This window comes from Clinocottus analis, unplaced genomic scaffold, assembly GCF_023055335.1.
Source record: "Clinocottus analis isolate CAN_PGR_092001 unplaced genomic scaffold, fCliAna1.0.p SCAF_19, whole genome shotgun sequence".
NCBI classification, from domain to species: domain Eukaryota; kingdom Metazoa; phylum Chordata; class Actinopteri; order Perciformes; family Cottidae; genus Clinocottus; species Clinocottus analis.
The window spans coordinates 3666344-3722154 of record NW_027175920.1 but is presented as its reverse complement, the minus strand read 5'-3'; the positions used below and the strand labels follow the sequence as shown (position 1 = coordinate 3722154).

Here is a 55811-nt window from a genome sequence, read left to right as displayed (position 1 = left end):
TCGCCTTATTTTCTGCCTCCGGTAATTGCGTTTCTGTTTCGTGCGGGCGGTGAGTGCGCGCTGTCCAAGGTGCTGCAGCAGCGCGCGGCCCCGCCCATCTCCTCTACCTCACTCTCTATTACACGCACACGCACAAACACCCACACACACACACACACACGTACTCTTTCTCTCTCTCTCTCTCTCTCTCTCTCTCTCTCTCTCTCTCTCTCTGTCGTGCGCGCGCGCGCGCGCGACCACGTGACTTTCCCTCTGCCGAGTCTCGCGGAGAGCATCAGACTGCACCTTTTCCTCCTCAAGAGAACGGAGAGCTAGAGAGAGAAGAGAGAGAGAGACATTGAGTCAGGCATAGAGTGAGAGAGCGCGCGAGAAAAGGAAGGAAAGCTAGAGAGAGCGAGAAAGAGAGAGAGAGAGAGAGAGAGAGAGAGAGAGAGAGAGAGAGAGAGAGAGAGAGAGAGAGAGAGAGAGAGAGAGAGAGAGCACCTTGTCGCCTGGAGGAGAGCCTGTGATAATTTTGTCCCTGTCCGGTAGACCGGCTCTATCTACCACCAGGCGCGCGGGTGCTTTCCCCTCTCTCGCGGCTTTCAGCTTCTCCTCAAATGGGGAGGGAAATCGATGTGTCGCGCGCCGCACTGTTGCCACGGAACCACAGGATGTGCGCGAGGTAAGTCGGTTTTCTAGCCTGTTTGTGCCCGCATAGAGGGAAAACCGCTGTTGGGATTTTTTTAAATATTTTTTTTAATATATATATTTTTATTAACGGGGTGAGGCTGTCACATCACTGTTACAGGTTGTGATGTCAATTGAAACAGCAACTGTGTCAAAGAAAAAAAAATACAAAATGTGAATACCGTGGTTCCGGTTAGCTAAACTGTAGTTAAGTGCCGAGGCTCAGGTGACGAGACTGAACCCCCGCTGTGGGGAAGTAACGGGCGCGTTGGAAAAAAAAATGGAGAGGAGGTATATGGCCGCAAATTGAGAATCGATATCTCAACCGCATTCATTCACCCCGTCTATCAATAACCGTGATGTCGCCGCTTTTCACCTTTGGAAGATCCGCGGAGAAGAAACTGTTTGCAGCCTGCCGTGTTTGTTTGTGTAAGTGTGTGTGTTTGTGTGTGTGTGTAGCCGACATTTTCCAGTCGACGTGGAGGTGTAAATGTGTATCAGTTATTAGAAACGAGCTCCGGAGCCGTTAATTCGATAAAGCCATGCAGGCTTGAGGTTTGAGTCATCCGCCGCAGCGCGCGGTGCTGCTCCCGCTCTTTGTGATGTAGCTAACAGAGGTGAGGTGGCCACCGTCAACCGTTATCAATTCATTGACAATTTGCATAAAATAGTGTTTAAGACAACTGGTTCCGAATACTGTGAAGTGGCAGATGTTATAAAAACAAATATGTGCTTTATGACGTTAAGGCGGTCGCAGGTATGCCACCTTTTAAAATCTCCTGCGGCATGATGGGAGATCTACTGAGGAGGTGCTGTTTGCGTACGTGTGTGTGTGTGTGTGTGTGTGCGTGCGCGTGCGTGCGTGTGTGTGTGTGTGTGTCAATTTGTAGCCTATTGTGTGTGCGCTTGCCGTCATTGGGCGTCTATATGTTTAGCTTAAGTCATTGATGTGTGGGCTTTGTTAAAAAAATAAATACATTTAGGTTGTATTATTTGTCTTGATTTGGGCCTGTGTAATGTGACAATGTGATGTCTCTGTGTGAGAGAGAGTGTGTGTTTGTGTGTGTGTGTGTGTGTGTGTGTGTGTGTGTGTGTGTGTGTGTGAGCATAAAATGCATGAGAGAGTAATTTGAGAATAATAGCAGGCTCAGGTTGGTGTACGCTGTGTGTGTGTGTGTGTGTGAGAGAGAGAGAGTTTGTGCATGAGTGTTTACGCGCGTGTGTGACCCTGGTTGATTGTGCCATCTCTGTTCTCTCTGTAGGTCGCTGGAGAGAGTGATGACGTGGCAGTGAAAGACACATACCTCACTCGCACACGCACACACGTATTCACACGTATATTGCCCACACACACTTGAAGTTTTGCCCTACTAAGACAGAGAGGAGGGGAAGAAAATTCTGCTATGACGGCGTCATTTTTCTCCATTACCAATGTGTGAGCCACACACCCACACACACTCTCATACTCCGTGGGGAGTTGCCTTCATGGGGGATAAGGCCCTATCTAGGGCACAGAGATGGAGTTCACATCCAATTCGTCACTTATCTAACACTCACACAGACGTACACGCTGAGGCACACACCTGGAATCTCATATGTCAGAAGTGAAGAATAAAAGACTGAAAGACTGAATGGAGAGCAGCCGTTGAACATATCAGAGAAGACACAAGCGAGAGAGGTCACGGCGAGAGAAGAAGATTCCCAGAGCGCGCCGAAAGGACGGAGCGAGCGGCTGCCTGACCCCCTTCCCCCTCTGGAGCTGCGTCGCGTAGGAGCCTCGACTAAAGAGCACTCCCAAGAAAGCAGGGCGCACCTGAGACACACAGAAAGGCTTCTTCAAAGTGGCCCAACAGTTGTCACCATGAGCTGTAGGCTGGAGGGAACACCCCAGCTCTAGCCTCTGTCTCCTCCCGTGTGTGTGTGAGTGTGAGCGCGAGAGCTTGCATGACTGTGATGGCGGTGTGTGTTTGGGTGGCAGCCCCCCTGCTCTTCCTGGGGCTGTGCCTGTGCAGTGTGGGGAGCCAGGCCCAAGGGGAGGTCCTGGAGTTTGGTGGCGTGTCCAGCCAGTGGGGGCGGTTCCCCGTGTGGAACGCCTGCTGCGAGAGTGTGCTGAGCTTCAGCCTGCGGACTCACAGCCAAGAGGGCCTACTGCTCTACCTGGATGACGAGGGCTTCTGTGACTTCCTGGAGCTGCTGCTTCTCCACGGCCACCTCCGCCTGCGCTTCTCCATCTTCTGCGCTGAGCCGGCAGAGCTGCAATCAGGCGTGGCGGTCAGCGACGGGCACTGGCACGTGGTTCATGTCAAGCGGGACTGGAGGAACACCTCGTTGGAGGTCGACGGGCGACTGGAGGGATGGGCGGAAGTGAAGAGCAAGAGAAGAGACATGACAGTGTTCAGCCACACCTACATGGGCGGGGTGACGCCAGAGCTCCACTCCTCGCCCCTGCGCCTCACGTCCCCTTCGGTCAGGGAACACCCAGCCTTCCGTGGCTCGATCTCGGCGGTGAGCGTCAACGGCTCGCTGTCGACGCTGGAGAACTCAGAGGGCGTCAAAGTAACAGCTGGCTGCGGGCCGGATCACCAGTGCCAGAACGGAGGGTTGTGCAGCGTGGTCAACGACCAGGCCGTCTGCGACTGCGCCGACACCGGCTACCAGGGCAAGGACTGCAGCGAAGGTAAGGCCCAGAACCATGCTGACCCATCATATGCATCTCATCCTTTACATATACGCATACATAAATAAAATGCACAGTTACTTTTGGGGATCCATATCTCCAAATTAGGATACACGCCATGCACCTGCAGTGTAGACATCTATTTTTCATTCACAGCTGCCTTGAATTGGTGCGTGTGGACCAGCAACATTCACAAACAGTGCAAGACATGCATACTGATTATCTTTGATATCGATTTTTTTTTTTTATTGCTGCCAATGACTCCCAATTTAGTATGGGCCTCCAGAACTCAGGAAGCTAAGCCCCGCTCACAGGAAGTGCAGTCCGTTTAGTAAAGCTGTGGAGATGAGAGCTTGAGAGAGTTTAAGAAAAATTCCTGAAACTCACTGGAAACCATTACCTGGCTGGCAGCTTTAAAGTCCAGCTGGGCTCATTTGGCATGTTTGGCAAAACAGAATAACCATATAGATCCGGTATGGATGTGGTTGACGGTTCGTGTTGTGAGACATTAATTGGAATTAGGCTAATGGACTTGAAATCAGTGGTTGTTACATGGCAGACACCTGGCTGCCTGTGTTAATGGATTAGCATTGATTCTAAATGGCCTTCACAGGGACAATACATAGGGTGCTGAAATGCAGTGTTTACAGTCAATCTCCTGCGTTTAATTTGAACAGCTTACAGCCCGTTAAGATGCTGAGTTTGTGTATGAGTGAGCGTGTGTATGAAAAATACAAAGTATGCGTTCTTAGCAATTGAAAAGCGGCAAAAGTGTCATGTCGGTATAGCAGGATATACATATGAAGAACCGTTACAATAAACGGACTGATGCAAGAATGCAACCTTGATGTGGTGGAGGCAAAAGAAGAAAAGAAAAGGTTTCACAAATGATTTAATATGTAAAACTCTTCAAGAGGACCCACCCCTTAATAGTTTCAAACAAGCCTTTTGGTCAATACAAGTGCCAATATACAGGGCAGCGTAATGACGGCCATTACAAAAGCGAAGCAGCTGCTTAATGAACTCCGTTACCTTGTTATGGCCAGCGCTGCTAATGCGCTCATTCCCCGCTGCGCCGTTGTGTGTGTGTCATCAGATTTGCTTCAGTTCATTCAAGAACAAATCTGCATTCTTAATTAACAGCGCTTTCAACTCCTGTATGTGTTTTTTCTTTTTTTTTCTTTTTTCAACGCCAAAGATACCGTGTAGCTTTGCCTCGTTGATTGCTATTTTAATGACACGAATGCATCGGACATAAATGGTCGAGTGGCTTTGCCATGGCGCCTGTTTGTCGCCGAGCTGACCTCACACCCCAGCGCCGCTGCCAGCATCGCACTTCCCTTTAGCCCCCCCACACCATATCACCTGATAGCATTTAGTGGCCAGTGGGATTGCCTAAGTTGCCATGGAGACAGCACTAATAGGGAGACCTCATGCTAGGAGTGTTTTCTCCGTCCTTGCTCTTTCAACCTTCCCCACCCCCCATTTCCTCAGCTCATTGCTGCCTACGGCGGCCTCAGGTCGTAGTGACTTATGTCAGGCATTATGTCTTCCAGGCAAATGTATTTACATGTTCGTGGCGGTGTGTGTGTGTGCTGTGTGTGCGTGTGTGTATGGTTAGCTATTCTGAAGGCGATAATGAGCACATTGACCACACTAGTCTTCATTTTCCAAGCAGGTGGGAGTGGTAGCTGATCCCCTATGCTCCGTAGCGCTGAAAGGAGTTGACAGAGAAATAATGAATGCTTTAGTTAGAGCTTCAATGATTAGTCTATTAATCAATAAGTTCCTTGAGTGAAAGTTGAAATGGATCATTTCTTTCAAGCAAAAATAACAAATATTTGCTTGTTCCAGCATCTCTAATGTGAGAATTATATTCCTTTCCTCATCATCATGATGATAGTATAAAGTAGAGTGTTGGACAGGATGGTTGAGTAAAACAAGCTTTCTAAAGACATTATTTTGAACTGATGAAAATCACAACCAAATAATTGTTCACTATAGTACAGACAAAATTATTAATAAAGTAAATATTGTGCAGATCCTGAAAATAATAATTACCTGAAGCCTGACAATGAAGTTTCTTGGAAAGGAAAAATGCCAAACGTTTCAGTATTTAAGCTTCTAAATGTGAGTAGTTGCTTTTTTTTTGCATCATTGTATATATGAAGCAACATTTGTATTTATTTTTTTACTGTTGGTCAGACAAAATAGCAATTTAAATCCCTCACCTTGTGCTGAGGGAAATAGCCAGTGACTCTTTTCACTATGTTAAAGGCATTTTATAGACTGAAATCAACAAATTGATTAATCTAAATCTTTGATGGATTAATTGATAATGAAACCAGTTGTTTGCAGCTTTGGTGCTTGCTTCTGCACGTGGTGTGTGTGTTGATGAGATGACAGCTGAAGCTACATGATCGGCTCCCTGCGGAAACTCGGTGCTGCGCTGAGAATTGCTTGTGATCCAAGCCGGTCTAATCCAGTCTGCTGTTTTCGCTGCTGGTTAGGGCACGTTGGGAGCCACAGGCAGCCCTGACACATACATGCACTCTCATACAATACCTGCGCAAACACATGTAACACAAACATGCAAACACATGGAAAAACACAGTGTTCAGGCTCCTGCAGCAGCATTAGTCACATCACTACTGAGGTGCCTAATATCAGCGAAGTTCTACAGGCTAAATGGGAGATGCAGACATTTTACATAAAGGCTCTTAATAGACACAATACACTACCTGCTTTGGACTGGCACTTTGTCGCTCAACAAGAGGCTACTTATACCTTTTAAGGGTCTGTTTTATATTCCTAGACTGAGTCATATTTCAATTGTGAGTGATGCCAAGTGATGGTGAGTAGAACAAGTGCTGAAATATCTTTTTTTATCTTGGCGATAGTGGCCGGTGTTAGTAATAGTAGTCTCATAAAATGGTTCCAGTTAGGAGGTCTGCTCGAATGGAGGTGCATTGGGTGAGCAGCAGTACTTTATTTGGTTGTAGTAATTTGCTACCATATGAAATGATGAAGCCGTACCAGAATGCATTTTGCTTATATTCTCCATTGGCTTCTCAGATTCCCATTTCAGAGTTTAGGTAGAAACGGCTGTAGGGTTTAGAGTATGAGATATATGATGGTGGAGATTGAGAGTAGCTTAATGGCTGGTTCTAAAAGGTTACTTTCGTGTCTATCCTTCGGTAACTCACTGGTAAGGGTAATTCATGGACATTGGCCCGGGAAAGGGAACAAAGGGAAGCAGCTATTCCAGTCAACCGGCAGAGTTTCAGACAGAAATAAACAACAGCAAATGGGGCCAGTTAATCAAAACTTATAGAGTATTTCCGATGCCTGGTTCTTATCTCAGACCTCTTTGAATCATGGACCTTGTTCTCTGAAATTAGTTCAGAGATACAGAGAGGTCTGAGAAGGGAATCGAGCAGATGTGGACAGTTTAAAATTATTAGTGCTATGTTCTTTCTGACAAATCACTGGCTCGGTGGAATATTTCGGACCACAGGATCAGCGGGCTGAGCTAATATCCATGCATCAATATCCCTACCAGTGAGTAACTCATAACAACTTCAAGTATGTTGTAATAAATCTCTCCTCAGGTGCACTAAGGCGCCCTGGAGAAAAGAATTCAAAGGTTGTCTCTGAGAGAAATTCAATGGCTGGCATAGGGAGTTGGAAATAAAAGCTCAGTAAAAAAAAATCCCACTTTGAATGAAGAAAAAAATACTATGCATGCATCTCAGGTGATTTCATTAATTATATACAATAGAGCCATAGCTGCCTCTTTAGAAATGAGGACCATTTATGACCACAGGAGTCCTGTGCAATTGTTTTGTCAGGCACAGCTGGTGTTAAGGTTACCTCTGATATGGTACCTTGAAATGAATGTGTAATTTTGAACCCAGCAACCTCACTGAAGCGGTACAATAATGCTTTAAAATGAAATTATAACCCTCTACATCTTAGAAAAAAGTAGTCCGTTATGAAACTTTAATCCAGAAAGAGTATGCTCTGCTGGAGGAAAAATTGATCCGTAGGACCGTGTTTGAAGCCAGAAATGAGTATTTTGAATGTGGCAGTCTTAGTTTCCGTACACATTTACCATTACACAATATCTTCAAGGCTCCCTTATGTTCCACTTTTACTCACACTGATACTTTTGCAGATTTGTGACAAAGCAAGCATTTCCTTTCACCTCTGAAAGACGCTATATTACATCTTTCATAACAGTTTGAGCAAAGGGTTTTGTTCCAAAGCACAACAATATCAATCAGTTTTGGAGTAACATGATATAAGATATAGTGAGGAAAGTTCGGGCGGGGCTATGTATTCATGTAATTAATGTTTCAGACATTTTGCCCTCCAGTGAAGGCAGAGTGAACCTGGCTTGTTAGGCCTGGCCTGACTCGCATTGTCCTTGAGGGCAAATTGCTCTTAGCATGCTAATGGCTCCACCTGTTTCTGCTATGCTAGTAGCACAAGGGCAGAGGCAAGGAAACACTCAGATGAGCACAGAGCTGAGAATACACACACACATGCTCTCATTCACATGCAAACAGATAAACACACACACACACACACACACACACACACACACTCTCTGTCTCAGTATTAAACCACGCATGTCCCTCATCTTCCTGCACTGCTAATCCACCCCTACATATTTTATATTTTCCTGCTATTTCACATCATGTGTACTGCCCTATTCGATGTGAGTGTGAACGACAGAGAGTGAGGGAGAGGTTGTGAGACTGAATGTGCCGGTGTGTTTGTGTGTGTGTGTGTGTGTGTGTATGTGTGTGTTGCATGCTGTCTGTCGGGGGGCTCTGGGCAGAGAAAGCGGCTGCAAGGTAAGTTCTGGGGTAAAACGGCTCTTGAATCCAAACATACAGGTAGGAAAGTATATTTTTGCCCCACACCTCCTCCACCCTCTGTATCTACAAGTGCGGGTGGGTATGTGTGTCTGCCCTTACGTAAGTGTACCTGTACACACATGCAGAGTCATATGGAGAGATTGTGCATTTATTATAATGCGGCTGTGTGCGTAAACAAATATATTTATAGACAAAGCTCTGTTTTGGCTACCAGTGCAGCATGGTATCCATTATGTCGTTTGCGTGGACTTTTGCATGTGTGTTACCACGGTAACCCTGGACGGGTGTGCATGTACAGTAAGTAGCCATGGTAACCCGAGGGCTTGGCATGCATGTTAATGAATGTCTGTCTCTCTCTCTCCTCGCCCGGCCGCGACACCTTTGCAGAGCACAGCTACACTCCAGGTAGGTTGCACTTCTATCTATCTGTCTTTCTATCTGTCGTTCTCTCACTTCCTCCTATGTCTGTCTATATTTAAGTTTCCCTTCCTGCTTTTTATTCAAACATCTCTTTCTTTGCTCCTCTATTTGATCCAGGCTTTTCCAAGTTCTTACATTTATTCTTAAATACACATTTCTCTAGCTCATTCATCATCTTAACATCACAATTGATCTCCACTATCTCTCTCCACTTCTACCTTTTTCTCGTCCTTTTTTATTCTTCTTTCTGGCCTTCATGTTCTCGTTACATCGTCTATTTCGGAAACACGGCCCAAGGTAGACAGTGTAAATGTATGTCGGTCTGTGTAGGTATGTAGGGGTTGGTTGCTGACATCTGGTAAGTTCCACATCCCATGTGCAACCATCTTGCCTCAAGGTTACAAAGACATACTGTAGGCCCACACAAACACCGCACTGGCTGTGTGCAGACGTCTGTGTGCGTACCTGTTTGTGCGTAGGATCGCAGCCGAGGATGAGTAAGCAAGTTTTTTTAGACATTTTGAATAATTTAGAGGACTCGTACACACACATGCACACACACTTTTACGCAGAAGACTCTACCCTTCACCAGCATGTCATTGACTAACTCCTGTTTTAGAAAACACATATATGCTGACACATGCACGCGCGCATGCACACACATACATACACACACACACAGACACACACACATACACACATCACACCCCATGATCCTTTGCTGTGCTGACTGTGCTCTTGTCTTCCTTTAAGGTCTGGCACACCTGATGATTGGCGACCAAGGTATGGCCTCCTCTTACCTCACTTCCTGTTGTCTTCTGCTATACCATCACACCCTACCTCCTCACCCCCACACTCACTACTCCCTGTATCCCTCCCCCACTTCATCACCACCTGGCGCGGGAGGAAGTTGTCTCTCTAGGCACTGAACTAAGGTCAGTTTTTTTTTTCCCCCGGTAATTGAGATTTCTTGAAAACTGTCCCATTTGGTCTCATCAAAAACTTCAGTTTTAATTTAAACTGAAATGGACGATTTATGAATTTGCAGTGGAGCAATCACATAATGATGAATGAAATATGGCCCTAAAGAATTTTTTTGCCTGAGAGCAACTTCTGCTGGGATATATACACCACAATCATGGCTGCTGATGTGGAAGGGAGTAAAGCGAGGGTTAAGATGGCTGCGGCTTGACGGTGCTTGGCTGGGTTACACTTGGCAGATCTCCAGGTCATGGAAATGGAGCGAAGGGCTGACTGACCGACTGACTCTATGGATGGTTTGAATTGGTCTTTACTCTTCCACCTCATTCCATTTTTTCTCATCTGTGTGTAAGAGTTTGATCGAGAGGATGAGAGCGTTTGGAGTGTGCATGCGTGATGCATACATACATAACATGTGCATGTGCGCTTTTACGTCATGGTTTAAATCAATGACTGTGGCAGTTTTCACACGAACGCTCCCACATTCATCCATGGCTTTTTATCGGCTTACAGCATGTCTTGCTCTGCTGTCGCTCGTGCTCACATGGGCTCCTGTTCATGGCAAGCATGTGTGATTCTGAACAGAAGTTCCTGTGTATGGTGGTATACCTCAAACCCCAAGTTGTCCAGTGTTTTTTGATAACAGCCCCAAAACAAGTGCCCATGGTCTGCCTTTAAAAAATTGTTCCAATGGTCAACAAAACTCACAATCCCACCTCTTTCTCCTTGCCTTCTTTCTCCCTTTTTCCTTCTTCATTCCTGCCCTCTGTGAATTTAGGAAAACTCAGAGGTACCCCCTCCCCTCCCTGATTTTTTTTTTGTGTATGACTAATGGGCTGTTCTGGATGGTTTTGAAGTTTAATGTATTGACAGGCTCTTTTATGTATGGTAACGCAGACCGTTAGAGCCAATCGGCTTCAAGTTCTCATTTTCAGTTGCCATACAATTGGAATGTGTCATTTTTGGTAAGGTAAGCTATTGGTGCATGTGTGTGCGAGCGTGCTCATACTGAAGCGTGCGTGCATTTGTGCGAATGAAGCGGCGCTCCGGCCTACGGTGCTTTTCAAAATCTGAAGGTAGGTGTTGCTGGATCGGTCGGCTCTGCATGACGCTGATGAATACACTGATTGACCCACATAAAGACAGGCCTGATCGTGACAAGCTGATCTGCGTCTTTTGTGCTCTTTGATTGGATGAGAGAGGACATGATGGCGGCTGTCTCCCATTGTGACAGGGCCGCCATGTATTCGCTGAAACGTGCTATTTAATGAAATGTTCATCCAAGCTGGAGTATAGAAATATCTTGAATAGCCCACAAATTGTGTCTGCATCCACCTATTACACTGAGACATCTCTATTCGGACAAGTATATTTCTATGTGAGCATTTTTGTTATGTTTTGATTGCTAAATAAGCTCCTGGTGCTGGAGTTTCTGCCTGAAATGTCGGGCATGAATCATCCAGGTGGCAGTGAAAATTTAATTGCTTCATCTGGCTTATGCTCAGCATTTTAAATCACCTACTTAAGGACCGACATGTATTAACATATGTTTCCCGCATTATTACACAATGTATTGAGCGTATTTGTGTATAGTGGACGCACTTGCTTTTTACGGATGTTTGGATTGTGATAGACTGAATCTAGGACTGTAGCTGATTTTTTCTTTTTTTTCTTTTAAACCTTTGAAGTCTTTTGCATGAACTGTATGTGTGTTTGTGCCAGTGTGTTTTCGCTCTGCATACTGAGGAGTAAAGGCTGTCAAATGGTGCAGACGGAGCCTAGCTTAGGTTAGCTCAGCGTAAAGAGGCTTTTTGAGGAGCCCGCAAAGCTGAAATGAGTTTCTTTGAGGGGGAGGATTGGGTGTGGGGAGGGTTGCCTTAGAAAGATATATAGCTTGTGTCTGCGTGAGTGTGTGCATGCTTTTGTGTGTGTGTGTGTGTGTGTGTGTGTGTGTGTGTGTGTGTGCGCGCGCGTCGAAGAAATTGAGAAAAAGAGACTGTGAGAGAAGAGCTAAAGGAATGAATGATAGAGCGAGTAGAGAGGGAAAGAGGAAGCGAGGGAGAGATAAAGTGAGTCGTCTTCGCTGCTGTGATGTAGAGCAACTGCCTGTATCTGCAAAGGGACAGCGGTGCTCCCGTCTGCCCTTCCAGCCCAGTCATTCTGTAAGGGACGTCAGTCCTGATGGGAAGCCCTGGACCTTTCCCCTCCTTCATAAAACACAGCTATCCTCCTCCCTGGAAACGATACCCACAGATCACTAATCACTTTGAGTGGGTGAAAATGCATGAATTGTGGAGGGAAGAAAGAAAAGAGGGAGCCAAATTGGATTTTCATAAGTATCGAGCAGCCAAAGGAAGAGAGGGGAAATGGATTTTCTTTTCTTTTTTTGAAAAGTATTGAGCAGCAATAATCTGGATGGAAAATGTGCTTAAAGCCAAGTAGCAGATTTTGCCCTTTTCTCTTCTCTCTGTCTGGCCAAGAATAGACCGTGAAGGGTTCTGGGTGAATGAGTGATTGTAGGTCCTGAATAGGATTGAGGAGCGGCTGGACGTAATTGGCAGCAATGCTCGTTTATGATATTTCTATAATTATTTTGAGCTGTGTGAGGCGGGTTGTGCGGTTAATAACAACTGTTTGTGTGAATGTCCAAGTGTTTTCGATATCTATCCAACAATCTGTGCGCGGCATAGACAAGTGGTCAGCCTCGCTTGAAGTGACCTTTACACGCGCACTTACGCGAACGGCCGGACGAACAGCCACACACACACACACACACACACACAATAACCTTTAGAGAGTGCCCGTTGAGTAGGTGAGTGAGTGTGTGTTCAGTGTAAATATGCATGAGTAAGGCTGCCTGCACATATTCTTCACGGTCAGTGGATGAAGGCAGGACAGAGAACGAGGTGTGCGTGTGTCTTGTGTGAGTGCATGAGTGTATGTTCAGGGGAGGTGGATTGTGAGTCATCACTTGTGACTCATAAAGCGTCGGCAATCAAAGCGGCTCATTTTAACACATTGTCTTATGGCAAAAACACAGTCACACACGAACACTTCACTGCACACACACACACATGTTCAGTGTCACACTTTGGGTTTTTCTTAAAATTACGTCTTTTTTATTGTTCCTCCACCTCGCTCTCGTTCTGTCACAGATATACACATGTGCGTGCTTATCTCACAATAACACACACACTACACACTTCGCAGAGGACGGGCGTCGTGCTGACTCCACCATATGCGAGGTTGGAAGTGGTAGCAGACGCCAAGACAAGAGGAACCAGTCGGTACCAGCAAAGTACAGCATGTCTCCTACCTCTTACTCATCATGATCTAACAGTCCTAATAATAAATCACACTAGGAGTGATTCTTCTTTAATAAAGTACAAGCACTGAAACCAATTTAGAAAACAGATTTACTAGAATTTTCTTGTGTAATTCTTTTTTATATTTAATAGAGTTTTTCAATTTATCTGAGACACTACTGGGCTTTCTCTATAAATTGTGGATTATTGTGGAAAAAAAAATAATTACCAATAATTTTGATTAATGATAAAAAAAAATAAACATATAGTCTCTTCTTCTGATGCCATATTCTCAGTTGTGAAGTTTTCTTGCTTTTAAAATGTTTCATAATATATTTTGATTAGTTTCATAATTGATGATTTTGCCAAGTCAATCAACTTATTTTGCTTAATAAATAACAGAAATCAGAGAAAAATGCTTGTTATCATTTCCCACAGTTGAAGTTGATGTAATCTTGTTTCTCTGGCGAACAGTCAAACCCCCAAAAAGAAAAGCATCAAATCTATAAATATTGTTTAGTCGATAATGAAAATAGTTGCTGATAATTTTGTCAAATCGATTAATTGACTATTCATCAGAGCTAAAAGAAATAATATGTTAGTTCATTTTTGGTATTTTCAAAATGTCATCTTGGGCTCTGGCAACCTCGAATATTTTTTACTTTATTCTGACATTTTATAAACTCAACAATTTTAGCCAAATTTTACAGATGAATTAAATACTTTACTGCTAGTGAGGCAAAGCAATGAGGGCAGTTGCCTTGTGTGTGTGCCTGCAGGTGTAGTGAATCAACTGTGAATCACATCATTTGATCAGTGCTTTTTCAAGTGAATCTTTTGTGTATTACATAAATGTTACCCTGGTATAAAATCACCAAAAATAATTAGTTCGCATTCGCCAGTTGTCTACAAGTTAAATTATCTCAAATTAAATACTGGAATGCACTGTGTTTTTGTCAATAAAAGATATTTGACAGTCTAGTTGTACTGCTTACATAATTATCGCAAGACGTACAAGTGAGCAGCACTCGACTCGAGGTGAGAGAGAGCCGCTCAGTGTTAAGAGGCAAGTGTCTGGTGATTGGCTGGCTGCCTGACTGACTGGCATGAATTTGGCTCCTGATGGCCTCATCTTGAGCTGTGAATAAATAACAAAAAAAACAAACTGTTGAAACTAAGTTGTGCCCCCTCTGGCCATTAGCAGTGATAAAGCAATTGAAACAAAGTTTTTACTGCAAAATGCAAAATTCTTCAGGATATACTCTTCGCACTAATAGTACTAATTCTGCATCTCCTCTCTGCTACTAACACCCATTACCGTTCTCAACTACAACACTCATTAATGCTTAACACCCATGCAGCTCTTGTAATGAAAGCCACAGCACCACATACAGCGCTCTACCTCCAAATTATCAGGGAGATGCACGGTTACAGAACTCACCATGGGAAATGTGAAGCGATCCCAATAGTAAATGTATACATTTACTAGTAATTGTATGCAATTACCATCCTGTTAGCAAGTAAGCATTAACATATTCGCACATCCACCGCACCGCTAATATGAAACACACAAAGCCGATGCGCCCTGTAATCACCCTAAAAATAAAGACATCAAACGGACTCCCTATTTACAGAGGATGAAGGGAAAAAAGATAGAGCGGGGAGGCTGGCTGCGAGTGTGTGAGGGGGCTGCGGGAGGAGGGGTGGGAGGGATAAGGTGAAGGAGTGTTGAAAAGCGATGGTGAGGAAAGATAGCAACGCGTTTCACAAAGTGGGTAAGGAGAGGTGGAAAGAGAAGGTCGGAGACGCAGAGGGAGACAGGAAGGGAGATAAGACTGCAGCGTTCCTCAGCAGGGGTGCTGCATCTCTCCTTGGGCTCCCCGACTTGACACAGTCTCGCATCAGCCAGGATGGTATTCATGAGTGATGCAGATACCTCACGCTCACACACATACACACACACTCTCTCCCTTTTTTTAGAAAGAAACAGGCAAGCCGGTGCTCCAATTGTCTCCTACCTGTTCTCGCACTTTCCATTGTGTCTGCGAGCGGGTGCCGAGAGTAGTGGCCCAATTGGCGATTCACTCCAGTACCCCATCTGGCATTTGAAGTTCATTTCTTTGCTGTTTGCCAAAAAACAAGAACAAACACGTGAACAGGAACGCACACATTTTGCACTGACGGGCGTTGCCCCGCGCACAAGCACTCGTTTACTTGTGGTGCTTGTCTGGAATAACTATACGACGTGGAAAATGGCCGCGGCGTTCATTAAAAAGCCAATATTACCTTCATGAAGAAGAGGTCTTTATGCACATTTGTTAACAAGCTGCTGGAAGGGGTTTTATTAGGTGTGTGTGTGCAGTGTGTGTGTGTGTGGATTTACATGTATGCAAATCTGGGCATCGTTATTTGTCTGCGTGGGTTTATTTCACTGCCTGTATGTACAAACGTTTATTTCCTCAGCGTGTGTGTGTCTGTGTTTGTCAGCGCTGTGTAGTCTTCGCCGTGCATATGTGCCGTAATGTATGTACATGTGCTTTTGTGTAGGCCTGTGTGGGTGTGTGTGTGTTTTTGTGTGTGTGTGACACGGATGAAACTGACTCTGATCTTATCCAGCTTAAGACAAATACACTGTTCTGCCTGCAGACATTGTCATGGAAACAAGACGGTTTCCCTGGGTACCAGAGAGAAGGCCGAATTCAAGCTGCAGACGGAGAGGGAGACGAGTAGATAAAAGAAATAAAAAAGGAAAAGAAATACAAGATTGAGCATAATGGCAGGAAGTGGGCTGGTCATTGTTTTTCCTTAAAATTACATTTAAAGGGTTTGACGATGAAATATATTACATTACGTTCTATTTGTCTCTAAAATAAATTCACTTAGAAAAGACCATATCTGCTTCAGAAACATATTTAAGCAGTAATATTGTTTCTTACACAAGCCTCTTTGATTTTTTCCCCCCTATAAATTGAATATATTTGGGTTTTGATGACGTCACAGTGGACTCTTGGAAACATTTGGTGTTGAGTATATTTTTGTTGAAGCCAAAAAATGAACAACCTCGATACTCGATTGACATTTTCCAAGAAAAAATGGCCGACATTTGATGACACAATTAATTAATTAACCAAGAACAATAATGAATATATTAATACATTAAATAATTGATACATTAATGCATTATGAAAACAATTGTCAAGGCTGTGTGTTTAAACAGTGTCTTGTGTTGGAAATGAATGCCTTCATTTTAACAACAACAACAAAACAAGGAATGAGAGCTCGACGTTGCAGACAGACAATCTGTCACTAGTGTCCTGACAGTAATATCCTCCTCTACAGTATTGCTCCCTTGGCTGTGATGTGATAGCCCAATCGGTTTCAACGCCAGATGCTGTATATCACCAAATAGAGATGGAAACAGCAGTCGTAGCCTTTAGTGAACTTGGCTGTGTGGATTTTCACACTTTAACTTAATGTAGAGACTATGCATATGTTAGCATGCATTTGCATACATTTCTCACACTGGTCATCTATCTGTATACCGTATGAGTGCATAGTTAATCCACCTGTCTGTTATTAAGGAGAGATGCCTTCATGCAGGATGTTTGAGTTTATGCCGTGTATATGAGTCTGTGTGTGTGTGTGTGTGCATTTGCGTGTGTGGACAGTCTGAGAGGAGCTGATAGCAGAACTGCATGGTGGGCTAAAAACGAGGTGCAGGGGAATTGCAGTGTGCTATCTCCAGAATGACAGGGCTGCCATGATTGAGGCTTGCTACACTAGGATTTAGATACACCAGCATTTTTCTCTCTTTCCTTCTCTCTCGCCATCCATCCCTCGCTCTCTGCCACTCCCTTTCCTTGTCTCTCTTTCTACTCCTCTACCTCTTTCTCTTCCATTTTGTGTCACCCATCTCAATGAGTCTCTCCGTCTCCCCCTCTTTTCTTTATCCCTTCCTCTTTCAAGTCCCCCTTATGCATCTTTCTCTTTTTCTCTACCCTGCATCTTTTCCACCCTGTTCCCTCTATCAGGTGCTGTATAATGTAGGCTCCCCTGATGTGCTCCCAGCCTCCATCCGCCATTTTGATTCAGTACAGCTGTCCATGATAATGTACTGTTCACTCAATCACTCTTCTCTCTCTCTCTCTCTCTCTCTCTCTCTCTCTCTCTCTCTCTCTCTCTCTCTCTCTCTCTCTCTCTCTGTCACCCTCCTTCTCCCCCCCCTCTCTCTCCCTGAAACACACATGCACGAACACATTCGCGTTTACTGAACCCCTGTAACACAGGGTTGCCATGGAAATGACAAATTAGTGTGTAAAATGTTGAGGAGGAAACCCATGAGAACAGACAAAGCCATATAACACACACAGACACACACACACTTGTCGTATGCACACAGAGCAATCCGAGTGATGTTGTGTGTTTGATAGTCGGGGGGGCGGATCAGTTCCAGCTGGTCCCAGTAGCGGAAACCATCAGATCAGTTATTCACTCGCTCCCTCCTTCCTCCCTTCCTCTCCACATGCTGCTTTATTCATCAAACTAGTAGTTTAATGATAGTCTAATGTCAATCCTCCTCCATCTTTACATGCCTGTTCCCACTGTAGCCTCCATATAGTTACTCGTTCATTTTTTCTTTCCCGTTCTAGTTCTGCGTTTATTTCTGACACATTTTCCTCTCTCCCTCCTTTGCTTTCCTTCTTCTCCTGCTTTTCTCTCCTTCATTACTTTCTTTTCATAACTCAATTTAAAATCAGATCATCTCATTGAGCTCAAGATCTCTTTTTCAAGCCAGACGTAAGAAAAAGAAAAACCTTTTCAGCCAAATGAGGCTTCAACGAGACAAATTGTGGAGAGAAAAAAATCTGCATTTCCCAGAACCCGAAATGGTCTGTTCAGATGTATTGTTTAGTCATACTAACTGTCCAAAATCTATCTATAAAACTAAAATGCAGCAATTTCTCATATTTTAAAAGCTTGAGCATATTAGCTAAGAAATTGCTGGGGGGTTTTTCTTTGTTACCTGTATTTTTGCTTTACAAATGTCAGTCAATTGATTCTTACGGGTGTTGTCAATCAATCTTCTATCAATTTACCAACGAACCAGAACTATGGTCAGATCTCACGTACAACCTCACAGACAGCAATATTTAATAAGCTGTTACTACACAGTCAGACAACCAAGAATCAGACGACAACAAGGAATAATCAAGAAACAACAACACAAGGCATGAAACACAGGAAATAATAAAGCTTTAAAATATCCACAGTAAAAGAAAGAAGCCCAACTTGAGAGAGTCCTTTATTTAATCGCTTGATGTCATTAAGATCAAGGTGTTGTTTGAATTTAGAGCAATGAAAAACATTTACAGTCAGAGATTTAACTTACAACCACGCAGTCAGCCCACGAGAAACCATTAGTCAAACAACCAGTAGAAAGAAAACGACAAGGGCCATACGAAACATGTAATAGTCTTTAAAAAACTTCCAAAGGAAATTAATTGTGGCTTGAGAGATTTCCAGTCTTTTCCTCTGATTTCCTATTCCCTTCCTTTGTATTCCTTCATCACCCTCCTCGCCTGCTTTGATCGACAGTGCTCTCCACAGGATGAAGTGTGACATGTGGTGTGTATGTCAGTGTCTGTCTCACTGTTTACTCTGAGCTAATACTGACTCACTCCATTAATCTGAGCTACAACAGATCCACTCCAACCTGCCCACCTGAGAGCATGCGTATGTCTGCGTGTTCCTGCGTGTGTTTGTGCGCCAGACACGTGTTCTTCGTCGTGTTTGCGGCACCAAATATGCATTTCGGTGCCTGATGTGTATGTGTGTGTGCGTGTGTGTGTGTGTGTGCGCCCATTGTTGTTGTTGCGGGCCAGAGCATCCAGATCGATGCAGATGCTTTATGTGCTCCTGTCTGGTCTAATGACACGTCTGTAAATTAGCAACAGAATGGCGGCGCGGCACACTGAAACCTAATGGCACCTCTGTAAATTACAGCTAGAATGCTGCTGGACGGCTGCGTGTGTTCTCATTGTGAACAACTTGGCTCACTCCGCCACCTCATCTACATTTGTCTACGTGTCTGCTTGTGTTCGCATTTGTGGCTGTTCTTTCCGTGTGTGTGAGTCTGCTTGTGTTTTTTGTGTGTCCCCCTCCTTCTCCTCGCTCTCGTTCCTCTCAGTAAAGACTAGCCCGAGGCCCTGAGTTGGTAATAGCTTTTCTGACAGCAATACACCAATATTTACAGAGACCAGCACCCACCCACACCCCTGCCGCACATTTCATGCACACATAAAAAAGCCTATATTTTTTCGCACACATTCACATACTTGAATACAAGTTCCACACACTTATTTTTATTTATTTTTTTTTTTTTAGGCATGCACACACACACACTTAATTAACATGCTGGGAGCGAAGGCATTGCACACTAGGGGGAACTCACACACATGCTGGCATACAACTTGTTGTTTCTCACTCATATACTGGCATTCGCACTTTTTTTTTCATGCAACAGAAGCAAAGAAAGACAATTTGCCACGATTGCTCTTTGAATTGTGATATATTCTCACTTTTTCCTTCTCATTATTCTCCCCGTGTTATATTCACTCAAGTGCGGCCAATTCCATTTCAGCGCTTTTCTCTCTGCCTCTCACTACCTTAATAACCTATTACACTTCAGTCTATTCATTATGTGGCAGCCCCCTGCCCCCCATCATTCCCTCCCCATCCACTCCAGCGGTTCCTCACCAAGTGTCTGTCATCTCCAGCCTGACCTAGTGTGCGTGCGTTAAATTCCCCTCTGTTCTCCTCATTATAGTGAACTACAAGTTTATGCCAGAGGCTCCACGAAGCAGAGAAAAGGAGGCCAACTAGGCGCGGCGTGAATGGTGGCGTGAAGCTTAACGAGAGGTGTGAGAGCTATAGGGATGGTGGTGAAGAGAGTGGTAGAGCGGATGCGGAGGAAGGGTGACGCTTAGGGGGGGAAGGAGACAGATAATGTTGTCCCTGCTTTTGCATGCCAGCACAATAGTATGATCATTTGTTCGCAGATGTGTGTGTAGGTGTGCATATTTGTTCCTCTGCTGGCTTCCAAGTAAGACTGTGTATATCTGTGAGAATAGGCGTGAGAGAGTAGATAAGAGAGTGTGAGCTTAAGGATGATGGATTGCAAAACCTTGGTCTAGTGTCCTTGGGGGTCACTCAGTGTGTGCAAGGTAAGTAGCCATTGGCTGTCTGCTTCTTATTCTGAATTGTAATTGGCCATTCCCGCCCGCTTCGGCTGCCACGACGCTTACAGGCTGCCGTTCGCCATCTTCATTCTTCTCGGAAAACCTTTTCCGACCTCTACTGCTACCGCGCATACATACATACATACATACATACATACATACATACGCAGACATACACATTCTGGCTTTTGACGAACATCACGAAATGAGCCATGTTGTCAAACAAGACCACAACACTTCGGACTGCCAGCACAGCTGTTCTCTCACAAGGGAGGATGGCAGGTTTCATAACGAGTTTGGAACGCTACAGACTCACGACTGTCTCTCTCACATCCACACTGTTTAATCTCCAACCCACATGAGTGATCAAAGCTTGTTTACACACCACTCCATGTACGATTAGAGGTATGGAAGGAAGTGTCTCTTCCAAGTGCTGGCATCAGTGCGGCTTTGCTTGACAATAACAACATTTTCGGCATCTTGAACAATATGTTTTGTACCGCACATCCAAATCAAATTTTACCAGGCCCAGCAGAGCTTTGTTTTACTCGGCTGGCTCTGATGAACACCCACCATTTTATCATCTTTGAGCAGTGTGGGAAGAAGCAATGTAGCTTGGATACTGTAGTCATCATTATAATAATGTTCAACAAGAGTTTAATGGTTCCACACTTCTTTGTTCTTCCTCCCTGTTTCCCTCTTCCGCCTCTCCCTTCCTGTCTCAGCTCGCGAGGAGTATGTCGCCACCTTCAAGGGCTCTGAGTACTTCTGCTACGACTTGTCGCCCAACCCCATCCAGTCTAGCAGCGATGAAATCACGCTCTCCTTCAAGACGCTGCAACGCAACGGCCTGATGCTTCATACCGGCAAGTCAGCCGACTACGTCAACCTAGCACTGAAGAACGGAGCCGTGTCACTTGTCATCAACCTCGGCTCCGGGGCCTTCGAGGCCTTGGTGGAGCCCGTCAACGGCAAGTTCAACGACAACTCCTGGCACGACGTCAAGGTCACCCGCAACCTGAGACAGGTAACCAGACAGACAGGAGGTGGAGGAGGGAGCGGCCGAGCAAACGGGAGAGGAGAGGAGATATAAAAGAGGATGGATATTGATAAGCCTTGGAGAAGAAAGACGCAGATGGTCATAGGGAGGGATAAAAAAAGATGGCAAGTTGTAGAATAAGGAGTGGCTGGACGCATGCTTGGATTTCCGTCAGTGATGAAATTATTGGAAATCAGTGGTAAATTGATAATTTTGATGAGTCTTTTATCAAGCAAAATTTGTCAACCATTTGCTTGTTTCATCTCGTCTATTATGTAAGGAGTTTCAGTTTTCCTCGTTTTTTTATGTTGTAAATTGAATATCTTTGGGTTTTGGGACATTTTGTTGGACCAAACGAGAATGTGTACTGACGAAATTATTATTATTTTGAAACTAATTAGTCAGAAATGAAAATGGTTCTTAGTGGCAACGTTATTTATAATTCCTTGTTAAATAGTTTCAGTATTTATCTGACTTTGGTGAACCACAGTGACGGCTGCAGATGTTTCAGGGGCTGTGGGCAGCAGGAAAGACTTTAGTCTGCAGCAAGAAACTAATTAATGTAGAAGCTACGGTCAGAGGTCTGTTGACCATCTGCAGTGATGCTGCGGTAGGAAGAAAATACCTGAGGTTTTGGTCTTAGTTTACAGTGGGTTAACCACCAGACCAGCACTGCTTTCAGCTATAGGTGAGTGATTTTTCAATTGTGTGTGTCTGTGTGTGTGTTGTGTGTGAGTGTGTGAGGGTGTGAGAGTGTGAACTAGAGAACATTGAGGGTCACTAGCACTCAGGTGCTTGTCACCTACCTGTGCCCTGCCTCTACCGTTTGCCTGTTTGTACTAACTTTACTAACCTGCTAGTGAAACTAACTAACCACCATCCATGGAATGATTCATTTTACTAACCTAACCTGTGCCCTTCTCCTAGCGAAACCACTCCAACCAACCTACTAACCACACCAGAGGCCTTCTAGCTTTCCTTTTTTTGTTCCCGAAGTTGTTCTGTTCACAGTTTTTTGCTTTCCTTTCTCCCCCTCTCCTACAAAGCACTCAGGCATTGGACACGCTATGGTAAACAAACTCCATTGTTCGGTAGATATCATTCTAATTGTTTCTTAGTTTGGGTTTGCCCCGTGTCTATTTCCTTTTGAACCATAGACTTCAAAACTAAACCACTAAAAGGATAAATGCGGTTGGTAATCTTTTACGCTTAAAAAGCCCCGCCCCCCTCCTTGCCAACCACTTTTTTTTCTCTTTAAACCCCCCCCCTTCCCCTTTCTCTACCGTTTTTTTCACCCCATCTCTCTGTGAATGACATGTAGGCGTGTACTGATTGGCTCATCCCTCACCTGCACGCAAATGGCGAGCACCCCCCTTCATGCATGGCGTGACTCAGAAACCCTTCCTCTCTCTGATTGGTCCATAAAATGGATAGAGAGTTTCCTTCTCCCAACTTTTTTTTATCTCTCTTTTTCTTATTTGGATTTTCATTCCTCCACTCTGCCACTGCATGCTCTTCATGGTGCCACTGATTCATCCTGTCCTCAGTTTTTGTATCTCCTGTGTCCTCCTCTTTGCCAGAGGTTGCATGCAGAGAGAGGAACAGGCTGCATGTCTTTATATATATATATATATATATATATATATATATATATATATATATATATATATATATACACATGTATGTTCGTATGTGTACATGTGGAATGAGCCCTAACCCATCTAACACCTGTGCGTGCGTGTACATCAATATGTGTGTGTGTTTGTTCACGTGTCATATCATTCGGACTCGCTGATCTAACAAACCTCCCCCAGACCATAAACTAACCAACTAACACCATCATCACAACTCACCCGTACAACACAGCAAACATAACATATCATTACAACTACTAACAGCATTGACACCATTAACCCTAACCTCAGTAACCCAACACAGCTTGGCCTGACACAAGTAGCACTACTGTGGCTGCCAGCAGTGCAACAACTAACATCTACTAACAAGTATATAGTACTAACACCTACTGAAAAGCACGATGAAGCCTGCGGAGACTTTACTAACACCTGCCTGGCTGGGCGAGTTTGCCCGGCAATGATAAGCACCTTCAGTGAGAGGAGCCTTACTGTAGATGGAAAATAAAAAACTCACAACCTTTATGGGCAGTTGAACATGGTCAGTAATGTACTGTAGAATATCAGGGTGATAACATACCACTAACTTTGACTTATGTGTGACAGGAACAGGAACCAGTGCAGGCTAAAAGCCCCATACAGGCTATTATGCAGCAGAATGGGCTGGTTAGATTATAAGAGTACCAGCATCAGGTTCACTTTAGGTGGAGCATTAAGGCAATTTGTTAGTATATTAGGAAGTCATTCTGCATCTTCCACTTCAAAGATAAAATGGCTTAGAGTCTGTGGCAGACACATAGGGAGGAAAACGTTTAATGTCAAGGTTGAATTAGCGGACATAGAAGATGTAGATCGCCTTTTAATGCAACGTTGCACAAATCATGTTGGTTTAGTCTGTTTAGGAAAGTCGGTGCAATGCAGGGACAGAATGACAGACTTGTTTTGAAGTTTGGGTGCGAAGACTCACCGGCCACCAGTGGTGGCACTGAAGCTTCGGGGATCAGTGAATCTTTGTTAATCACTTACAGGATCTAGTTTGTTATTCTAAGCAATAGACTGAGACAGATTGAAGCAGGCAGACCACATGGTCTGGTCCCTGTTAGAGTGCACAAGAGGTAGAAGGGGCTACTGAGTGTTTTACTACCTGTGAGCAGAGTGAGCGAGTGCCATTTGGCAGTAAATAGCAACATATTGCTAATGTCAGTAATACCAGCAAAGGTGAGAGGCAGCACTACTCCATGACACCACACAATTAGCACTGATCCACACCAAAACAATGTCCCAACAACACAAGTAGCCAATTTCCCAAACCAATCAGGCCTTCTTCCCACCACAATGCATATACATTGGTTACCAGAGTAACGGGGGCTAATTTGGCTGGTCAGCGCCTAGCTAGCGCTTAGCGCTGCTTTTGGTGTGAGTATATAGCGTGTCCTTTCCCTGTGCTTTGTTGTGTAGGTGACCATCTCTGTGGACGGCATCCTGACCACCACGGGCTACACGCAGGAGGACTACACCATGCTGGGCTCTGACGACTTCTTCTACGTGGGAGGGAGCCCCAGCACCGCCGACCTGCCCGGTTCTCCAGTCAGCAATAACTTCATGGGCTGTCTCAAAGAGGTGGGATGTTTGCGTGATGCACGCAAATGACACGTTAGACAAACTAGCACTAGATTAGTTTTCCCCGTATACTGCAAAAAGGCAAATGTTTGCAAAATCACAGAGATTAGTCATACTGCTCTATATCTGACTGTGAACTACAATTTGCTCAGAATTATTTAATTAGAGAGAATTTAGACTGAATGAGCTGCTGATATAATCTGTACGTGATCATTTCTTCACAATGTAATTCGACTGAAAGAGATTGAATAGAAATATTTAATTAGTTCATACACTCATGCAGCAGAGATTTTTTTTCATACTTTCAAGTTTGAAAACTCTCATATCTTCTTTTTCTCTTACTTTCTTACTTTATTTCTTCCTTCCCGTCACACATCACGCCAACATTTGACACACATTATCTTATAAAGTGTGCACACACACACACACGTACACACCAATGCGTCCACTTGGCACACACCCTCCCCAGCATCAGAGAGAATCAGTGATGAGTGTCGTTGAGGGAGACGATACAGCACTAAGCACTAACATGCTAATTAGCTACGCCACAGAGATGCTCCATCCATCCGCTGTTCTTGAAATGGGCCACAACACTACAACAACAAAAAAACTTGCATGACACAGTGAGGAAAACGCACTAATGCACTTACACATACGCATGAACACGATTTTAGTGCACACAGACGTGTGCATGCGCATACATGTGCTGGAATGAACAATTATCCTCACCAAAGCACACACAGACAAAAATATTCAAGCCCAAATAAACTCACATATGCACACACAGCACCTGATACAACAGCAACACTCACAAACACATCGTCACACCCATTATATACACACACAGCCTGAGTCTTCCTTTCAGTCACACAGACTCACGCAGAGGCATAAACAAACAACCAAACAAGCCGACAGATGATGTGCCAAACAGAGAGCTATCTGTATCAGTGGTGAATGCGCTCTGTGTTGCTTCATTAAGACTGATGGCGTTTAAACGAGGCTGCCGCTGTCATAGTGAACCCTCCACTGGCACATTTACATATTTAATACGATGATATGATAATCCGTGTGAGCAAATTAAGATGTATGCAGTGAATCACGCGCATGAGCGAACGTGGCTGGAACAATTTTGTGCATTTGGTGCGGCGCAGACACACTCACACATACACTCACACATGCGTTAACACCATTTCGCACATTTGCAGCACTTTTATTGAAGAATTGCACTCATTGCCCTACACACAGACACAAAAGCACATGATATACAAATAAATTTAAAACAGAGGTGAAAAGCCAGTACAGCGAGGACATTTTGTGATGTTGCAGAGTTGCTCACAGGTCATAGAAAGAGGTCTGGATTAATAAAGCCGAGCCTGTGTGCGCCCGTCTCTCTCAACATCAAAATGCTCGGCACAAGCACACTCTTTACACTCTCTGCTGCTCAGTCAGAGAGCGTACTGTGTCAGGGAAAGGAAAGAGAGAGAAACAGAAAAGGGCAGAGGAGAGAGAGAGAGAGAGAGAGAGAGAGAGAGAGAGAGAGTTAAAGTGTTTCTGCAAGTGGCACGGACGAATAGGAGTTGAGATGAGGCTGGAGTGACTCGCTGCTTTTAAGGTTGTCACTTTCATATAAAAACACTTTAAAAAAGATGTTATCTGAGTTGAAAGATTAATGGATGTCTGGTCATATTTTAGGTGCCTTGTTCCCTCTTTATCTTTTCAGCATTCTCTTTTTTTCTGACTTCTAAAAAGGTTGATCAAAGTGTGTCTTGTTATTTTTGCTTGTCTCAAAGGTTAAATAAAGAAAAAAAGACAATATTCCAATTCTCTGACACAATATTTAAATACAGTACGGTACATTTAACAAAAGGCTCCTTTTTTTTAATCCAAAGGCGAATTAAGGTGTCATTCTTTTCCCTTAAATCATCTCAAGGTGGTGTACAAGAACAATGATGTAAGGTTGGAGCTGTCTCGACTGGCTAAACAGAGAGACCCAAAGATTGAGGTAAGTACTTTCAACATCATGTACAACATTATCCTCTTTTATACTGAGCACAGAGATCATTTTGGCCTCTTGTCAGGCTCTGTGATATTTGTACTGTAGGAATTTTAAGTAAATGGGATTATATTTTCGAGAGGTAGCCCCAAGCTTTGATCTTTTAGTCCGTTTACACCTGGAAACAACTGGCTTCATTTCAATCCCAGGCTACAAAGGAACCATTTTGGTCTTGATGTTCACTGGGCATCAGTTTAACACAGCATTTTTTAAAAGCTTGAACCCCTAAAGATTTTTTGTTTTTCTTCTTCCTGCCGCAGGTAAGTGGGGTGGTGTCCTTTAAGTGCGAGAGTGTGGCCACGCTGGACCCCGTGACCTTTGACACCCCCGAGTCCTTCGTGGCACTGAGCAAGTGGTCAGCGAAGAAAGCCGGATCGATCTCGTTTGACTTCCGGACCACAGAGCCAAATGGGTTGATGCTTTTCAGCCATGGCAAACCGCGGCAGCAGCAACGCAAGGATCCACGCACGCCTCCTACACTCAAGGTGAAAAATAGATATATATTAGGCACAGTAATGCTTTGAGCTAAATGTGAAGAAGATCAGCATTGTTCACGATGACAACGCGAGCATGCTGATATCACAATGTTAATCATGTTCATCATCTTAGTTTGATGTGTTAGTATGCCAACATTTGCTAATTAGCACTACACCCAATGTCCAGCTAAGGCTGATGGGAATGTAGGTATTTGACTCTGAATATCTGAATATCTGTACAAAATTGAATAGCATGTTTTATTATTTTGGTAAATTTGGCAATTGAAAGCAAAACCTTTATGCACTGAAAATCTAAAATATTACATGGTTGAAAGCCTGATTGTCCCTGAATTTCAAATTGGGTTGGATCTCCAGAATTAAGATAATATAGGAATCCACAATCCTCACAAGTCCAATGTAGTTGTCAAAAGTGCATCCTAGTCTTTACTACAATTAAAAGGGATGGCACAAAGAACCTGATTATAAATTGTTAAACTCTAACCCCAATCACCTTATTGTAATGTGCAGCTATATATTGACAGCCATCAACATGTCTGCTTTATTCAGAATATTAATACCTTGTGTGTTTGACTTGCAGGTGGATTTCTTCGCCATTGAGATGCTAGATGGGCACCTGTACCTGCTGCTGGACATGGGCTCGGGAACCACCAAGACCAAGGCTATGGACAGAAAGGTCAACGACGGAGAATGGTATCATGTGGACTTCCAGAGGGACGGACGCTCAGGTACACTCACAGCTCTCTCAGCTCTCACGCTAACCCTGACCACCGAGGGTGAAATGGAGGAGGTGGAGGATTATGAGTAGGCGAGTTTGTACTTCAGCATTTTATAGTAAGCACGAGGCTAGCGAGGCCAAGCGGCTGTTGCCACCTGTCTGGTGTCTGAATTTGATTCAAACTGGGCTGTAAGGGTCCTATGCAAACCAGTTTTAACACAATTGATATACAGTAGCACTATCAAATTCATTATAATGTGGTATTACGATAACACTGACACACTTCTTTTTCATGCTGCTAGCCATGCTTCCTGTGGGTTGATGCATAAAACATACTCACACAATGCCTATTGTTGTTCCTTCTCATATGTATTCTATCATGGTCGTTTGAATATATGAGCCAAATGTACAGCATCAGGATTTTTAATGTTTTTCATCCTAATACCGATATAATTATAGTTTTCATGCCAGTGTTAATTACTGTCGAGAAAACCCGCAGTAGCAGCAGCTGACAATCTTCTCAGTGGGGCTCTTGTTCGTTTACTGTAACTGTTCCAACGTCTAAAAAGAGATGATTAATTATTTATTGGAGAAAAAATGTTGGACATAGCACTTTTAACCCTGCATGGACTAAAAGCAGCTAACCGATGAGTATGGCCAGTGAAGTTTCATTCTATTGCTCCTGATTAGAGAAGTAATGAGTGGTGGTGATGATGAAGGAGGAGTAGAAAGACGGGGGGAAGGATGATGATGATAAAGATGATGATGGTAGTCATAATGGTGGTGGTGGTGATGAGGACGTTCACATTGAAGGTCATCATGATCACTGAAGTTGATTTGACGTCTCCAGGAACCATCTCCGTGAACAGTGTGAGAACAGCGTACACGGCTCCGGGTGACAGCGAGATCCTGGACCTGGATGAGACTTTGTACCTCGGAGGACTACCGGAAGACCGCGCTGGACTCATTTTCCCTACAGAGGTGTGTGTGCGTGTGTGTGTGTCAGTTAATTAATTGATTAATGACTCGACAGAAAACTAACCGTTAAGTCATCTTCCAAAGTTCTGGTTTCAGCTTCTGAAATGGTGGAATTTGTCATATATAGTAAGAGTAAAGAGGATTTTGGACTTTCTTTTGCTTTTATAGAGCAAACAATGATTAATTAATTCGGAAAATAATCCTTAGTTGCAGTTTAATATACTAAGTACCTCTAACCCTATATATTCAATGTGTGTTGAAGAAGCTACTTGATTTGATATGACTTAATTTTCCAACCAATTGCCGCAAAATGTGGTCAAATTCCTTTCCTTCATGTGAAACTGCTCAACACTGGTGACGTCTTCCTCAGGTGTGGACGGCTCTGTTGAATTACGGTTACGTTGGCTGCATCAGAGACCTGTTTGTGGACGGGCAGAGCAAAGACATCCGGCGACTGGCCGAGGCCCAGAGAGCGGTGGGGGTGAAGCCCTCGTGCTCGAAAGAGCCGCCCAAGCAGTGCCTGTCCAATCCTTGCCAGCACAACGGCGTCTGCAGGGAGGGCTGGAACCGCTACGTCTGCGACTGCTCTGGGACGGGATACCTGGGACGGTCCTGTGAGAGAGGTGAGAATGACATGGCGGGAGGGCGCAGAGGAAAAGGGCGAGAATAACACTTTGGCAGCTTGTGTAGTAATTGGGAATTATTGCTCAACTCACAATAGAGATGAGTAAGCTGGCTGATCACAGTCACCATCCCGCAACATTTTGTGAAAAATAAATAATATGTCATGATGCAAAATACAGTCATAATGACAGCTTTCTCATTCGCTTTTTGGCTTGAGAACATCGAATAATGCCAAAGAGATGAGCGACTGAAGACAGATGGTATGGTGTGAAAAGTTTTAAAGTCAGAAATAACCCATCAATCACTGACAATATGATTATCAGTTATATTGGGCGATAAAACTTTTACTTAAAATACCTTTATGTTGTGATTTTTTTTCCTTGAAAAGGTCAATCGTCATCTAGGTTATATCACTTAGTAGTTACTATGATGTGTGTTAGAAAAGTACCCTCATAAAGATTTATGGCAGATAAAAATGTGGCTAAACTATTGAAATAAAAAGGCTTGTTGAATGAGTTTAGGTAAGTTTATCCTTGGTGAGGAGAGAATAAGACGGTGAAAATGAAAAAGAGAGTGGTAGGTAATGTGGATATCGAAGAAAAAAAAAAAGGACAAGGACAAGATGAGGCTGCTTGTGAAACAAAAAATAATAATAATATTTTCTTTTATTAAAAAAACTAACATTTTCTGTGTGAAAATGGAAGTAGTATGGAGGAAGGTCAGGGAGAAAATCAAAGGGGTGAAGGGAAGAGGTGGGAAGAAGCAGAGCTGCAGACAGGTCTATCGGACTGTATGGATGTAGAGACTGGGAATCGATGGGAGAGGAAATGTGCAGAAAGCAGGGAGCAAGAGCTGTGACCGAGGAGGGTGGAACCACCGGGCCGGAACCGGCCATATGACAGCAGGTGAGGCGATGAGGAGGAATGGGAGATGGGAGTAGAGAGTCTTGCAGAAAAAGAGAGAGAGAGAGAGAGAGAGAGAGTTATGAGAAAAGGGTATGAATTCAGGCCAAGGGAGCGAAATTGAACGCAGGGAAGATTGTCAGAGGGACTGATACAGGCCTGTTGAAAGAAGCGAGATGGAGTCAGACAAGGAGAAGAGAAGAAATGTTGTTTGTGCCACAACTGCTGACGCGTCTCAAGCGATGATTGTACTATCATCTAACAGGAGATATAGGCACACACGCACGCACACTTTCTGAAAGGTGTTGATATGAAAATGTTTTATATCGGAGGACAAACATCCGCAGTGTATGTTTATCATAGCAATGCACCGTCTCCCTCTCTCTCTCTCTTTCTCTTAGCTCTGTCTTCCCTTCCGCTGTCTTTTTTCATTCCTCTCTGTGTGCATTGAGGGGTCACTAACTGGTGGTTCAGTGGATTAAAGGAAGCACAGATGGAGAAGCAGATGGAAAGAGTGATTGGCCGTGTTTACGCCTTCTACCTGCGGTTTTCTCCCTCTTTTTTTTTCTCCTCCCTCATTCTCTCTCTCTCTCTCTCGAACGCACACTCTCTCGCTCTCCTTTGTACCCCCTCTCTCTTCTTTAATGAACAAAGATGGTTGCCGCGCTCTGGCTCCAAGATGAATTTTTTATTTTGTAAAGAACAGTCACACACAGATTCCCAGCGACACATTTGTACAACACATTTTGACACATTTTCAGCTCTTTCCTCCTGCTCACTTGCTGTTCACACTGGTGGGTTATTATTTTTTGTATTGCTGTCCTGCTTTCTCTGAGGAAGCTCACTCCTGCCAAGAAAAAAAAAACAATGGATGAATTGTATACAAATGTCATCTGAACCCTACAAGGGGTAAAAGTTTGAGTCTCCTTTTTTTCAATAATAATACATTTTCAACTCGTTTTTCACAGTAAATTAAATTATCCATCTCCAAATAGGTATGGATAAGCCAAAATCAATATCAGTCATTACACAGTTGACCTTTACGCATCCCTCATTTGACTACAGTTCATATTGTGCTAAAGGTTTTCTGAAGATTTGCAAAAAATAAAATATTGGTACAACATAATATTAGGTCAGTCAAAGGTGTTGTATTTAAATGATTGATAATAATCAGAAAAAAAATGCATTTTTAATAAACAAATGATGAGTACTGAACAAGGTATGAAAGTTAGAAAATATTGTGGGTTTTGGTTCATGGTGTCATTAAAGGAATACTTTAACACACCCACATCATTTGTATAGCATTACTCACCCCGTGTTACTTTGAATTCTTGAAGAAAAGTTCTCACATGCCTCCTTGGTGAACGGAGAATCTAAAAAAGGAGAAAATAAACTACTGAAATAAAGGTTTAAAAAAAAATCAAAACATACAAGTTCTCTTAAATAATTCAAGATAACATGGGGTTAATAATTGATTTCCATTAGCATTCCTTTAACACCAATATAGATTCTTATACTTTATTTATTCTGTTTATGGCACATCTGGTGTGTGCTCCAGGTGTTAAATGACACGACGGTATGCAACACAGCCTGTGCGCTTTGCACTTTGTCTTCTTTTTTGGGAGGCATTAATGGGCTTCTGTACTTTCCTTCTCACCAACCCTCCGTGCTCTATTTGCCTGGTACTTGATCAGGTGCCGTGGTGAGGAAAATGTAGTCAGCTGTCTCCCTTATCGGAAATTTGTGCACGCGCGGGTATGTGTGTTTAGTGTGCTTCGGCGGGTGTATGTGTGGCTGTTAGTTATGTTATCTGTGATATAACAGGCCAACCACCTCTTTTTTTCCCTCAAGTTAATGAGGGTTCATTTACATTTCAGCCACAAGCTCTTCTCCCTCCTCCCCCTCTTTTCTCTCTGTCTTGCTCTGTCCCTATTTTCTCTCCCCCTGCTCTCACTTTACTAAACCCTCCTCTGTTCACACTTAAATTCACTCACTTATTCTGACATGCACGCACAAACACATACGCACACTATCTCTCTCTTTCCCTCCTTCTCAGCTCATCAGTATTCATGAGGCCTCCCTCTCTTCCTGTTCTCTTGTTTTTGCCTTGGCTCCAACTGTCTCCCACGGAAACAGGGAGAGCGAAAAGGGAGAGAAAGCAAAGGAGGACTGGAATAGAGAGATAGAAGAAGAAGGGTAGAAGAAGGAAGGGAGATAAAGACACAGAGACATGCAGAGAGTGTGTTTAGCTGTGTATGTAATTGGCCAATAAAATACCGGGTTCTCGGAGGTAAACAGTTTAGCGGTTGGGGATTGGCCCCAGCAGGTAGCAGGGAGAGAAGATTATGAATATGTAAATGAGTATGCAAAAGACATTAAAGCGGGATCACCTGAGCTTGTTACATTATGACTCCAGGGTCTGGGATGTCAGCGGCGGTGGCTAACACACTCACCGCCATGCATTCTGATTCAACCGGATAATAGGGGCCGGCCAACCAGCTGCGGCTATTTTTACATCTTATTTTGTGAGGGAGCGATGATGAATTCAGGCTGGAAAGTGATGGGCTGGTTTTCGTAGGAAGCAGAAGTTTTAATGTGACGCGGCGGAGGAACAACAACCACGCTGCAATCCACTTCGTCATATTTAAATCTGATTCACTCAACGTCAAATGTTCTTTTGTCTCCTCCCACCTCGTGTGTTTTCTCCTTGTCAATCCTGTCCGTCTCTTTCCCTACGTGTCCACCCACCTCGCTCTCCTCCACCGTCATCGCTTTCTTCCTCCGCTCTTCTTTCACTTTTTTGCCCATCCATTCGCTCCCCGTTCTGTTCTCCCTCTGTGCGTCTCGTACAGATGCGACTATCCTGTCCTACGACGGCAGCAAGTTTATGAAGGTGCAGTTGCCTGTGGCGATGCACACCGAGGCGGAGGACGTCTCGCTGCGCTTTCGCTCACAGCGGGCCTATGGCGTACTCATGGCAACCACGTCCCGAAACTCCGCAGACACCCTCCGTCTGGAGCTGGACGGCGGCCGCGTCCGACTCACTGTCAACCTAGGTACACACATGCACACAATTATGTGGATTTTCCAACGTAGTTTGATTACCTGCCAGGGGGAATGCAGCTGACACTGGCCTCTTGGCTATTTCTTGCATAGATGTCATTAAATGATGATTAATAATATATTATCCCTGGAAAGTAAATACACATCCTTATAATTCTTCCTGGTAATTATGCTCCACTGTTTACGCTAGAAATATCTTCAAGGGTTTTTACAGGTTTTGGCACATACAGCTTATCTTTGAGTAGACACATAAACATATGCAATTGAAGGTTAGTGGCATTGTTTGTTGCGTTGAACAGAGGGGTCAAGCCTCAAGCTGCATTCTCTGCTCACTCCCAGTGGACCTGTGCATCCCTAACACTTTCAACAATCAATGTGAATACTCACAAACTGTACAAACACACCCAAATAGTAAAAACTCCACACATAATTGCAACTGCTAAACACATTATCAGCCACACTCTCACATGAATTGATTACACGCTAACACACATAGACTAACAGAGGGATGTGCATGTGTTGGTCTCTGGTTGTCCGCAGCCGCGTCTTTTCTGTGGTTGACGCCACACGACACACCAAGGCATCATGGGTAAAAAAAAAAGAAGAAAGCAAAGTATAATAACGGGGCTAAATCTTCCGGACATTTTCCGGAGATTTGTGCTCTGGATGGGCGACAACAATTATGGGATGTGTTCGATGTCATCAGACAAACTGACACACATGACCCATCTCAGTCTCCTGGCGCTTATTGAGTGGTGACTGAAACTGTCGCTCAGGCCAGAGCAGCCAATGAGCACACTGCTCACGCTGGGACACACCGCTCTCCTTAACATGCTACCGTTCGATGTAAAGATAAACCAATCTCGATCCAGAGTTCACGCTTCATTGGCCATTCATCAAAGAAATTATATTTTGCGACACACTGTAAGAAAATACACGGTCCATCTTTAGGGCCTGTCACAAAGGAGAGTGTGTGTTTTCTCAGCAGTGTGTGTGTGTGTGCGTGTTTGTATATATGCGTGCAGGGTGTGTCGATGTGTGCGTCCCCAGGGGCGTGGAGAGTAAGTGTTTGTGTGCAGCATTAACCCTCTGCTCTGCTCTCCCTCCAGACTGTATCAGGATAAACTGTACAGCCAGTAAGTGATCCTCCATCTCACCTAACCCCTCCCCTTTTCCTCCCCAGTGTGTGTGTGTGTGTGTGTGTGCGTGTGCGTGTGTGTGCGTGTATGACTATTTCTCACTCGCTCTGTCTTGTCAGTCCATCTGATCATAATCCCTTATTCAACATATCTTTGTACCATGTGTTTGTGTGCTTATATATGTGTGTGGGTATGTGTGTGTGTGTTGGACAGGGGAGGTGCACATATGCGTGTTTGAGTCTGCATGTTCAGCTACACCACAGGAGTGGTGTGATTTTTGCTGAGGACCAGGGTTTTCCAGGTCGGCCATTTTAGCAAAGAAGGATAGACGGATAAGAAGTCGGTGGGGGTTAAGAGGAGGAGGGGGGAAAAGAAAGAGAAGAAGAGGGACATAAAAGGAGGGTGAGGTGTTTAGGTAAATTAGGTGTGTTGGATAGTGGGACTGGTGGATGAATGCAACCAAGAGCTTCGGGGTAATTACTTCTCCTTCATGCCAGAGACAAAAGAGGTGTTATCCCTCTGTACCTCGCTGTCGCACCTTCATCCCGACGTCTGTCTGCTTGCTTTCTTTGTTTTCTTGTTGTTCCTCTCTAAACTGTACATGAGGGATTTTTGTGTAGCGTTCCATTCAGCGTGTGCTTTTTGCATTCTGTCTGTTCTGCGCCCATCTTCATGTGTGTGTGTGTGTGTGTGTGTGTGTGTTTTCTGGGGTGTGTTATCCTGCGTGAGTGTGATTCCGTTAATGCTGCCGTGAGTGAAGCTGAATCCCTGATGAAGTTTAATTCCCTCACGTGGAGTTTCTCTCTGTCACGACCACGGAAAAAGAGAGAGAGAGAGCGAGGGAGAGAGAGACGAATGCTCTGTGACGGCGAAGAGGTGGTGAAATGGACGACTGCAGTTGCCATAGAAACCCTATTAGCCACGCAGCGCTGTTGCTATCCCGCATGTCTGTCGGCCAATTTTAGACCGGTTGTCTCAATGAACATTTAAGTAGGCAGCCACTTTTCTGGCACACCGTGTGCATACAATAAATTATACATCTGATATTCGAGGGGGGAAGAAAAAAAAATATTTAACAGCCAGGCGCCACTGAAACAGTCCACTCAGCAGTCAAATAAAAGCCTCGGCACGGGAGAGATTGGAGGCTTATCCGGCAGAAAAGCCATTTGTTATTTGGCGCTAATGAAATATGTAACGCTTTTTGTCACGTTGTTTTCATTATCCTGCTCTTATATTATCCACTCGCTTGTGTCGTCATTTGATTTTAATTGTATTTCCACTGTAGCAAACAGTCCATTCTGTTTGATTTGTCTCACATCGTTGTCTTTTGGTTTTGACGGCAGACCGTCTGCTGATCGCCACGGCGGTCGCTCGTAGCTTTACTTCAAACCAAGCTCTCTTCGCACTGACCCAAAATAGGTGTGTGTGTGTGTGTGTGTGTTTGTTGGCGTCTGTATTTGTGCCTTCCCAGGTTGACACAGATCACTGCCTCACTCTCACCACGGTCTGCTCGTTCTTTGAGTATTTGGTTACATATGCAAAAACACACACGCATTAACTCACACATACGTGCACATATTCTCTCCATCGCTCAGTGTAAGGCAGTGATCCATGGTAACAGGATGAGATGCTCATGCCCAAAGCACAGCTGAGTCTCCTCAGGGGAACCCTGTGTCCTCTCTTAACGCGCAACACACACTCTTTTAGCTTTACAACCCCTAACACATACACACATGCATTTCACACCGCCATGTCCATTTGGATTGACTTTTTGTATTATATTTGCGGGTCAAAATGCATGGCCTCTCTAACTCTCTACCTGTGTGTGTGTGTGTGTGTGTGTGTGTGTGCGTGTGTGTGTGTGTGTGTGCATATGTGCCTGCCTGCCTGCCTGAGTGATGTAGGCACGCTTGACATTTTCAGCAGCAGAATCCGTTCGGGTCAGTTTACTTCTCACCTCCCCCATCATTACCACCTATAGGTCACTGTAAGCAGACTCACTCGAACCAACTGGGCTTGGAGGAGGAAGGGGTGTGTGTGTGCGTGCGTGTGCGTGGTGTGCGTGTGGTGGGGGATGGTGGGTGTTATGTTCAAGGTTGGTGGGGTGCTTGTAGTGAGTAAGAGCAAGGGGACGCTGAGGTTTTGGGAACAGTCAGTCTGTCAAATGTGTGCAGTCAACTATGTGAAGATATGAGCTGGTATACGGGCAGCGAGAGAGACATCATAAGAGGACAGCTCAGCTTCTTTCATTCTGCTGCACATCAGCACCTTGGAGAGCTCCCCGGGACGTTCCAGCGTGTGTGTCTAGTGCCACCATGAGGCTCGTTGCAGGATTGCACTCTTGTGGAAAATAAAGAAAAGATCCTGCATGTGCACACAGGCTGATATACGGTATATGTTAGTTATGTGGGCGGTTGAGAAATCAAGGGGGTGCGAATGTTCTGTCTGTGCATATGTGGGTAGGTGGTCATCATGGCAGAGTGATCCGTCCACAGATGGATTGTCTCAGCGTGGGCCTGTTGTGACTCACAGTCTCCATCTTAGGAACCCATGGCATCCATTTATGTTAATCTTTCTGTCTGTTTTCGTCACGTCATCCGTCTCGCTGGCGTATCTGCAAAGTGACCTGTCTGTCTATCTGTGGAGAGAATGCGTTGACACGGAGGTGTTTGTCTCCCCAGGATATGTATGGTTCCTCCTTCCTTCTGCTATTTACCTCCATTCCCCCTCTCTCTGTCCTTACATTTTAATTCAACCTGCCTGGCTTCTTCTTCTCTGTCTCTGTCTCTGGATTTTTATATCTTCTGTCTCTCTCTATCTGTCTCTCTTCGCTTCTCTGTGCATTATGTTAACGGTGCTCTGGGCTATGTGTAGGTAAAGGCCCAGAGACCATCTTTGCGGGGTCGGGCCTCAATGATAATGAGTGGCACACGGTGAGGGTAGTCCGGCGTGGCAAGGGCCTCAAACTCACGGTGGACGACCTGCAGCCTGTTGAAGGTAATCACAGAAGCATTACCTTTACCCATTCTAGCTGTTTGCCAAATTATCTTGAGTCTGTGTTTAGACATCTCTGTGAAAATATTTTTGGATGATGAATTGCTGGCTGATTGTCTTTTTTGATTTATTGCTATAAGACCAACATTAAGGGTTTTATTTCTTTTTTAGAGAACATCTGTACCTGTGTAAGTGAAAATAATCATTCTGAATTATGACTGTAAACATAACTCCACTAGTATTTAAGTTGTAATTATAGTAATAGTGTCTGTTACATTTATTTCTAGCAGTCTGTCAGTTTTAGTTTTTGTCAGGCATCAGGATTAGTATTAGTTTTAGTATTGAAAAGTTCCACTTGAAGCCCTCACCTGTGAAGTTTACCCCCGCCACCAGGTCAGATGGCGGGCGACCACACCCAGCTGGAGTTCCACAATGTGGAGACGGGTATTGTGACGGAGAAGCGCTTCATGCCGGCCGTGCCCTCGAATTTCATCGGCCACCTTCAGGGCCTGACGCTGAACGGCATGCCCTACATCGACCTCTGCAAGAACGGCGACATCGACTACTGCGAGCTCAACGCCGTCATCGGCTATAAGAGCATCGTGGCCGACCCCGTCACGTTCCGCTCGCGCTCCAGTTTCGTCACGCTGCCCACGCTGCAGGCCTACTACTCCATGCATCTCTTCATGCAGTTCAAGACGACGTCACCCGACGGTCTCGTTCTCTTCAACAGGGGAGACGGCAACGACTTCATAGTGGTAGAGCTGGTTAAAGGGTGAGCTGATTGCGTAGTGTGCATGGTATTTACATTACATGAGTCAGTGCGATGTCTTCAATGGGAAATTAGAGTATGCCGTTTAAATATGTGTTCATGGATATGTTTGTATTGCATAAATAAATGAGAATGTTCCATATAGTCTGGGATTCAGTTAACGACCTTGATGAATAAAAAGAGAGGATTCTTGGCTGCAATATCAAATATGAAAAATGCACGAGTCAAGCTGCTTTTTTTCTACTCTTGTAATTACTTTTCTAGAAGACAGATTATAATGCCCTGAAGTATTTGACCCCGTGTTGTTCTTCATCATGAATACGATTAATTTGCCTTTTCTCTCCTCTTTCCTTTTTTTTGTTCCTTTTCTAGCTACCTACACTACATCTCGGACCTGGGCAATGGCGCACACCTGATCAAAGGCAACTCTAACAGTCCCCTAAATGACAACCACTGGCACAACGTGCACATATCCAGAGATACTAACAATCTCCATACAGTCAAGATTGACACCAAAGTCACCACGCAGACCACCATGGGCGCCAAGAACCTCGACCTAAAGGGTATGTATGAAAATTCAAGAAGTGATACCTCAGTTACTGTAGCCTAATAATCTGTATACAGTATGTATACATACTGTATACTGATTATTGCTGAAACGATTGCAAGAAAACTTTAACATTTTGGGAAATAAGCTTCATGAGTGCAAGATGAGAAGATTCATACTACTCTCATGTCTGTAGAGTAAATGAAAAAAAGCAACCAGCACCTCTAAAGCTCAATAATCAACAGGTTGTATGTTGTTTGTTTAATCCGTCCAAAATCTGAAATGTAAACATGACAATTTACGGTTTTACAGGGAGTTCTGTACTGTATTTCTTGACTAATGGACTAATGAGCTCAAGAGGCGGGTCCGTCTGACAGAGACAGAGCAAAGGCTCGCTACTTTCCTCAATTTCTGGTCCTAACCGTCCGCTGGCGGTACAGACACGAGAGTAGCAAAAACACCGAGTAGCAAAAGGGTGTATTTTCAAAAATGTCATATTATTCCATGGGCAAGAATTTACATAATATTTTCTTTATTAAAAAACAAAACATTATTCCAGCTTTAAAAGTTAGAATGTTTTGCCACTTTTCTGTGTTATTCATGAGTGTGAACTAAATATATGTGGGTTTGTAGCTGTTGGTCAAACAAAACAATCAATTGAAAGACTCTATTCAATATTATTTTAGCTTTTACGAACACATTTATCTTGTCATTTATAACTATGAATGAGGAAAATCATTGTTTGCGGCATGGACACTTGCACAGTGTGGTTGTGATTGCTTCATCAAGCTGCCATTTATTGCGTTGCCCCCCACCAGGTGACCTGTACATCGGGGGTGTCTCCAAAGAAATGTACCGAGAACTGCCGAAGCTGGTCCACTCCCGCGAGGGATTCCAGGGATGCCTAGCGACAGTTGATCTAAATGGCCGTCTCCCTGACCTTTTGGCTGATGCACTGGCAACCATGGGACAAGTGGAGAGAGGCTGTGAAGGTGAGGCGCAAACAAATAGAAAGCATACCAGTAGAGCTGCTCCGGCCTCCACGTCCCTGCTGCCTTTTCCTTCAGTTTTCATTTAACTCATGCTCTCTGTTATTAGGATAACCCACTAACCCAGCCTTCGGTCTAGTAGATGCAAATTTGACTCTCTTTTTTCCTCATCTCCTCCTCGATCTTTCTGCACATTGTGTTTTCTCTCTCTGCTCCACTCTTTCAGCAGTTCACAGGCATCTGTGTGCATTGACTAACCATCTAACTTAATTTGCTTGTTTGCTTTTTTGTTTGGCTGACAAAAGTTACATTGATGAAAGCTGACTTGCAAGGTATATCGCTTTGTGTGAGCATGTGAGACACGTGTATCAGGGGTGCGAAAGCGCGTGGGTGTGCGTGCGTGCGTGTGGGTGTGTATGTAGGTATGCGTGTGTTGAAACTACCCAGTGGTGTCTAGTGTTGTGTGGATCCCAGTGATCCAGAGTCAAGGGTCAGAGGTGACCTGTCCTCTCGTAGCCACCGTAGTAGTTACTTCATCACAGTTGTGACATCACCACTGCTTGACTTGAGTTGACCACAGCTCCACCACCCGGGTTGCCTAGCAGCATGCTCTCTAACCCCTCCTACTGACTCCCAACCTAAACTTCAATACTCCATTTGTGAATCATTTCACACCCTTTCCTCCACGCCTCGTGTTAGAAGCGCAACGGAGGAGATTTGAGTTTGGAGCTTTGACGTTCTCCTGCTGTGCGGTTTTAGCACGAGGGGAGCGAACGGTGACAGACTGCTGAATAAAGAGTATTGAGATGAAGGCCTGTAAACATAACTCTGCCCTATTATGTTTAACCTCCTCCTGTCCTTGCCCCATTCATCTAGCCCCACCACCTGCATGCTCTCCACAGTTTGGTCTTTTAACCTCATGACTCAGATTCCAGGTTTCAGCTCAGTTTATAATCATAATCCAGCGTCTCCTGTTAGTGTTAAGAACGGGAGCATATTCACAATATCTTATAATAGTCTCACAAGGATTTTTTTTTACTAATACTACTAATCGTAATATCATTGCAGTCTACCCGGCCATTTAAAAATGCAAAATGTTTCAAGGAAATGCGGTCCAAAAAAAATCATACAGTACTGACATACTGTCACGAAGACACTGGCTCCAGGCAAAGTCCATAAAGTGTGTCTGCTTATCTTCTCCTAACTTCAGCACCCTCCCACCCCACCACTTCTCTCACTGCAGGTCCCAGCACTACATGTCAAGAAGACTCTTGCTCAAATCAGGGAGTTTGTTTGCAGCAATGGGAGGGCTTCACCTGTGACTGCAGCATGACATCGTATGCTGGGCCACTCTGCAACGATGGTGAGTCTTTGCTTTTCAGTTTCTCACACAGAGAAAAGATCATAGAGCACTCGGTTTAAAAGTGCATTTGTAGGTGATATGTGCAAAAATATCCTGTCCTGCACTCTCTGTCAACCCTTAAACTGTAGAAAACACTCTCTGGTGTATAACTGCGGGTCTAAAATTGCTGCATTTAGACGAGATGGTTTCAAACACGGAATTAAAGCATTTCTGTGTGCATTTTATCAGAGCTGCCAGGTGAGGGCACTGTCAACTGTTGATTCTGAAGTGGGACAAAAATACCACTATTTACCTCTAGTTTGATTATTCTAATTCTCTTAAAAAATGTCTTCTTTACATTTTCAACAAATTACCTCAGCAGCCTTACAAGTAAGATGCTCAACGATTATTTAGTCACCCTGCAGCGAGTCCAACAATTGTTTATTCTCGTCTTTATGAGTCAGTTATTGCAGTCAGCCTCTTGCAGTAATGTTGAGAAGTAGTTTGGGAATTACAGATTTATTTTCTTTTTTTCAGTGCGTAGGAAGAACAAGCAAAATGTGAAAGACCAGTCTACTCTGACATTTATGAGTTTTTAATAGTATTTTGCAGAATACCCCTTGTGTATTAAACATTTAGGAGACAAATAGGCGTCTAGGTGCAATCTGCAGTCGGTAACCTCTGATGATAGATAGCACTGTTTATGGCATATAGACTGCTTGCTATTAAAAAAAATGTATATGTGTGGGCCAGCTGGGACCACTTATATCTTTGGCCGTGATGGAGGCGTGGTGGTTTACACGTGGCCTCCTAATGAACGTCCCAGCACCAGAGCAGACCGGCTTGCCCTTGGGTTCAGCACCCAACAGAAACACGCCATTCTTCTCCGGGTGGACAGCGCATCTGGCCTGGGAGACTACCTTCAGCTGCAGATAGTAAGTAAACACTTGTGCATTTCAAAACTAGACCAAAGACAGTGGGATTTCATTATTTTGAATCATTTAAGTTATTTTGCATATTGCTCTTCTTGAGGAATTCATATCGTCAACACATACACTGACGTACTATCTTCTCTAAAAGAGAGACTAGTCCAAAATAGCAACATAAGGAAGTTAAAAGTGCGTTAAATAACAGAGACCACGCTAATAGCGTTATGGGTTTCAAATGGTTTATAGCGAGATGGAACGAGAGGGTTAGTTTTATGAAACGGAAAGGGGTTGAGGGAGGAAAGGATGGGGCTCGTAGGATGATAGGATGAAGGGATTTAGGGTAAGGGCTGGGGTAGAGGGATGGAGGATGTAGGGGAGAAGGAACGAGGAGGGTTGAGGGGGTCGTGGAAAGAAGGTTGGAGGGGTGTGATGAGAAACCGCCGGCATCCGGTGGCTGGTGGGAAACGGGGGAGTGGAGATTTGTGAGTGGGGGCCGTCTCTTCAGAAGCTCTGGTGAGGCAGAGTCCCCGTTGTTCCTATAATCCAGTGAGATAGAGAGAGAAAGAGAGAGAACAGTGATGGGGGGGTGTGGAAACTGAGTCAAAGAGGAAGTGAACTGGTTCATTGTGCTCAAGTACTTAATGCACGGGAAATGAGCTGTGCTCGGGGCGTGGTCCCTGTCCTCAAAATAATGCGTATGTGACTTTATTGATTAAAAAAACAACCTCCAAAATGATGCAGCAAAACAAGAAATATCATCATTTTTATACTATGCAGTCTACTTCCTTTTTATGCGGCTCCCTCTGGAGCCACATAAGGCTTTGTACAACACATGCAGTGCTATCAAACACCTGTGAACAGACTTTGATTTGGTGGGGAACATAAAAAAGTTCTCATGGGAGCGCAAATGATTAGGCATTAAGCGCAATAAACTAGGGCCGGAAAAACAAACAAAAAAAAGATATCCTTGCATTTCTATAACATTTTCTCATGAGGCATTTTTCTATTCCTCCTCCTCCTCTTCCTCAGGATAAAGGCAACATTAGAGTAGTGTTTAACGTTGGCACCGATGACATCAACATCGAGGAGAGCTCCAAGTTTGTCAACGACGGAAAGTACCACATAATTCGGTTCACCCGCAGCGGAGGCAATGCGACCCTCCAACTGGACGACCTGCCAGTCATAGAGCGCTATCCCTCAGGTAGGCCCCGCCCCCTCCATATAAGTCCAACCCTCTACAGCACTGCCTGTCCTGGGACAGAGTTAACCACGCCTTAGTTCTAATCTACTCCGCTCCTGATTGGTGAACCACATCAGTGTTCCTTTTAATGTTTATATTTAAACACTGAAGTTAAGAAATTTAATTGCAGCTTTGTGTTATGTTCCTGTGATTGAAATGAAATATGTGTGATCTGATATGAAACATGACTTTTTAAACCATAAAAAGATATATTTATTACCATAGCTTGTATATTAGCCAGCTATGTCATGTTAGGCCTGTTAAATAGTGTTAAAGGTAATCTATGAAAATATTTAATTCAGGTGTCAATTGTTTTTCTCACCGTAAAAGAAAATAATAAGAGTTGGTGCATTCTTGGACAAACAATAATTTAAAAAACATGTCATATTTTGAGTTAAATGTTTAACTAGAGAGAAAAAAATAAGAAAAAGAAAAAAGTGTATTTTGTTGAACATAGTTTTTGTTTTTATATTTGTTGTTTTTTTATATTTAAAGTGGTAATCTTAGGTAGCGGTCTTTAACATAATGAGGTCCAGGCTTTAGGTAGCTGATAGTTAAAATGCTAAATGCTAGTTGTTGTGAGGTGTGTGTGAGGGTTCTTCCTGTATGTAACTCTAAACTCAGTCAGTTATATAGGCAGTATGTGGCAGCTGTAACATTATTTACCTGTGCTCTTGCAGATGTTAACCCCTGAAATGTCTCTTTAAATTAAACCCAATGAACAGAGAGTAAGAGTCCGCTCACTGGAAACATAGTGAATTCTTCTCTTAGCACATCAAGCTAAACGCAGTGACATGCTAACAATGAGCAGACCATTACTTTCTTTTCATTGCTGTTCTTTTTGTATCCAGCTCCTGTACCACGTTTGGATGTGCGTAATTACTACTGTGTTTTCATCTCTAAATTAAAGGCAACATTGATAACGAGCGCCTGGCCATCGCCAGACAGCGAATCCCCTATCGGCTCGGTCGAGTAGTTGACGATTGGCTACTCGACAAAGGTAAAAACCCTGATTAAAATTCCTTAAAACTTTGAGCTTAAAAAATACAATTTGAAGACAGTTGAATATACTATATTGTGCACCATCAACTAACATCTAAAAATAAATCCATAACTAAGTATTTAAAAGTTGAGCAGCTGTAGTGTGTAATACTGTGTAAACTGTAGTGCCTGTGAACGTATCTTGTTAGTGTGTATCTGATAATATCAGGTTAAAGGGACGATGGAGAGATTTAAATGTGAATAAATCAGAAAATAGTACTGATAAAAAGATGCTTTATTAAGACCATGGTAAATAATTCTGTGTTTTATCAAATTGTAAACAATAAAGCATTTATTAAAAATTATATGGTTGAAAAAACAATTTTGTAATCGAATTAAAGTACATGCAAAGTATTGTGACATGGAATAATTATGTAAATTTGAAATGACTAATAGAGCAATGCTTTTTTTGAAAAAGAGTGTAAAAGTTTTCCTTCTAAACTTCAGCAGAGCTCCTTAAATTAGCCTCTAGTCCCTTTAACAGTGAGCAATGCTAGAGCTTATAACCTGTGCATGCTTCATAGGGCTGTTGTTCCCTAGACCTGTCTCTCTGTCTGCCTGTCTGTCGCTCCTTCAAATACAATATCGTGCCGCACAGCCATCACCATAGCATCCATCTGTCAGCCCCGTCTTCTCAGGACCGTCTGACTCCTCTCATCTGCTGCCTCTTCCTCCTCCTTCTGTTCTTTGCCTCTTCTTCATCATCACCTTGCTCCTTTCTCGCCCATTTCAGTCTCTCCGGTCTCTTTTTCATCGTCTTCCTCGTCTTCTTCTTATTCTGTGTTTTCTGTTCCCACTCTTATCTCTCACAGTCTCAAGCTCCTCTCCACGGTTCTCCACAGCTTCGATTTGCTCTGCCATGCTTAATCTATCCCATAATCTCACCATGGCTTGGGGGTGGTGGATTGTGTAACACTCAAACACTCTTGTGTGTGTATGTATGCGCGCGTATGTGACCGCCGGTGTGTATGTGTGTGTGACTGTATTCGCGTGTGTCTGTCCACCTTCCTTCCCGGTGTGCCTCTTGTGTGTCTGGTGCGTGTTTGCGTATGCGTGCGCCTGTGTCCGTGTAGGTCGCCAGCTGACCATCTTCAACAGCCAGACGACGGTGCGCGTCGGGGGAGCCGAGCGGAGCATCGGCATGTTCCAGGGCCAGCTGTCGGGACTCTACTACAACGGCCTCCGCATCCTCAACATGGCCGCCGAGGGGCATCCGCACATCAAAGTAGACGGCAGCGCGCGACTGGTCGGCGACATGCCGTCCTCCTCCATCACCCCGCAGTCCAGCGCTGCGGCTGGAGGCAACCGCTCTGACTCCGCCCCCTCCATCAGTGACATCACAACCACCACGGCCACCAACAGGAAACAGGGAGGCGCCACACAGCAGGTCAGAGCGCAATCACATCTTTAACTTGTGTACGGAAAGTTCACTTAATCCCTGCTGTGTAATTCCCCCTCTTGAACATATATCTCCTATTACCCCACTTCCATCATTCTTTGGTGTGACAATTATTAATTAAAAAAGTCGTAATTTGCTTTGATAAGTTTCTGTTCGAACTCAGTAAGAGGATTAGCGAGCACATCACCCACTGATCAAGGACGAAAGGATAGCGAGATATGTCAGAAGGAGTGGGATTGTTTTAAACTCCACTCAAGACAAGTTTATTTATATTGCACATTCAGTACCAGGCATTTTCACATAAGGTCTCAAAGTTAACAAGATAACAAAAACAAATATCAGTATAATGAGAAAACATTTTTAAAAACAAGTTAGTAGTTCAGGATCTAAACATAATGATGAAAGCTCAAGATTCAGCTAAAAAAGAAGAGAACATAAAGGTTTTGTATTTTTAGGCATTTTAGCCTTCATTAGTACACAGTGGAACGCTGACAGGAGATAAAGGAGGTAGCAAAGAGTTGTGATGATATGCAACAAAGGCCCACTTTGGTCTTTGGTCTTATATCCTCTTTAAGTTTGCTCCGGCTCTTCACAGCTTTTGGAACTAAATTTAGGCTTTACTCACTGATTCACAAATCTATAAAATAAAACAATACATCTGAAAAGTGTTCATGAAATTTCTCTGGTGCATATGCCTTTTTTGAAGAAGTGCAACATGTTTGCTTTTTCTTTCTCATTAATGAATAATATTATTGTATTTGCTTGGTATCCTCATCTTCATCGAAGATTACATGCAAAATATAAGGGAGCTAGAACCACTTCATCAATAAAAGGCTCACACATTTCATTTTCCTGCTCATGAGTGGATTAGATGGCAAGTTCTCAAGTAAGTGGTCCCCACCCACTAAATTACAGGAGGAGAAATGATTGTGTTAATGGGAGCTGTAATAGCTTTTCCATAACATGCGTCTAGTAAACTGATACAAATGGGACTCGACTACAGAAACACATCACTGTTGTTTGAGGCGTATTTATAGTAGCTGCACCTGCAGCGTTGATGCTAATATCAGAGGAAACATTACCAGCAGGTACACCGAAGACTCTTTTGCTCTTTTGTTCAGATCACCAGTGTGATGTTGCCAGGCTCTTTGTGGGCGTCTGTGTGTACTGCAGTTCTTCTTCTGTGTTATAAAACTGTGCCGCACTGAAAAAGAGTTTTTTTTCTTCTTCTTCTTCTTCTCCCAATGATACAAGTTGCCATGGAGATAGTGAGCCCCACTACCCGCTGCTTGCTTTCTCTCTCTCATCCAGACGCCCATAGAGAATAGCTCCTCTGTGTATAAACCGCCAGCTGTTTCAGACATAAATAATAGAACGCAGAGAGCTGTGAGCTAAGCCTCAGGCATCAATAATGGATATGAGAGCTGGATGGAGAGTGACAGCGTTGTCACACCTTCACCTCTTAATCTCTCCCTGTTGATGTTTATTTATTTTTTTGAAATAAACTATTCCTGCTCTGGCGATATGCTGATGTCAGTGCTAAATATGGGATACAGAGTTGTGCACCGGAGTCAATATCACTGCATGAGAACTAGGTCAGACCCAGTAGATGCTCGGTGTGATGCAGTAGTTCATCTGTGGAAGTCAAATCACTGCTGCTGGCCCCCAAAAGCTCAGTGTGTGTGTCTGTGTGTGTCTGTGTGCTGGTCTTGTTTAAGAATAATCTACAGCTTCTCCGTTGAGGCTGGCTAGTGTTGCCTGGCAACCAACCTGGCCTTAACCGGCACACACACACACACACACACACACACACACAGAAACACACAATGTGAGAACTAAATGCACACACTAACACACAAACACTCAGGTGGATTGAGAACAACAAGCTTGAATTGCTGCACATTGCATCAGTGGGGGGGCAGTGAGGCGCTTCGGGTCCGAGTGAGCCCCAAAAAACACACACAGAAACACACACAGTGAAACACACATGTTTGGGTATGTTTTAAAGTGGTTCCCCCCCCCGTGGGTTCACTCTCACCGTCAGTACTTTGTGCAGTAAGAATGTGTTATTCGCCTCCTGAAGTCCACCGTTTCTTTTATGTTTTTTTTTATGTTGAAAAATAAAAAGGGATTAATAATGCATGACAGCTGAGCACCAGCGAGGAGAGGAGAGCGAGAGAGAGTGTGTGAGAGTGTGTGTGAGTGTTATTTGCTAGAGGCTGCTCTGAGTCACATAGTTGAGTTTTGTTTTTTGACATTCGGTGTCTGTCTGTGGATGTGTGCGTTCATGTGAATGTGTGTACCTGCGCTCGATGGGAAGACTGAGGATTGGGTATCAGGAGTCAGCTGACCCAGACACTTCCACAAGCTCTCTGAACACTTATCTCTCATTCGCTCCCATCCAGTCTGTTTTTTTCCCCTTGCTATCTTCTTCACATCTTTTTCTTCCTCTTGCTTCTCCTCTGCTCGCTATCCATCTTCTGGAGATTTTTTTCTCCCTCCTCCCTCACTCACTTTCCTCTTCTCCTTTCTTCTCACTCTCCTTTACTCTCTCTCCCTCCATAGCTTTCCATATTTACCCGTCACTCCCCCCCCTCCATTCTCTCCTCTCTCCCTCCCTCCCGCTCTCTCTCTCCCTCTCTCTCTCTCTCTCTCTCAGTGGTTGAGCTTCAGTGATAGGCTGTTAATGCAGGCGGTGTATGAGTCTATCTCGCCATCTGCAGTAGTGGAGCTAGCTTCTCTCCTCTCTCGCCAGGATCTCTTCATCAGCCTGCCAACTTCAGCCTGATTTAGTGGACGCTTTGTGTGCTTCTGTAGATGTGTCTCAATAGCAAAAGAGCAATGGAGCGTGTTTGGCTATTATAGAGCTTTGTGTATGTACAAGTGTGTGTGATTTCCAGTTGTGAAAGTAAGCGACAAGCTGTTGAATATTCTGCAAGAGTGTGTGAGGACTGAGGGCAGCTATGTGTGAACTAGGCAGTCAGGGAGGCATGGACGGCCGCTGGCACTGTTCGGCTGCTCAGGTAGAGATTTTGCTCTTTCAGCATGCAGATATCCGTCTCTTTATCACCTCTCTCTTCCCTTTCTCTTCCCTTTTGTGTCTCTTTTATCCCCCTCTTATCGTTGTGCATCTGTGTCCATCATTATCTCAGCATGCTCTATTGATAGACTTTGAAGCGTCGGGGGCAAAGAGGGAGTGACAGAAGGGAGGGTGGGCTGGAGGGGCGGGGGTCTCTCGGACATATCTCTTTAGCGCATCTTCTATAAACTTCTGTGGTTTATTGATGTGATTTAAGTTGTGTCTCTAGTTTTCCTCGTGTTCTTTGTATACCGTGTAATAGCTGGATCAATAGTCCAATTGACACCTTGCCGGTTGAATGGGGTGGTCAGCTGACGAGGAGGATGTCACAGATCAAAGGAGGCGCCTTGTTGAATGTGCTTGTCAGCTTTGGGTTTAGCTGAAATCAGGATTCAAAACAGGTTGCCGCGGAAGGGCACATAGGTGTCTTTTGGATCAATAATCTAGCATGGTGGCACAACATTGATCAGTGACAGACAAGGATGATGTGTTTCCCACTGGCTGATTTGTTCTTGTGCTATTTGGATCCTGGCAAAGGCACAGAGGTTTATTGACTGGCTGGATTCCAGAGGCTAAGCTCACCCGAGCAGCATTTGACAGGCCAGTGGGCAGAACTGATTGGAAAGGCAGTGGAGGAAAGAGACAGAGTCAAGCATCAATAACTTAATATATGTTTCAGGCCAAAACTAAACCACAGTAGACTTGTCAAGACCAAACCACACAAAGCCAGTGCAGGGTTGTTGTTTTTTTTACAGATGAAGAACTTTGTGCTTGCTCCTCTAACCTTATGTAATGTATTCTTACAAAGATGAGGAGCACGGAAATAAAGAATGCAAGCACAAAGAGAAAGATTTTCTGCTTGTAGGTTTCAGCCGAGACATCATCGACCACTTCGTGCTTTCATTTTGGTTACGAGTCAGTTCTGGGCTGGTTGTAATCTGCATCGAGAGCTCGTCTTTTCTTTTTTTCATATAGCTCTGCTCTCTCGTCTCTCCTTTATTCTCTGGGTTACTAACATCTACTGCAATGCATCACAATCCAATTTTAATTTAGTGCTGGCTCGGAGCGCCCAGTGTGGGTAAAACACACACGCATTCACATCTCTCACGCCGAAGCGTCAGGGCGGGCGGTGTTTAACAGTAGTTCATAAATATGCGGGACACATTAGCACGGTGTTAAGTAAAGACCGCAGCACTTTGAAGTCCTCCTCCTATCAAGTCTTCTTTACTCTCTCTCCTTCTCCCGTATTCCCCTGAAATTCCTCCTTTTATCAATCCATCTATCCCCTCTTCCTCCTCACACCCTGGCTGGAATGGCAAATCAATGCACAGGTCCCCACTGAGGGTGCACACTCTTTTTTTTTTTCTTCTTTATTTATTCCCCATCATTTTTAACAGCCTGAACTTAGAGTTGCCATGGCAACAGGAGGAGCAAGGATGGATAGGAAAAAAAAAAAAAGGGCGTCTTTCCCAGAGGGAGCGAGGCACGGAGAATAAGCATTTGATGAGATATTACTTGCTGTAGGTTAGAGGGTGAACAAAAGTGGGTTATTGACATGGTGCTTATGGAGAGGTGTTAAATAAAGGAGAATTAAATTATGTGCGTGACGGGAATATTTAATGAAAATTTGGGGGGGGGATGTGGATTTATTCCTCTCTTTGGCTTCACATTCTGCGCATTCTCCAACTCATATGCACAGCCAATATCTGACGGAGAGAGCAGAACAGAGGGAAGCAAACGGAGGTGTGGGAGATGGAAAGGCCAGAAGAGAAATGAGAGGGGGAGGGTCAAGAGAGTAGGAGACGATAACCGACTGTCCCCTCGCGACTTTAAACGGAATCCGATGATTCTCTCCTACCTCCGCCTTTCTTCTCCTCTCGTCGGTGCTCGCGTTTTGGCCGCCTGTCATCGCCGGGGGCCGTAACAGCCGAAGTGTTTGTGGCAAACGGGAAATGGAGTGGGCGGCGGATCGGTGCCGCGCGCTCACACATGTAGAAAATAAACAGAAGGGGTGTGGAGAGCACAGGCGGAAGAGTTTGCGTGTACATACGTGTGTTCATGTTCCAACCGTTTTTCTGCATCCTCTCTCCGTAGTCGGCAGACGACCTGCTGGTGGCGTCCGCTGAGTGTCCCAGCGACGATGAAGACATTGACCCCTGCGACCCCAGTTCAGGTGAGAACCCCCGTCTCGCACAACTACTCACATCACGCTGCCTCCTTGAAAGGTTGTTTTTTTTTCTCAGCGTGTTCACCACAAACCCGAAACCCTCGGTTGCTCCCTGCCGCTTGGTCGCTCGCGACAATGAATTTTTCATTTCCACTTAGGTTTTTGCCTCAAGGCTTTTCCTAACACTCGCCAATCTTCATCTCCATCTCTTATCCTCCCCTCACCTTTACTTACCCCTTTTTTAATCTTTTTTTTTTACAGCAGTTTCTTTCCTTTTTCCCCCCTCACTCCACCATATTCAGTGCAACGAATTCACATGCAAATTATTTCACCAACAATCATTTTATACGGTGTCATACTACGCATCACCACTCTGCAGCTCTTACTGCATGTGTATCTCATAAAGTATGTAATGAAAGTGATGTAATGTGCACCTGTGCTCTGGCCCGCCTCTCAACACGATGTAATGTAATCTGTTTGAACATTATGTGATGATATGTAAATAGTTTTTGCTCTAAGCTGCAGCCTTCTCTTGCCAGCAAGAGTTATTATGTAAAAAGCACGTCAAATAATTAATCCTGGTGATGCATTGCATCTTCTTTTTACAGCCCTGCAACCATCAACCCGGCATGTAGTGCACATTAATAATGCGTCACCGTAAACTGTGATGTAATATCACTTGCCTCCCTTCTCTCATCACAGCCCGCCCTCCCCTGCCGGAGGTGAAGGTGTTCCCAGGTCCGTCCGAGGTGGTTCGGGAAAGCAGCAGCACTACAGGTATGGTGGTGGGCATCGTGGCTGCGGCGGCCCTCTGCATCCTCATCCTCCTCTACGCCATGTACAAGTACCGCAACCGCGACGAGGGCTCCTACCACGTGGACGAGAGCCGCAACTACATCAGCAACTCAGCCACACAGCCAAACGGCAGCGCCAAGGACAAGCCGCTGGGGATCGCCAAGATCTCCAAGAACAAGAAGAACAAAGACAAGGAGTACTACGTCTGAGGCGGAAGACGTCCAACACGCAGACATATACGCATACACCTTTATATATAACGGTATATGTACATAAATAGATATATTCTCAACAAAAAAAAAGAAAAAATACACACATACACAGTGACATAGACATGCTGATGTTAATGTTTACCCTCCAATAATCACATCTGCACACAAGCTGGCAAGCACAAACATACACACATGCAAGCACACATACATTCGAGCACAAACATACAGACACAAGTACAGACTGGCCCAAGGGCATGGACCCTTATTGTACAGTATTTACCAATGAGCAGAGCCTCTGAGAGAGGCTTATTTTATGAACATAAACACCATTCCAAATGATAAAAAAAAGCACCAGTTCAACTCCCAGTTAAGAACCATTTTGGGGCCAGCCAGATAAAAAAAAAAAAAAAAAGAGAGAGTGGGACCTCTCGTGTTGGACTCAGAGAGGTCGAGGAAGACTTTTGAGTGAAGCACATGGCAGACTGAGTGTGCTGAGCGAGAAGGCGAGCAGAAGAAAGATGATGTAAAAGCACCAAGACAAACACTAAGTGTCTCTTCCAAGCTTCTTGGCCTTCCTCCTCGTCAGCAGATGGGACTCGCTGAAGCACAGAGGATGCTGAAGAAACAAGCACACTCACGGTCCAAGTCTTACCCCAAGCGACGGGACAGGAAATCAGGGTGTAGCCATAGAGACAGTGGCATGCGAGTGAACAGGCGGAGGCGTGGCTGGTGCCAATGAGCCGCGGTGCCGCTTGTTTTGCGGCACCCTGTAAATCACAAAGGTGAAATCAGTGGAAAACTGAGAGATATTTTCCTGGACAGGATACTTGAGACTTCAGATGCTACCTACCGGCACCAGTCGTGCATGACTGCGGTGTCACACACACAAACACACACACACACACACATACACACAGCACACACAGAAGAAAATATAAACACTCTAAACCTGCAGACATACACGAACCTGCAATGCTAAAGACCCACCATATCTTCATAACTGACACTGAAGACTATACAAGAAGACTATGGTGAAAATGACAATGACCATTATGATAATTGTTATTGCAATGATACTGATGGATATGAAGAACATTTGGGCAGAATAGACTCTTTGGGGAAGGGAGGGGGGGGTCTTATTGCACGTGAATTATCTTACTCCGTGTGATTTATACCGCGTTGAAACTCCAGAGGTTACACCGTGACGCACAACCATCATAAACTTACCACCTTGGCTTGAAGTATTCCTAAATACGCATTTTCCAAACGGTTTTCAGTCTGGAGGACTCAACCACGATTTAATCTCCGAATCGACTCTCAGTTCAAATCCTCGTCGACAAAGTGTGACCATCTCGAGTGTGCTGCATGCCTGAGTCTCTGAGCTGTGCTGTGAAGTGGTGGAGTGACCCACTAATAGGTCCAGAGGTGGTATAGGTTTGTTTTCGGGGAGGAGGAGGAAGAGGACCAGGAGGAGGAGGAAGGGGTTTGTTTCGGGTTGCAGTGTAACTCCGGCGCGACGCCTGGACGCGTGCGCCCACCACAGGCCACGACCTGTTTTCTAGCCTGATGTCTTATAGGCCACGCCCACTATACCCGCTCTAACCAACCACCTTTTTTCTTTCTTTTTTTTTTTGTGTGCAAAAAACAGCCGAGGAGAAGAATCAAAACAGAACAAAGTCAATGTTACCATGTGTTCCTAATAGATAGAAAAATCCAGTTCATGATGTCATTGATTATATGACAACCTGAGTTGCTTTGATATTTATTGGCTCTCCCTTTTTTCTCTCTTTCTCTTTGCGTCCTTTTCTCTTCATGTTATGAGTTGACTGATGTACCCATGTTCACGACGTGACCAGTGCAGGACAGACAGATGGGTTTTCCGATCTGGGCTCCAGTGTTATTCTCTGTTTACGGACGCTTCTGCAGCGTCTGAGCGCTCTACTGCTCAAGAGTCGTAGCCCCACGATATCTCAATACAAACAGTGCCATGGCGAGGACAAGCCCCTCCAGATCTTCCAAGCAAGGTAGCCAACAAGACAGATGCATGCAAAATGCTCGCGCGCAAGAAAGGACATGAAAAAGGACTTTGTGTGAGGTTTCAAAGTATAAAATTAACTTAACATATGCCCTTATTCTCTCCATCCTCAACTGGCCTTGACCTCCTTTTCCTCCCTTCTCTTGTTTTCCTCTTGTTCAGTACGTTTCCCGATCTGCCCTCCCAGTGCCTCCGTGTCTATCGCTTTCTTTCCCCTCTATCTCTGTTGTGTTGCCATCTGAAACAAAGGAGGTGTCTCAATCAATGGGATTCTACATCTAGGTGTTCATTAACCATGTTTATTTTCTATATGTACAATTTTTCTACAGTATTTTTCTTTTATTTTTATTGTTACGGTTCTTTGATGAACATAAAGTGGAAATTTATTATGAAAAATAGTTTTGAAGATTAATGAGTAAATAAAATATTACCCAAGTGAGCCTGGAGTGCGTTTGTTTGTTGGTTTTTTATCCCATTTACCTGCAAACAGAAGAACTGCGTCCGTTTCACATCGGCCATGAGAACCGATTAGTGGCCAATTAAGACAAACAAAAAGCAACTCGCATTGTGTTAGAAAGCAGCTCTTAAAGGAAAAGTTCAACAAGAATATCAATACCATTGTCTTGTGTGTCTGTTGGATACGCAGCCGCTCCAAAGCTCACTGATTAGCATGTCGTATCTCGTTTGTTTCATCTGGACAAAATGCTGGAAAATGACAATTTGTCGTTTTATGGAAGTGTTTATCAAACCATTACGTGTTTACCCACATGTAGACATCTTTATTTTAAACACTTATCTTAATGCACTCAACAAATACCATAGCACATATTGCATAGTTTGATTTAGAGATGCAGGTAATTCTTTTTACATATGGTCAAATTTGAGAATTAATTAGTCTGCAAACCGAGGCGATAAGTCGTCTAATTGTTCCACGAGAGAATTGTTTCTGGAGAGAAAAAAAAAACATATACACACATTATTCTTGAATTGTGCTTTTCTCCTTCTAAGACAAAGCCACTTTCAAGACAACAGCTTCTATTACAAATTGAAGCTGATCATAATGCTGATCTTCACGTCTTACTATGCGCCAAAAAAGCAAATCTGCATGTTTCCCAAAATGTGGAAATAGTCCTTTACTATCAGCCCCCAAACAAACTATCGACACATTGCACTTTCCCAAACACTTCACCTATTCGCTGTCACCACTCGCTCTATAAATTAGGGAAAGTTGCACCTTATCTGCCAAGTCCCACTGTGTCTAACTGGGACAGCAGACACATAAATACCCCCTCGCACACACCGCACAGGGCTTTGAAGTATGGCTCAGTGCTGTGAGAGCTACACAAGTCTCTGCAGAGTTTCTGTTTGCCGGATGAAAGATCCCCGAGACTGCAGGGCTGAGCTTGTATCCTCAGGTGAGCGGAGCTACAAGGACTTGCTATTTCAATAAACACCTCCCAAGCCTCGCCGTGTTGTTTTCTCACTGCTTGTCTCTTACTTTTCTTTTTTGCTTTGAACAGTGTGTGCTCAACAAAAGGCCTGTGTTAGACTGTAGCCATCTGCCGCGGTGCTGTCCTTGACCACAGTCAGCTCAGATAAAGACACAGCCCTGCTGTATTCAGAGGGTAAATAAGGGCTCACTCGTGGCCAATAGGCCATTTTCACAGCAGCCATTTTGACAAGTGATCGCAGGGTAAACACAAGTGTAATTAATAACATTAATTATGACCCTGTTTCAGTAAGGTGGGTCATGGCCCTGGTATTGTGTGTGATGGCCCAAGTGGCACAGTAAATAGAACCATAATTAGTTGACCCACGACACCCGAAATAAAA

The 55811-nt window shown here is 44.2% G+C and overlaps 1 protein-coding gene across 14 annotated transcripts; it reads left to right on the top strand.

The window, feature by feature from the left end:
- Nucleotides 1–269: 269 nt before the first annotated feature.
- Nucleotides 270–54417, top strand: LOC137789202 (neurexin-1a-like). Of its 14 annotated transcripts, none has more exons than XM_068582503.1 (25): nucleotides 270–664; nucleotides 1932–3346; nucleotides 8620–8637; nucleotides 9406–9435; nucleotides 20902–21203; nucleotides 22262–22285; nucleotides 24305–24466; nucleotides 26397–26468; nucleotides 26780–27004; nucleotides 27594–27741; nucleotides 28582–28712; nucleotides 29080–29332; nucleotides 33088–33291; nucleotides 34408–34434; nucleotides 37312–37434; nucleotides 37825–38206; nucleotides 38576–38766; nucleotides 39569–39742; nucleotides 40983–41102; nucleotides 41835–42016; nucleotides 43040–43211; nucleotides 44161–44250; nucleotides 45365–45678; nucleotides 50864–50942; nucleotides 51639–54417. In XM_068582503.1, the coding sequence occupies exons 2-25, from the start codon at nucleotides 2614–2616 to the stop codon at nucleotides 51938–51940; spliced, it is 4458 nt and encodes a 1485-aa protein (XP_068438604.1). In that variant the 5' UTR covers nucleotides 270–664; nucleotides 1932–2613; the 3' UTR covers nucleotides 51941–54417. The 14 variants fall into 14 exon arrangements, with proteins under 14 accessions (XP_068438604.1, XP_068438606.1, XP_068438607.1 ...); XM_068582504.1 differs by lacking the exon at nucleotides 270–664 and adding an exon at nucleotides 740–1098; XM_068582505.1 differs by lacking the exon at nucleotides 8620–8637.
- The last annotated feature ends 1394 nt before the right edge of the window (nucleotides 54418–55811 follow it).

Excerpts from the sequence above, each read along its gene's own strand:
- LOC137789202 (XM_068582503.1), top strand. The coding sequence starts at position 2,614 with ATGACTGTGATGGCGGTGTGTGTTTGGGTGGCAGCCCCCCTGCTCTTC. Across the intron at positions 27,005-27,593 it reads GCACGCCTCCTACACTCAAG|GTGGATTTCTTCGCCATTGA; the intron begins GTGAAAAATAGA and ends TTTGACTTGCAG. Across the intron at positions 34,435-37,311 it reads CAGGATAAACTGTACAGCCA|GTAAAGGCCCAGAGACCATC; the intron begins GTAAGTGATCCT and ends GGCTATGTGTAG.